The 71,073-nt window shown below is 41.4% G+C and overlaps 3 protein-coding genes across 3 annotated transcripts in view; all 3 read left to right on the forward strand.

The window, feature by feature from the left end:
- The first annotated feature begins 2,475 nt into the window (after nt 1-2,475).
- On the forward strand, nt 2,476-20,279 carry LOC311046653 (myosin heavy chain, fast skeletal muscle-like). The gene is made up of 40 exons (XM_084059127.1): nt 2,476-2,522; nt 2,644-2,862; nt 2,963-3,106; nt 3,818-3,974; nt 4,071-4,098; nt 4,188-4,308; nt 4,429-4,521; nt 4,609-4,672; nt 4,898-4,996; nt 5,088-5,191; nt 5,847-5,985; nt 6,081-6,199; nt 7,185-7,334; nt 7,763-7,933; nt 8,643-8,955; nt 9,747-9,811; nt 10,126-10,213; nt 11,291-11,408; nt 11,497-11,620; nt 11,717-11,853; nt 11,936-12,191; nt 13,104-13,346; nt 13,487-13,663; nt 13,753-13,898; nt 14,046-14,136; nt 14,441-14,830; nt 15,071-15,197; nt 15,321-15,439; nt 15,533-15,729; nt 15,864-16,047; nt 16,141-16,306; nt 16,660-16,784; nt 16,914-17,222; nt 17,359-17,562; nt 17,649-17,774; nt 17,973-18,143; nt 18,386-18,490; nt 18,577-18,672; nt 19,914-20,042; nt 20,155-20,279. Exons 2-40 carry the CDS (start codon nt 2,656-2,658, stop codon nt 20,173-20,175), a joined length of 5,823 nt encoding a protein of 1,940 aa, XP_083915253.1. The 5' UTR covers nt 2,476-2,522; nt 2,644-2,655; the 3' UTR covers nt 20,176-20,279.
- A 4,324-nt stretch (nt 20,280-24,603) lies between these two features.
- LOC311042699 (transcription elongation factor 1 homolog) lies at nt 24,604-24,849 on the forward strand (the record flags this gene model as incomplete). The annotated part of the gene is made up of 1 exon (XM_084053611.1): nt 24,604-24,849. One exon carries the CDS (start codon nt 24,604-24,606, stop codon nt 24,847-24,849), a length of 246 nt encoding a protein of 81 aa, XP_083909737.1.
- Nucleotides 24,850-51,472: 26,623 nt separating this feature from the next.
- Nucleotides 51,473-71,073, forward strand: part of LOC311046660 (myosin heavy chain, fast skeletal muscle-like) — a 19,652-nt gene continuing 51 nt past the window's right edge. Inside the window, exons 1-41 of the mRNA XM_084059145.1 lie at nt 51,473-51,496; nt 53,457-53,501; nt 53,622-53,840; nt 53,941-54,084; nt 54,990-55,146; nt 55,243-55,270; nt 55,360-55,480; nt 55,601-55,693; nt 55,782-55,845; nt 55,989-56,087; nt 56,174-56,277; nt 57,244-57,382; nt 57,478-57,596; nt 58,649-58,798; nt 59,191-59,361; nt 60,530-60,842; nt 61,319-61,383; nt 62,134-62,221; nt 62,591-62,708; nt 62,809-62,932; nt 63,029-63,165; nt 63,248-63,503; nt 64,459-64,701; nt 64,950-65,126; nt 65,216-65,361; nt 65,505-65,595; nt 65,951-66,340; nt 66,619-66,745; nt 66,887-67,005; nt 67,102-67,298; nt 67,480-67,663; nt 67,757-67,922; nt 68,264-68,388; nt 68,513-68,821; nt 68,958-69,161; nt 69,248-69,373; nt 69,572-69,742; nt 69,833-69,937; nt 70,025-70,120; nt 70,754-70,882; nt 70,995-71,073. The exon at nt 70,995-71,073 is cut by the window's right edge and continues 51 nt beyond it. Coding sequence (XP_083915271.1) covers nt 53,634-53,840; nt 53,941-54,084; nt 54,990-55,146; nt 55,243-55,270; nt 55,360-55,480; nt 55,601-55,693; nt 55,782-55,845; nt 55,989-56,087; nt 56,174-56,277; nt 57,244-57,382; nt 57,478-57,596; nt 58,649-58,798; nt 59,191-59,361; nt 60,530-60,842; nt 61,319-61,383; nt 62,134-62,221; nt 62,591-62,708; nt 62,809-62,932; nt 63,029-63,165; nt 63,248-63,503; nt 64,459-64,701; nt 64,950-65,126; nt 65,216-65,361; nt 65,505-65,595; nt 65,951-66,340; nt 66,619-66,745; nt 66,887-67,005; nt 67,102-67,298; nt 67,480-67,663; nt 67,757-67,922; nt 68,264-68,388; nt 68,513-68,821; nt 68,958-69,161; nt 69,248-69,373; nt 69,572-69,742; nt 69,833-69,937; nt 70,025-70,120; nt 70,754-70,882; nt 70,995-71,015 — 5,823 coding nt within the window. The 5' untranslated portion in view covers nt 51,473-51,496; nt 53,457-53,501; nt 53,622-53,633 and the 3' untranslated portion in view covers nt 71,016-71,073. The remainder of the gene's footprint in view (nt 51,497-53,456; nt 53,502-53,621; nt 53,841-53,940; nt 54,085-54,989; nt 55,147-55,242; nt 55,271-55,359; nt 55,481-55,600; nt 55,694-55,781; nt 55,846-55,988; nt 56,088-56,173; nt 56,278-57,243; nt 57,383-57,477; nt 57,597-58,648; nt 58,799-59,190; nt 59,362-60,529; nt 60,843-61,318; nt 61,384-62,133; nt 62,222-62,590; nt 62,709-62,808; nt 62,933-63,028; nt 63,166-63,247; nt 63,504-64,458; nt 64,702-64,949; nt 65,127-65,215; nt 65,362-65,504; nt 65,596-65,950; nt 66,341-66,618; nt 66,746-66,886; nt 67,006-67,101; nt 67,299-67,479; nt 67,664-67,756; nt 67,923-68,263; nt 68,389-68,512; nt 68,822-68,957; nt 69,162-69,247; nt 69,374-69,571; nt 69,743-69,832; nt 69,938-70,024; nt 70,121-70,753; nt 70,883-70,994) is intronic.

The following is a 71,073-nucleotide window of genomic DNA, read 5'->3' on the forward strand; positions in this document are numbered from 1 at the left end:
AACTTACTTACTGTAGATAAGATATTTCAAATGCAAATAATGAAATAATTAGTAAGAGTCCACCTTTAAATGAGTTAATACTGTAGTGTTAGGAGGAGAGTAATGATGGGCCTTTGCTTAGGTGTAGTCCAGAAATATTCATTAATGTTTGTTCCTGGTCTGATTGGAACATTAGTAGAGTCGCATCTTCTCAGAGCTGTCATTTCAGAAAAAAAGGACAGGGTGACAACGAAGTGACCAGTTAAGCCCAATTTCAAAAATAGCAAAAAAATAGCCGATCTACAAGCTCACAAGTGAGATTTTAGATCTGCTATTTAAGGGGGGGGGGGGGGGGGGGATGTTAACACCAGATTGAGAGTGGCTAATGAATGTATGCAGACATGTTTCATGTGTCAGATGTGTAGATGGATGGGCATGGATTGAGATGGATTCCGACATTCAGAAGTGAATTTGAGGTTCATCATCATCATCATCATCATCATAAACTTTATTTAAACTCGGAGAACAGTTGAGGGGCAGGCCCTCATGTTCAATGTAGCCGAGGTAACAATACAGAACACAATACCCATTCATATACAACAATAATTAAAAACACATAACACAGAAAATACTTACAAACTTACAATCTTCAACAAAAGTGTTAGAAACCATTGGTTGCCCTGAACTGACCCAAAGAAGGAAATGAGGACACGAGGGGTGGCAATGCCCAATTGACGCCCCTGCTTGTTCCTCCGCGTCTTTGCTTGGGTCCGTTTGGGTCATCAAACATATTCTGAATAGTAAGATCACGTTTAACATTTAATTCAACACTCAAAGAAGACCCAGCACCCTGCCAATAAACCTAGATTATTTTTATTACTGGCAACTGGTATGAAGTCAAGGTCAGAAATGTCTTAAACGTGGTACCAACTCTGGTGGGCAAGGTTGAAGGTATAAGTTACAATATCATACCACGTATATTAATAGGATTTAGATGTTAATGACTAATAAAATCATGAACATAAAATGCATGTCGACAGATACTGAATGAAATCCTTTTAAAGGCATGCCCCTACTTATAGTTCCTGCGTTGCAAGCAATAAATTCTCAATATAAATGAGGCGGTTGTGAGATGGTTTGAGTGCAGGACGATTTCAAAGTTTCATTTGGGAGGTGAGTGAGACTATGATTTATATATTGAAATAAATGTAAGATGCTAACTAACTGCCTGACAATTTGTTCAGTTGTCTTTGACAAACAAATAATGTAACCTTAATTCATACAATGACATTAGAATAGATTAGAATATAACAGAAATAAGAGACTAAACAAAAAATATATTTGAACAAATATAATTTAATTTCATGGCATCCTACTATAATTCTAGTAACCTCTGTCTGTAGTGGTGAGGCTGTCTGTAGTGGTGAGGCTGTCTGTAGTGGTGAAGCTACCCGGTTCTCCTCAGTGGCTGGAGCAAGCAATTGCTCTGATTTTGCACACAGCCATTGACCATTACCATCTGAACTTAACTGTGAAGCCCCTTTTTCAATTTCATCAAATCTCAGCTTCTTATTAGCGTTTATGTGTGAAAGAATGTCGCCTCCCGGGTTGCCAGATCATGTGCGCATATCCCCCCACGGATGCGTCGACCGGGTATGGTCTAGTGAATATAACTAACACGTATGCTAAAATGGATCAAACTGTGGAACTATTGACAAACTGAGCTTTTTTTTTAAATCTCTTACCAAGTGGTGTATGGTAATATTTAACACATAGAATCGGTAGTCTTTTCGTATAGTGTGATAAACCCAACAGACAAAGTACATATTGTCACAGGGCAGCCCTTGCCCTACAGGGACAATGCACACTCACTCATCAAACTATAAACTGCTTCTAAATGTATCATCACTTGGAAGTGACTGTTTGGGTGTGTTGTGTGTTTCATATTTGTATACCGGTATACAAATGAGTGATGAGTGAGTGTGCATTGTTCCTGTCAAGTCTCTATAGGGCACGGCTGCCCCGTGACACATATATTATGTATAAAATATATAGATACAAGGTATGTGACTTCTATTGTGACATCTATCAGTTTTAGTTACTGTTACTATTGATGCTTTAGTATCAGTGTCTCTACTATAGCATATACACATGTTGTTCTAAAGCTACGTATGATGCCTCATTGCACATGTATGCCTCGTGCCTCATTGCATATTTATATATGTTTCCCTTTATTCTCCCTGCCCTTATTGTGCTATGCTAAAGACTTTTCATAGTTTCTATTTCATGTTATTTAAATTGTATTTTTATTCTTATCTTATCTTGGTTTTGATTATATATTGATTTATTTTACTATTACTATTGTAATTGTTGTTGTAGCACAGTACGCTGTGGGACGCACACAATTGCACTTTGAGTACTGACAAATAAAACCTTCTTCTTCTTCTTCAATATGGTGTGCCCCCCCCTCCCCCCCACACACACACACATACACTTAGGGTTTGCACTTGAAGGTTCCAGCTGTTACTGCGTAGCGGGGAAAAGTGAGTGTCATCCTTTTTCTACTAAACTAACCTACAAGACTAGTCCTAAAAAGTCCTATAATTCTCTGCTCAGATCTCAAGTCAGCAAAGGCATCAACGCCATCTTTATTTCTGTCTACAGAAAGCCGGCACCATGAGTACCGACGCGGAGATGGAGCAATATGGCGGGGCCGCCATGTACCTCCGTAAGCCAGAGAGGGAGAGAATGGAGGCTCAAGCTGCACCCTTTGATGCCAAAACTGCAGCATATGTGGCCGATGTTAAGGAGCTGTATCTCAAGTGTAAAATTATAAAGAAGGACGGTAACAAAACCACCGTGGAAATCCTCGACACCAAGGAGGTACGTAGGTAGAGGTGTATCTAAAATCAAATCGTGGAACAGTACAACTGTAATCACAACACATTCTGAAGTTGTGTGTTTTTTTGTTTTTATTGTCCAGGAAAGAACTGTGAAAGAGGACGATGTGACCCCCATGAACCCTCCCAAGTATGACAAGATTGAGGACATGGCCATGATGACCCACCTCACTGAAGCCACTGTCCTGTATAACCTCAAAGAGCGTTATGCAGCGTGGATGATCTATGTAAGATGTTATACCTGCTGACTCTGAGAACAGTACAGCATTCTGCTCTGAGCTGTCAATAGCCACGATAAAAGAAAAAAAGTACAGAGTAGTAACATCCTGAAGAAAAACTAAACAAGATGTAATAACAGTTGGCTGTTCCCTCATGCCACTTGGAACTGGTGGCTGTAATCCCCCAGCCAGTGATGGAAGAAGAAGTACTAAAAAAAATGCAATACTGCAATGTAGAAATACTCTGTTACAAGTAAAAGTCTGGTGAAAGCAAGTGAAAGCAAAAAAGTACTGGCATCAAAATATACTTAAAGTACCAAAAGTAAAAGTACTCATTATGCAGAATGTTTTCAACATAAAAATCTTTTGAAAATAGCAGAACTACAACGGGTTGCGTTGCGAGTTGCAACCCGTTGTGAACTTGTAGATCAGCTATTTTCAAATAGCCAAAGTTTTAAATAAGGCTGAAGTGGTAAATATGTTTTCTGGTAATAATAAATGTACAAAGTAACTAGTAACTAAAAGTTTTCAAATAATTGTAAAGTGCAATATATTTAACTGCAATATAGTGGAGTAGAAGTAAAAGTTGAAAATGTTATACTCCAGTGAAGTAAAAAATACCTCAACATTTTACTTATGTACAGTACTTTCCACCATCCGTTGCCCCAGATAATATCTGGGACAACATATATTATGTTCTCTCTCTCTTGTCCCCTTCAGACCTACTCTGGCTTGTTCTGTGCAACTGTGAACCCCTACAAGTGGCTCCCAGTGTACGACCAGCATGTTGTAAATGCCTACAGAGGCAAGAAGCGTATTGAGGCTCCACCCCACATCTTCTCTGTCTCTGACAACGCTTATCAGTTCATGCTGATGGGTACGTACTGGTCAAGACAATGTAAACAAATATACAGCTATAATGGTTTTGTGCTGTATACATGACTAAAAGTACATTTGCTTTACATTTTTACAGATCATGAGAACCAGTCTGTCTTGATCACGTAAGTTTCTCATCTACAAAGCATAAGAAAAGAACATTGTGGTCAAATTCACTAACTGCGTTTCTCTGAATGTATGCATTTATAACCAGTGGAGAATCCGGTGCTGGAAAGACTGTGAACACCAAGCGTGTCATCCAGTACTTTGCAACAGCAGCATCTGGTTCTGGAGACAAGAAGGAAGCACCAAATATCGGTGCTGGCAAAATCAAGGTATTTGTACAGGTTTTAAACTTGGACAAATTACACATTTTGAACATGAAGAATTTATATGCAATATAGAAATTCAATTTACAATAATTCTGACCAAATTCTACATTGGGTGATGTCTAGGGGTCACTGGAAGATCAGATTATTGCAGCCAATCCCTTGCTGGAGGCCTATGGTAATGCCAAGACTGTGAGGAATGACAACTCCTCTCGCTTTGTAAGTGTAAAATAATTATGTAATGAGACATCCTGCAATCATTTCATAATGTAGAGGGATTTTTACAAATTGTGCTTTATGAAACAGGGTAAATTCATCCGAATCTGGTTCAACAGTAGCGGTAAACTGGCCAGTGCTGATATTGAGACATGTAAGTATGAAATTCACATATTATAATTAAATCATATGTGCCTTAATTTTAGAGGAATCAAATTTGACTTATGTACATAATAATAATAATAATAATAATAATAATAATAATAATAATAATAATAAGTGTAATAATAATAATAGTAATAATAATACAAATAATAATAATAATAATAACAATATTATATAATATATATTATTAATAATAATACTACAACTCTTATAGATCTGCTGGAGAAGTCCAGAGTGACCTACCAGCTCGCTGCTGAGAGAGGATATCATATCTTCTATCAGATGATGACCGGTCACAAAGCTTACATTATTGGTAAATTGAAAATGGACTAATGATGCAGTGATTACATCAATGAATGAATAAAAACTAATTTTCACCCTTTTTCTTTTTAATCCCTTTTCAGACATGTGTCTGATCACCACCAACCCCTATGACTTCCCATTGTGCAGCATGGGTCAGATCACTGTGGCCAGCATTAATGACAAAGAGGAGCTGGACGCCACTGATGTCAGTAAACATATTTTTTATAATAGGTTTCTAATATTCAGTGTACAGTCAGTTGCTCTGCAAGTGCAATGCTTGTATTTTCAAGTGATGTTTTTTATGGTCATGAAGTGCATGTGGGTCATGACCGAAAGAATAAGATTGCTGATACAAGCAGCCGAAATGAGTTTTCTCAGACGGGTGGCCGTCTCTCTCTCCCTTAGAGATAGAGTGAGAAGTTCGGTCATCCGCGAGAGACTCGGAGTAGAACCTCTGCTCCTTCACTTGGAAAGGAGCCAGCTTAGGTGGTTCGGGCATCTAGTACGGATGCGTCTCCCTAGGGCGGTCTTCACTTCACGTCCCACTGGGAGGAGACCCCCTGGCAGACCAAGGACCAGATGGGGGGATTACATCTCCACACTGGCCTTGGAACACCTCAGGATCCCCCAGGAAGAAGTTGCTAATGTTGCTCGGTAAAGGGAAGTCTGGAGCTCTCTAATGGAACTGTTGCCCCCGCGACCCGATTCCGAATAATCGGTTTAAGATGGATGGATGGATGGATGGATGTTTGTTAAAGTAATGTGTTAATGTCAATCTTTTGAACAAAGGATGCTATTGACGTCCTTCTAAAGTGATGTTTGTTAATGTAATGTTTTAATCTCAATCTTTTGATTGACAGGATGCTATTGACATCCTGGGCTTCACTAATGACGACAAGCAGTACATCTACAAGTTCACCGGTGCAGTGATGCATCATGGGGTCTTGAAGTTCAAACAGAAACAGCGTGAGGAACAGGCTGAGCCTGATGGCACAGAGGGTGAGCATTATCTTCAGCCAAGGAATGAAAACAATCAATAGTTTATCATAAGTATTGTATTTTAATACATTCTATATTCTTATGACTTATTTTAGAGGCTGACAAGATTTCCTACCTGATGGGTCTGAACTCAGCAGAGATGCTAAAGGCTTACTGCTATCCCAGAGTGAAGGTTGGAAATGAGTATGTCACTAAGGGACAAACTGTGTCACAGGTGAGAAATTTACTTTATTTTATTTTTCTGAATTCATACGCACCATATTCTCTACATGACATACCATTAGAACTGTAATATCTTTTATTGTTCTGAATTCATACACACCTTATATTCTTGACACAACATACCATCAGAACTGTAATATCTTTTTGAGTTGTGTCCAGACTTAATGTCTGACATATTTTGACAGTAGTGCTACCCATAAAAACTACACATTGTGTAGCGATCCTATTAAAATTGCCTAGTGGGTGGGTGGGCATTTTTCCAGATACACAGCACATGCGTGGACACGACAACACAAACGCACGCACACACGCCAAACACACACACACACACACACACACACACACACACACACACACACACACACACACGCGCGCACTCTCCACACACGTTGTGGTCGTTCCGGGACGCAACACGCAGATCCACCATCACACAAATGTAAATTAATTCTTAAGAAGTTTGCGACATCTCCATCCCCCCCTCTCGGTTGCCTGACACACACACACACACGCGCACGCGCACGCACACGCACACGCACACGCACACACACACACACACACACACACACACACACACACACACACACAATAATAGTATATTATATGTAACGTATGATACACTGCCAAAGAAACAATGAGAGACCACACTGAGTAGAACCACTGCTCCTTCACTTGGAAAGGAGTCAGCTTAGGTGGTTTGGTAAAAATATAAACAATTAAATACACACACATTTTAACATTCAACATTTTAAAGTAATAAAAAAGCAATTATATTCAAAACAAATCACTTCAAAATTCACATAATGTCTCATTTCAACAGAGTGAGTGACAGTCTTCTAGCCTTTCAAGTCAATCAGTCCGTGCTATACCACAGTGCTATACCCACATTAAATGGGGGTGGAAAATGCATGGATATATACTTCTTTGGAAGAAATGTATCACAATTCACACCCCTACTAATAATGTTCCTGTTTCCTCAGGTAATGAACTCAGTGGGTGCCTTGGCTAAGTCCATCTATGAGAAGATGTTCTTGTGGATGGTCATCAGGATCAACGAGATGCTGGACACCAAGAACCCCAGAAGCTACTACATTGGTGTGCTGGACATCGCTGGTTTTGAAATCTTTGATGTAAGCATGGACTTGTTTTTTAAGTTGTAGACTAATGACTTTTTGTCACAATTACTTTAAAGGTAGTTTTAAAAGTAGTTCACCCAAGAAATTACTTATTTTCTATCAATTACACAACCCATGAAGCATTGAATTCATGGAGATGTTTTTGTTTATATCGCATTCCTAAGCCAATCATTTGATAACCGGCGGTCTCTCCGGTAAGAGTCTTCTTTGTGTAAGTAAGGTGTTTTTGTGCAATTAAGGCGTTCATTTACGAAAAAATACAAAAAGTTAAAATCTGGAGATAAGAGGTTTCTGCCCAACAACAACAATATATAGCAACATAGGTTTTTCAGAAAACTTGTTAGGATTCAGAAGACATTTGTAGAATCGGCCTCAGGTCTTAATGGGTTAAAAGATTAAAGTAATGATATTTCCACCTACAGTTCAACACCCTGGAGCAGCTGTGCATCAACTTCACCAATGAGAAACTGCAACAGTTTTTCAATCACACCATGTTTGTACTGGAACAAGAAGAGTACAAGAAAGAGGGCATTCCCTGGGATACCATTGACTTCGGCATGGACCTGGCCGTCTGCATTGAGCTCATTGAGAAGGTAATATACTGTCTGCATTGAGCTCATTGAGAAGGTAATATACTGTCTGCATTGAGCTCATTGAGAAGGTAATATACTGTCTGCATTGAGCTCATTGAGAAGGTAATATACTGTCTGCATTGAGCTCATTGAGAAGGTGGTAAATGGACTTGACTGTCTGCATTGAGCTCATTGAGAAGGTATACTATTATTTTGTGATGTTAAACACGTCATGAAATGGCTTTATTGATAACTTTTCTGCTAAGCACATTCAAAGATGGTTAATTAATGAAGATAAACCATCCCAATTGGAGCCACTAGAGGCAAAATGGTACACAAATCCTAATGGTCTACTAGGTGGGCGTCTGATGGAAAATTTCGCAAACGTCCGATGTTTAGTGAGATATGGGACTCACGCAGGTGAATTCAATCAAGATTCATATATACATACATTCATAAGGGCCTACTGTATCTATGTCATTCCGCAGTACGTTTACCTTTTCAGGACGAAATTAAAATGAGATCTTTATGGACTTTTGACATAAGAATTTAAAAAAATACATATATTTTTTCTCAGACTTTTGGCATCTATTGATAGATATGTCCTCATTATGACCGTGGGTATGCTCTAAAAGTGCGAAACCCGTATTTTTTATTTCACACGTCTTTAATATTGTTTATGTTAATGCATTTTGCTTTTGGTGATTTGTCTTTTGTCTCCTTCACAAAGCCCTTGGGTATCTTCTCCATCCTTGAAGAGGAGTGCATGTTCCCAAAGGCCTCAGACACCACCTTCAAGGCCAAGCTCTATGATCAGCATCTTGGAAAGTGTAAAGCCTTTGAGAAGCCCAAGCCTGTCAAAGGCAAGCCTGAGGCAATGCAGCCCCACTTCTCCCTTAATCACTATGCCGGTACGGTGGACTACAGCATCACAGGCTGGCTAGAGAAAAACAAGGATCCCCTCAACGACTCTGTGGTGCAACTGTACCAGAAGTCTTCAGTGAAGCTGCTGTCTGTGTTCTATCCTCCTCCTGAGCCTGAAGGTATGTTTATTAATATAATAATATAATATAATGTGTTCTATCCTCCTCCTGAGCCTGAAGGTATGTTTATTAATATAATTATATAATATAATGTGTTCTATCCTCCTCCTGAGCCTGAAGGTATGTTTATTAATATAATAATATAATATAATGTGTTCTATCCTCCTCCTGAGCCTGAAGGTATGTTTATTAATATAATAATATAATATAATGTGTTCTATCCTCCTCCTGAGCCTGAAGGTATGTTTGCCAGACCCAAGGGGTCGGCCTACATGAGGCTTTGTCTGTTCCTCTTTCGTCCCTCTTTCGTCCCTCTTTTGTCCCTCTTTTCCTCTTTTCCTCTGCACACACGTCATGCGTCCGGCCATTCAGATTTCAACCACTAGGGGTCTGGCAGTACCAGGTCTCCTGGTTCCCTTGTTATTAATATAATAATATAATATAATGTGTTCTATCCTCCTCCCGAGCCTGAATGGTATAACAGTTTAACTGCTGACTTTGTTCTATCCTCCCCTCAAAAACTTAAGGGAAATCAATATATCTAATCAAAGCAATTACCAAGTTCATAAAATAATGACATTATTATTTGACAGTAAAATCCTCAACTTGTGATATTAAAGCTGCACTTTGTAACTTTCTTCTTCTACCCCGGATTTGAACCCGGTTTCCTGTGCAAGTGCTGGATCTTTTATCATTGAGCTAATAGAGCCTACAATATAGCTGTTGACTTAACAAATGAAGAATAATTTGTTAAAGTTAAAATAAACTGTCTGCTCATGATTCTACCAAAGGAGCGGGAGCAGGAGGCAAGAAGAAGAAGGGTGGTTCCATGATGACTGTGTCTGCTGCTTTCAGGGTAAGAATATTTATTCATGATCAACATTATCTATAGTCATGCAACAAATAGGCACAATATATTGTCATGTTGTAAATATTAATAAACAATGTTGTGAGCTTATAGATCAGCTATTCTTGAATAGCTGTAGAATAAAATAGGGCTTGTTGTATGTTTTGCTTAAATGTTTTAAATAATAATCTAAATCTGCAAAGTAACTAGTAGCCTAACTAAAGTTTTCAAATAATTGTAGTGAAGTAAAAAATACAATATTGTATCTTTTTTTTTTTTTTACTGATAATGAATCTACTTGGCTCTTTATTATGTCTGGACAGGAGAACCTGGGGAAGCTGATGACCAACCTGAGGAGCACTCATCCTCACTTTGTGCGTTGCCTGATTCCTAACGAGTCCAAGACTCCAGGTAAACACAGAAAATATATATAACTAGAAAATGTGCTCCTCGGAGCACAGGTCTCCGCCAGTACTGTTCCTGATTAATCCTGTCTTAAGTGTTACTTGATTAATCCTGTCTTAAGTATTACTCCGCTATTTCTCAGCCATTTCGTGATTACTCCTGTCTTACCTCACTTTGAAAGAGGCCAAGACTCTTTCAAAGTGACACATCTATTTATAGGCCGCTATACGTCATGCGTCTCACTAGCCAATCAGAGCACACTCTTTCAACGTATTGTCACGTGTCACGTGAGGCTTGACCAATGTTAGCTTGGCCGAGGGGGGGGGGGGGGGGGGGGGGAAGTGAAAACATAGTCTCCTGGCGGAAACAATTATATATATATATATTATTATTATATACGTAATTATATATAGATATGATTATTGACTGTGAGGTGGTCATTTAATGCAACTTAGGCCAGTGTGTCCTTATTTTGTCCTAATCTTACTACTATATAATTGACAAAAGCTCCGAAGTTCGGCAGCGATTCGCAAGCACATGATCACTCCACATGCCGCCAAGACCCGTCACAGACTGTTAGAGAGCTCAGAGCTATGGCTATGTTTTAGGCATCTTACCCCACCTCGATCAGTGATCAGACTCTCGGTTTGATTGATTCTCTGATTTGCCTATCAGACCCTCAGCCTGATCTGGCAGGTTGCCATAGCAACCAGATACAGGAAGTCTGACCTCTTTATCACATGACCGAGGTTGGGAGGTTGGGAGGTTGGGACTAGAGGTTAGGGCCGCAAAGCAAAGCGGGGAAGGAGGAGAGGGGAGGAGAGGACCCGAGAGGAGAGGAGAGGCCAGAGAGGCCGGACTTGTGTGCAGAGCTATAATTAGGCCAGGCTTTGGCGTTTTGGGTCTCTTGACCTGTATTTGTTAAACTAGATGTGAGGGCTCTGACATTATGTATAATAATAATATGTATATAATTATATATAAATATGATTATTGACTGTGAGGTGGTCATTTAATGCAACTTAGGCCAGTGTGTCCTTATTTTGTCCTAATAATAATAATGATGAAGCAACATCTTTACAGGCCTGATGGAGAACTTCCTGGTCATACATCAGCTTAGGTGTAATGGTGTGCTGGAGGGCATCAGGATTTGTAGGAAGGGCTACCCCAGCAGAATCCCCTATGCTGACTTCAAGCAAAGGTATTCATTCCTTTTTTCCTGGTTTTAGTTCCATAACTATTAACGGGAGGCATGCAAAATGACCCTGAACTTTTGCAAAATACTATAGGTACAAAGTACTGAACGCCGCCGCATGTCCTGAGGGCCAGTTCATGGACAACAAGAAAGCCTCGGAGAAGCTGCTTGGGTCCATCGAAGTACCTCATGATGAGTACAAGTTTGGACACACCAAGGTAAACACACTCCGAATCTGCACCATTGTATTGAGAGAGGACTAAAAGTTGGCTTTGCAGTCGATTATTTACATACGTTTGTAATATCCTATGCAGGTGTTCTTCAAAGCTGGTCTGCTGGGTACGCTGGAGGAAATGCGAGATGAGAAGCTGGCTATTCTGGTCGGCATGACTCAGGCTCTCTCCCGAGGTTTCCTCATGCGGAAGGAGTTTGTTGAGATGATGAAAAGAAGGTATTCTTTGACAACATAATTTAATGTAATATTTAGTTTCTAAGGTACACTTTTTCAATTACCGTAACTGTTTCCCCAACAGAGAAGCCATTTTCACCATCCAGTTCAACGTGCGTGCATTCGTGAACGTGAAACACTGGCCATGGATGAAGCTCTACTACAAGATCAAGCCTCTTCTGCAGAGTGCTGAGACTGAGAAGGAGCTGATGAACATGAAGGAGAACTATGAAAAAATGAAGATTGACCTGGCTACGGCCCTAGCCTCGAAAAAATCACTGGAGGAGAAGATGATTTCTCTGGTACAGGAGAAGAATAACCTGGCACTGGCAGCCTCATCAGTAAGTACAGTACATTTCTGCAAGGACGTCATGTAGCTATGTCTTATCTCATATATTCACCCTGAACAAGCACTGTTGTAGTGAGTTTCTGCACTGAGCTCGGATCAAACCGCTCTCCCCAACTCGGCAACCCAAAGCACAACCTTACTGTGTCAATAGAGCTAAGCCTGTCGATTGGCAGAGCTGTTGTAGCCGGGTCTTGTTCCGGGATCACTACATATATATATATTTTTAACTACATTTTTATCCCACGATTTTGCAACCCCATTTTTTTCACCCAGTGCCAATTCTCTAAGTAATCCTGGGCAATACACTCCCTCTGCTAACCTAGGGAGAGCCCAGAGCCTAGCTCATACGTCCTTCAATACATTTTCCCGGTAGGACGTAGTGCGTGGAAGGAACACGTTGTTCCAACCAGTTCCTTTCCCCTCCATCAGGCGCCCTGGCCAGGGGGAGGCAGTATAGTGACCAGGATTACTGCATGTTTTTGTGAGGGAATCTACCGGGGAGAACATGTAAACTCCACACAGAGTGGGCCCTTTCGCCAACCCCATCTAGGGTATGGGCACTGATGACGTGGAGGGGAGGACACGGCCCCAGCGCCCACAGCGTCCCCAGCTGGAATCGAACCTAGGACCTTCTAGCTGTGAGGCGACAGTGCTACCGACTGCGCCACCGTGCTACCAACTGGGCCATCTACCCCCTCGTTTTTTTAGAGCGCGCCCTCATGCTTCAGACTTCACACATTACGCTCCTCACATCTCACAACGTCCCTCACGAGAAGACAACCCGCTCCACATCCTGCCGCCAGATGTTAATGGAGCTAAGCTCGATTGGCAGAGATATGTTGCGGCTTGGTCTTGTCCGGGGGTCACTACACTGACATGTTTCCTTATTATTTATTTATTTAAGGGAGAAGATAGTCTGAACGATGCTGAGGAGAGATGTGAGGGTCTTATTAAAAGTAAGATCCAGTTGGAGGCAAAACTCAAAGAGACGACTGAGAGACTGGAGGACGAGGAGGAGATCAACGCTGAGCTGACCGCCAAGAAGCGGAAGCTGGAGGATGAATGTTCTGAGCTCAAGAAGGACATTGATGACCTGGAGCTGACCTTGGCCAAAGTGGAGAAGGAGAAACACGCCACTGAAAACAAGGTTCATGATTATACACTCTATGATCATACACTCTATGATCATACACTCTATGATTATACACTCTATACTCTATGAACAAGGTTCACACTCTATTAGTTGTCTTATCAATTTATAATACAAGTTCTGTTGTGCTTATTCAGGTGAAGAACCTGACCGAGGAGATGGCCTCTCAGGATGAAGGTCTGGCTAAGCTGACCAAGGAAAAGAAAGCCCTCCAAGAGGCCCATCAGCAGACCCTAGATGACCTGCAGGCAGAGGAAGACAAAGTCAACACTCTGACCAAGGCCAAGACCAAGCTGGAACAGCAAGTTGATGATGTGAGTTCATCAAGTGAATCAAGATGTTTTGAACACATTATGTTTATTGTTGTACTGAATTATTCATTGTTGTTTTTATTATTGTGCAGTTGGAGGGTTCACTGGAGCAAGAGAAGAAGCTCCGCATGGACCTGGAGAGAGCCAAGAGAAAGCTTGAGGGGGATCTGAAACTGGCCCAGGAATCCATCATGGACCTGGAGAACGACAAGCAGCAGTCAGACGAGAAGATAAAGAAGTAATGTGGAACACAATAATACTAATTAATAATAATAAGAATTCAAATTTATAATGAATTAATAATAATAACAATGATGACATTTCATGGAGAAAAAACACCTGCAGAATGACACTAAAATGAAATATGATGTACTGTATTCCACAGGAAGGAGTTTGAAACAAGCCAGCTTCTGAGTAAGATTGAGGATGAACAATCTTTGGGGGCTCAGCTGCAAAAGAAGATCAAAGAGCTCCAGGTATGTAACATTTCTTTCAAATCTAAAGTTGAACCGTTTAAACCCTACATAGGTAGTTGACCAGGGTCCCCCATGGGTCTATACTTGGCCCCCTCCTTTTCTTTTTCCTTTTACCAAATCTCTTTGCCACTGCAGATCCAAAGCTCACAACGTGTCTCACAAAATGTTGTAAATGTTTGCTTATTATGACATGCCCAAACTAGGGATGCAAGGGTTCATTCAAGTGTATACATCTTTTTTTTATAAAAAATTATGAGTAAATCATGATTTTCACATGTTATTCTATTATCCTTAATTTGAAAAGGCTCGTATTGAAGAACTGGAGGAAGAGATCGAGGCTGAACGTGCCGCTCGTGCCAAGGTTGAGAAGCAGAGAGCTGATATCTCCAGGGAACTTGAGGAGATCAGTGAGAGGCTGGAGGAAGCTGGTGGAGCCACCGCCGCTCAGATCGAGATGAACAAGAAGCGCGAGGCTGAGTTCCAGAAGCTGCGTCGTGACCTCGAAGAGTCCACCCTGCAGCACGAGGCCACCGCCTCTGCTCTCCGTAAGAAACAGGCTGACAGTGTTGCGGAGCTGGGTGAACAGATCGACAACCTCCAGCGTGTCAAGCAGAAACTGGAGAAGGAGAAGAGCGAATTCAAGATGGAGATCGATGACCTGTCCAGCAACATGGAGGCTGTCGCTAAGGCAAAGGTAAGAATGGAATGTCTGTGGATAATTCTTCAGATAATACTTGTTCAATGAACTGAAAATGAAAAAATACTTGAAATGCATTGATTGATGGCCAGTGATTGATCCCACTTCTGACATCAATTGCAGCGTTTCGTTTCTAAACAAAGTACTCAATTGACAATTTAGAAAAATGTGTACAATATTGAACTACTGTCAAAAGACTACTGTCATTAATTGAATATGTCCAATGTTAATTAACAGGGAAATCTTGAGAAGATGTGCCGCACCCTTGAGGACCAACTCAGTGAAATCAAGTCCAAGAGTGATGAGAATGTTCGCCAGTTAAATGATATTGGAGCTCAGAGAGCAAGACTTTTGACTGAAAATGGTAAATGTTCTTGTTTGTCCATGGCACCAAATTCCATATTTTAGAGATGATGATTTTATTAAGAGTTAACCCAATTCCTTTACAAATATGTATTCAACAAAGATGATACAACTTTTTTTTAAGGTGAGTTTACTCGTCAACTTGAGGAGAAGGAAGCTCTTGTCTCACAGCTCACTAGAGGCAAGCAGGCCTTCACCCAACAGATTGAAGAGTTGAAGAGACACGTTGAAGAGGAGGTCAAGGTGAGGAGCATTTTCTTTTACAAATAGGCCTTGAATTATATTTCTGTGTTTTTATATTCAGTTGACATTATTTTCGCAATTTTCTTTTGACAGGCAAAGAATGCCCTTGCCCATGGTGTGCAATCAGCTCGCCACGACTGTGACCTTCTGAGGGAGCAGTTTGAGGAGGAACAGGAGGCCAAGGCTGAACTGCAGCGTGGAATGTCCAAGGCCAACAGTGAGGTGGCTCAGTGGAGGAGCAAGTATGAGACTGATGCTGTCCAACGCACTGAGGAGCTGGAGGAATCTAAGTAAGTGATCGGTGTTTTACACAGTCAGGTACCACTCTCTATACAGTGAACAATGTTTTACACTATCATGGGTACCACTCTTTATACAAAATATTGCCCACAATGATTTGATTCCATTCTAAACTGATCAACAGGAAGAAGCTAGCCCAGCGTCTTCAGGAAGCTGAGGAGCAAATTGAGGCTGTGAATTCCAAGTGCGCCTCTCTGGAGAAAACCAAACAGAGACTCCAGGGTGAAGTGGAAGACCTCATGATTGATGTGGAGAGGGCCAATGGTTTGGCTGCCAACCTTGACAAGAAACAGAGGAACTTCGATAAGGTGCTTTGACATACAGTAGATTATTTTAAAACGTAATGATTTTAGCCTCCATAAAGTGTTGGTAAATGACACGTCATTAAAAATGGTGTGCAGGTCCTGGCAGAATGGAAGCAGAAATACGAAGAGGGGCAGGCAGAGCTGGAGGGAGCTCAGAAAGAGGCTCGTTCTCTCAGCACTGAGTTGTTTAAGATGAAGAATTCCTATGAGGAGTCTCTGGATCAACTGGAGACCATGAAGAGAGAGAACAAGAACCTGCAGCGTGAGACTTTCTCTACATACTTTGTTCAATATCAGTTTTACTTCAATGTTTTTTGCCAACTTGTTTTGAGCCAAGAGTGGTGTTTGTTAACGGGCCAAAATGGGTCCTCGTTTTAATCAGTTTATCTCAAAGTTGGGTTCATATGTGTTTAATATTCAAAGTAAATATAAACATGCCTTTAAAAAAAATTAAGTCAATATTCTACACATTTCTCTGAATTGTCTATTGAGTAGGCTACTTTGTTTAGAAACAAAACACTACAATTGATGTCAGAAGTGGGATAAATCAATGTATATAGAGTTCAAGATCAATTGTGGATTATGCTCCTCATTAATGATTTTCAATCAATGCAGAGGAGATCTCGGACCTGACTGAACAGATTGGTGAAACTGGAAAGAACATCCATGAGCTGGAAAAGAACAAGAAACAAGTGGAGACAGAGAAGTTAGAGATCCAGACAGCCCTTGAGGAAGCTGAGGTAAGACTTTTAGCTTGGCAATTGTGGCTATATTAGATTTTGTACCAATACGATTCAAAAAGTGGAGTAATACATATTACATTCATACAGTAGGTCCACTCTATTTTTTGATCCTGTGTTACATTTTAGGGTACTCTGGAGCACGAGGAGTCCAAGATTCTTCGTGTCCAGCTGGAGCTCAACCAGATCAAGGGTGAGGTGGACAGGAAGCTGGCAGAGAAGGATGAAGAGATGGAGCAGATCAAGAGGAACAGCCAGAGAGTGATTGACTCCATGCAGAGCACTCTGGACTCTGAGGTCAGGAGCAGGAACGATGCCCTGAGGATCAAGAAGAAGATGGAGGGAGACCTGAACGAGATGGAGGTTCAGCTGAGTCATGCCAACCGCCAGGCTGCTGAGTCCCAGAAGCAGCTGAGGAACGTCCAAGGACAGCTTAAGGTGCAAAACATATATAGTTAGACACATATTGAACAAAACATAGTAGTTAGACACATATCCAAACAGTTGAACTGCTCTGATGAATGAGTCACATTCTGTTGTTTCTCTTCACCGCTTCAAATGTGATTTATCCTAGGATGCCCAACTGCACCTTGATGATGCTATCAGAAGTCAAGAAGATCTGAAGGAACAAGCTGCTATGGTGGAGCGTAGGAACGGCCTCATGCTTGCAGAGATTGAGGAGCTGAGAGTGGCTCTGGAACAGACAGAGAGAGGCCGCAAAGTGGCTGAACAAGAACTAGTGGATGCTAGTGAACGTGGTGGACTGTTGTACTCCCAGGTCAAGTCAATGAAAAACTCTCAACGCCAAATATTTAACATACAAGTCATGCATACTTACATTGTTCAACTGAATGTTTATTTTAGAACACAAGCCTTTTGAACACCAAGAAGAAACTGGAGGCTGACCTGATCCAGGTCCAAGGTGAAGTGGATGACAGTGTTCAAGAAGCAAGGAATGCTGAGGAGAAGGCCAAGAAGGCCATCACTGATGTAAGTTAGGATGTCCTGTCCTACCCTCATCTATTAGATATTCTTATAGTCATCACTGATGTACTGTAAGTTAGGATGTCCTGTCCTACCCTCATAGATATCACTGATGTAAGTTAGGATGTCCAACTCTCATCTGTTAGATATCCTCATGTCATGCTTCATATTAACATACAATACAATGCAACAATGACATTACAGGCTGCTATGATGGCCGAGGAGTTGAAGAAGGAGCAGGACACCAGTTCTCACCTGGAAAGGATGAAGAAGAACCTGGAGGTCACAGTCAAGGACCTGCAGCACCGCCTCGATGAGGCTGAGAACCTGGCGATGAAGGGAGGCAAGAAGCAGCTCCAGAAACTGGAGTCTAGGGTAAGATGTGGTTTACTTCAACATGGGTAATCATAGAGCCTGGCTATGAAGAGAGGCAAGAAGCAGCTCCAGGAACTGGGGTCTAGGGTCAGATGTGGTTTAATACCAACACAGGTTATAGTCATAGACAATGATATAAGAAGAATTAACCTCATAGTGCATACTTCAATTCTGAAGGTGTTATAGTCATAGACAATGAAATAAGAAGAAATAACTTCATTGTGCATAATTCAATTCTGAAGGTGCGTGAACTGGAGGGAGAGAATGAAGCTGAACAGAGACGTGGAGCGGATGCTGTTAAAGGTGTCCGCAAATACGAGAGGAGAGTGAAGGAGCTGACATACCAGGTACTGTAAAACCATGTTCACTTCAGTGACAAAATGAATAGATTGCATGAACATACAACTAATGCATAAATTAACTGTTACTTCAGACTGAAGAGGACAAGAAAAATCTTGCCAGGCTTCAGGATTTGGTAGATAAACTGCAGATGAAGGTCAAGGGCTTCAAGAGACAGGCTGAGGAAGCGGTAAGAAAAATATTACGTTTTTTTAATTATTTTTGTGTGTGTGCAACCACACCAAGGAATCATAGGAGTCATTTTCTGAACCACTTAAGCCCAACAGTACTGTATATGCTTCTATGACTGGGGTCCCCCAGGGCTCTATACTAGGTTCGCTCCTTTCTTCCCTCTTAACCAAATATCTCCACTGAAAACATCTACACGCTCATCATGCTGCATTGTACGTTTGTAGATCTGCTTTATTTTAGCCGAATATTCGGCAGTTTTCACAGAAGGTTCGCATATTATAACATGCCCAGAATAGGGATGCTAGGGTTCAAGTGCACACTATGGAGTCATAGTAATAAGTTACGTATAAGGCTTTTATGATGTGAATATGACCATCAACAGCGTGTTTTTCACTGTCTATTTAGGTGCTTTCTGTGAGCAGCACAATATAAACAGTCTCCACACAAATCTCAAAGATTGGTGTGGCACGGCAGCCACACCATAGTGCCACGCTGCACATGCGGGTTATGTGTGGATGGATGCTATGGCCTGTTAATGTATGGTTGCTGAGCTTCCATGAGTCCACAACGCACGAGCGATGCACACGCATGCAGTGTGTTCCAGGCATCATGATAAAACTACATTACAAAATTACATCACAGAGATGGTTGATTGATTTAGAAAGATAGACCATCCCAATTGGAATCAGTAGAGGTGAAATGGTAGACAAGTCCTACAAATGGTCTCCTATTGTAAGAGCTACTGGTGGCAGATCTCGCAAACATCCTATGTTTACTGGTGCTAAATCCCGCGAGAGTGTGTTGCTGGGACGGAGAAAGGTCGATAATAAAGTTGATTTTCTCCTGATTTGTCTCTCTGAAAAAGATTTTCATTTAAGTATGAAAATCTTTGGAAGATTGTGTGGCTTGTGACGATTGGGTCCAATATTTAGTTCAGTGACCATGGGGCTAAAGAATCGTGTTCACATTCACTCTTCCATTGGAAATAATAGACTATTAGACTCCAACCTTTTTCCGGTCTCCTAAAAAGGCGGCCGCCTACTTCACTCAGATACTCTTTCTTTTTGTCTTGGATGATGGCAACACGCCAAGGCTGGACCCAAGACACTCATGAACATGCAACATGGGCCACTGCATAGCTACAACCACACTTAACAATTTTCCTTATATTGTTGTCTTCTTATCGCAAGATGCTCTTTTCAAATATTGAGGCTTCGAACCATGTCTATCATATTGTAGGAGGAACAAGCCAACACTCACTTGTCCAAGTGCAGAAAGGTTCAGAATGAGCTGGAGGAGGCTGAAGAGCGTGCTGACATTGCTGAATCCCAGGTCAACAAGATGAGAGCTAAAAGTCGTGACTCCAAGGTGAATATGTAATACAATATGAACAAGGCACATTATGTTGGTTATCATTAACTGAGATTTAACGAAAGATTTGTGTTAAATATATTAGTCTAATATATTCATCTTTTCACAGGGAAAAGATGCTGCTGAATAATTTCTTCAATCCAAGAATTCACCCTAAAACGTCATAAAATATGACGCATTGGGGCTATATTCAATAAAACGTTATAAAACGTCATAAAATATGACGCATCAAGCCTGTATTCAATAAAGAATTATAAATATACATATTTTGTCAATTGTTGTTTTCATTACCTCTGCCAGGCCAAAGGCTGGGGCCGGATATTATGTTTTCACCCATTTGTGTGTCTGTGTGTCTGAGAGCTAGTCTTGCAATCTTTCTCGCCCTAATCAGCATTCAACAGCACCACATTTCTTGTGCATGCTGCCAGAAGACCAAGGAAGTCAATCCCCATAATGTCTCATACAATAATCCTTAAAGTATAAAACAAATGGATAAAACAAATAAATGTGTAAAATAAAATACCACACATAGGAACACCAGATAAATAGTTAACCAACCAGATAGTTAGAAATTTCTTGTAACATGCTACGTAGCTAAATCTGTATGAATCATTTTATATTGGTTGTACTGTATACACCTGAAATTTAAGGTAGCTATTTTGGCAACATCTTTGATTACATTCACCAACCAACATGGGATGCTATGAAGTGTAGTCATCTTAACATGGAGAACATATTTTACCAGCCTTAGCCTGTTTCCTAAGACATAGATGGTGAATGTTAATTAGGCTATATGAATGGAAATCATTTATTTACAGACTATCAACAGTATGAACAGGCCTGCTTCTACGGTGGCAACAGTTTCAACCTTGAATGTCTGGGTAATATGTACGTGAATTAATTTGGAAAATCCTTTGTGCCAGATATACTGTAGGGGGGTACGTTAAAAAATAATAAATGAATTGTAGCATGATGTAACATGTTAGCTTGACAATCAGTTATTGTCGACAAGTGACTGCCAAGAGAGAAGCTATAATTTATACATCTGTTGTGTGTGATTTAGATAACCACTCTCAATCAACTGATAAAAGGAGAACAAACACAAGGCAGAAGTGTGTGTTTTTTTTGTACCTTCTACTACCTAGGCCTATCTACTGTACAGTGAGTGAGAGTGGTATTTCCACACACTGGCATACCTGAAGAATATTAAAGTACTGGCCAGGGCTATGTTGTCTTAATCTTAGCCCACACCTATCCCTGTTCCCCAATCAACACAACAGTGGTCACCACCCAGGTTGTTTCTTTAGTCAGGGTGGTGGTCTCTGGTTCACAATCAGTTGAAACCCCTGCTCTACTCTACTGCAGTGGGTGTCAAAGTGGGGTCCAGGGACCCTCTGGTTTCCTTCAGGAGCTTCCAAAAGGACCCTTACAGGTCAGTGACTCTTACGGGTCCATTTGGTTCCATTTGTACACTCTCAGAGTTATAGGGTGTCCTCGAAATTAAAACGTTTGAGAATCCCATGTTCTACTGCAGTGCTTCTCAACCTTTCAGGCCGCGACCCCCCTAAATAATTAAATTGGAACTGGGGACCCCCCCCCCCCCCCCCCACAGAGTCCAGTATTTTAAGCCAGGTTTTAATTGGGATGTCTATTTTGATGTTTCTTTTGATAGCATAGAATGCCCTTCTTGCCTTGTCTCTCAGGTCCTTTACAGCTTGGTTGTAGTTCCCTGTGCTGCTGATGTTTAGGCCAAGGTAGGTATAGTTTTTTGTTTGTTCTAGTGGGATCGTATTTAGGAAAAATTGATGGTTTTGGCGGCTGGATCTTTTTTGAAATATCATGATTTTAGTCTTAGTTAGGTTCACTGTCAGGGCCCATGTCTGTGAGAATTTGTGTAGGAGATCAAGTTGCTGTAAGCATTTGATTTCTGTGTTTGCCAAGGGGATGCCTGGAGCTGTAGACTGTTCTAACGTTTTTGCTAACTCGTTGATATATATGTTGAAGAGTGTTGGACTCAGGCTGCATCCCTGTCTAACTCCTCGGCTTTGGGGGAAAAAGTCTGTGTGCTTTTCGCCTATTTTAACTGCGCATTTGTTGTTTGTGTACATTGATTTTATGATGTCATAGGTTTTCCCCCCATGCCACTTTCCAATAGTTTGTACATCAGACCCTCATGCCAAATTGAATCGAATGCTTTTTTGAAGTCGACAAAGTCGGCAGGAGAATAATTTGCTTTTGTTTTTGTTTATTTGGTTGTCAATTAGGGTGTTTAGAGTGTAAATGTGGTCTGTTGTGCGATATTTTGGTAGAAAGCCAATTTGTGATTTGCTCAGGACATTGCTTTCTGTGAGGAAGTTTAGGATTCTGTTGTTGAGGATCATGCAGAGGATCTTTCCGAGGTTGCTGTTTACACAGATCCCACGGTAGTTATTTGGGTCATATTTGTCTCCACTTTTGTGGAGTGGCGTTATCAGCCCTTGATTCCATGTGCTGGGGAAGATCCCAGAGCTGAGCACTATATTTAGGAGTTTTAGTATGGCCATTTGGAATTTGAGGTCGGTGAATTTTATCATTTCATTTAGAATACCGTCTGCCCCACAGGCCTTCTTGGTTTTAAGTGTTTTTATTTTGTCTTGTAATTATTTTAGGTTGATTTGGGAATCTAGTGGATTCTGGTAGTCTTTTACGGCTGACTCTAGGTTTTGTAGTTTGTCTTTTATTTGTTTTTGCTCTTTGTTTTTCTCGATTGGGCCAAAGAGGCTAGAAAAATGATTCACCCATATATCTCCATTTTGGATGGGTAGTTCGTCCTGTTTTAGTTTATTCAGTCTGTTCCAGTTTTCCCAGAAGCTGTTTGTCTGTATGGAATCTTCGATATCTTGCAGTTGGTTTCTAACATGTTGATCTCTTTTTTCTCTTACTGTGTTTTTGTATTGTTTCAGTGTTTCCCCATATTGAGACGTGTGTTGACGTGTGTTGTGGTTGTCTGGGTCTCTGTGTTTTTGGTTTGATAGTTTCCTTAATTTTTTCCTGAGATTATTGCAGTCATTATCGTACCATTTGTCATTTTCAACGTTTTTTCTGGCTTTCCTGTTTGATACTTTTAAGTTTGCTAGTGAGGCTGTTAGTTCAAATATATGATTGAGGCCTTCTACTGCCCTGTTTACACTTTCACTGTTTTCTTCAAAGGTTTTTTCTAGGAAATGATCCAGTTGTGATTGGACTTGTTTTTGCCTAATAGCATTTTGGAAAGCTTCTGCGCTATGTTCATTCCATTTGTAACGTTTTCTTATAGTATGTAGTTTGTTTGGCGTTTGTTCTTTGTGTCTGTGTGTTGATCTGCTTAGATAGGCTGTGATTCTGTTGTGGTCTGACAGGGGTGTTTGCGGGCTGACTGTGAAGGCTCTGAGCGATGCTAGGTTTATGTCCGTGATAAAGTAATCTACCGAGCTGTTTCCCAGGGATGAGCTGTATGTATATCTACCGAAGGAGTCCCCTCGGAGTCTACCGTTAACAATGTACAGACCCAGTGAGCGACAGAGCTGTAGCAGTTGTGACCCATGTTTGTTTGTTGTTTTGTCGTGATTGTATCTCGGGGGACATGTTGGGGAGCTGATGTTTCCCCCTCCTGGTAGGTGTTTGTTTCCCTGTGTGTTGAGGGTGTCAGGCCCTTGTCCTGTTCTGGCATTTAGGTCTCCACAAATTACGATGTGACCGTGTGCCTGGAAACGGCTGATATCCTCTTCTAGTGTGGGGAAAAAGTCCTCTGTATAGTAAGGGGATTCAATTGGGGGGATGTAGGTGGCACACAGGTAGACATTTTTTTCGGTTGTGGTAAGTTCCTTGTTTATTTCTAGCCAGATGGAAGATGTTCCAGTTTTGACTAGCTTAATGGCGTGGACTAGTTCTGATTTGTACCATATTAGCATACCTCCAGAGTCCCTTCCCTGGGTGACTCCTGCCAGCTTTGTAGATGGTACCAAACCCAAACCCATATAAATAGAGTGGATGCTCACTAAGCAGTACAAAGTGTCTTGCAGGCATCAGTGTTAGTTACCAGGGTGTTATTGCTGCGTTCGTCATTTTCCATTGCGAGCTCCGAGAGACTGACGGTAAGAATTGAGAGTGTTTACACGACGATAAATGCATGTATTTCTGATATGTTTTACAGTTTTGTGTGTATATTTCATGTCAGTAATTTGTTGTCGTGTTGTTGTTTGTGTTTCCTTTCCTAGGTTTATAACCTATTGGCCTATAAGTGTTAGAGTAAGTTTGTATTGTAAAGTTAGTACAATAAAATCATCAAAGACACAGGTCTGAGTTGTGTCCGCTAACTCGGTTGCTCCAATACCCTTTACAAGGGGAGATCTAATCAGTTGCATTGCTTGTGCGACTGGCTAGATAATTGTACAGATGTGGCATCTCTCACAACATGTATAGAAGGGGCACGTCATAGATTCAGAAGTCAGTCCAACTACGAACTACATCTAACCCAGCTTCTCTGAACGTTACAGCAGACCTTGCGGAGAGCGAACAGGGAGGCGTTGACAGGTCAACAATGGGACGCAGAAAGGCCACGAGGAAGCCAGCACCCAAGAAACAACGGCGTCTGGACACCATGTTCACCTGCCCGTTCTGCAACCACTACAACTCCTGTGATGTCAAAATGGAAAGGACTCAAAATGTGGGCTCTATAACATGCCGTATTTGCATGGAGAAGCACGAAACGCCTATACATTATCTGTCAGAGCCGGTGGATGTTTTCAGTGCGTGGATAGATGCCTGTGAAGAGGCCAATGCATAGCCCTTCAAGGTTTAATACAGTAGAGTTAATGCAACTCAGTAGTCAAGTCAGTAGGCTACTGCAAATGCTGTAAATAACATTGTAAATGTAACTTAACTGTGACTTTACCATCCTACATGAACGTGTTTTGGATCTGGTCAATAAAAAACAAAGAACAAGTAGCATGTCATTCATTTAATTCAGAAGTTCAAGTACAACTACATGTCCATTTTCTTGGTTACAATACAAAATGTGTCAGGATGAAAACACAATAAACAGTGTGTCTGTATCCATAACTATCAGAGGATAGTATTAAGTGGTATCCACAATTTATCTCAAACCTTACTGAGGAACAGTATCTAGTAAGTAATAGGCAATGTCTACAGCATATATTATCTGTGTACATTTTTACACTATCAACCAAAACTAATGTGATTTTTTATTTATTTTTAATCAGTGACACAATAGAGGCACACTAACCACTTTCTACCCGCGGTCCCTATGTTGAGCATGTCATAGGGGAACATTTTCACAAAAGAAAAAAATGTTGTGAAAACATATCTCCATAGACCCCTTAACAGACGACGTCACACTGATAAGAACCAGTATGCGTGCAACCAGTATGCGCTAAATGAAACCCATTCTATCAGGTCTCGCCAGGACGTGCCAACACACAAGAGGGGGTTGGGGTGTGCTGAAACTAGCGCACCCCGAAACAACAGGTTGGAAATTGATTGCGTGAAACAATCACCTGCGCATCCAGTCTCAATGTTAGTAAACAATTAATTGGTCTATGCAAAACACAGGTGAGCTTGTGTAGCAGGATGGGCGTGGGTTCCCACGCTGCCCACGGCCCCATCCTCCGCCCACTCATCAGTGGGCTGATTGATAACAGTATTAAAGCAACGCACCCCCACACTCAGTTAGCTGTCTGTCTCCACACCTGGTCCACTATTCATTCAGGCTGGCCTGTTGGGCTCGTCTGGTCTGCACTTGCATCGCGCATCAGTGCAGGTATGTCTCTCCGTCTTGCTGTTTATGTTATAGTCTTATGCTGCGTAGAGCACGGTCTTGAACTTGACCATGACCGTTTGTGTCCTCTGTAGCCCTGTTGTGTCTACCCCTCCCGTTGGCGTTTGCGCCGAGCGTGTGTTGCCTCACACTGCACAACGGGTACGTTGGTGGTCATTCCTCTCCGCAGTATATCAAGTAATATATATATATATAATTCTATGTCAGGCGGGCACTATAATAATCATGGCCTTTATTATTACTACAGTTATTCCTACCGGTGTCCGCCGCTGCAAGCGGGCCATCGTGGCTTCCGCCTTTTGCTGCATAGCGGTACGTTACTGTCTGTCTCTCTGCTCCTGTCTTAATGAACATTAGTATTATAAATTGGTAGAATGACAGGGCCCTTTATCGTTTCAGGCACTGTGATACCTGCTGCTGCTTTGCTGCTTTTGAATTACCCATGTTACCACGTATTACGAATCCTTTCACACTGACGCTCCACTCTCTGAGGTTTCCCTCCCCCCGTTCCTAAACGGCTGTGGAACGACGTGGCTCTGGCTCAACCGAGCTTACACCCTTATACGGGTTAAAAGTACTCTTTTCCGACGCAACCGTCCACACTCAGGCTCTCAGCCAGCCTCATTGTTTATTTTGTTATTTAGCATTATTGCTCTTGTTTATTGTTTATTTTGCGTTATTGCTTATTTTGTTTATTTGCTTATTTTGTGCTATTGCTTATTTTTTTTATTTGGTGCTGTTATTTTGCTATTATTGCTCAGTTAGTGTCATTTATTTTGTTTGGTTTATTTTGGTGAGACTAGGCCTAACAGACGGCATTCTATATTATCTAATCCAAGTTAAATTAGTCTATTTTCTCTGCACTGCCTAAAACCCTATTTCCTGTCTTACAGGCCTGTGGCTGGGGACTCCTCGGTGTGAGAGAGAGCAGGTGGCGGCCGCCCAGTTTGGTTGTGGTAATCCCCCCCCTTTTGCTGTGCTTTTATTGTGATAGTGTTTAATTCTGTTTGCTGTGCTATATTGGGGTGCCCTTCCTCTGGGTCGGACGGCCTGCTCCTCCTCCCCTTTAAACCCCCAGCACTGGCCCTACAGGCAAATAGGTTTTATCATTAAGTGCATTACCTGATTGTTTTTAGCTTATTAAATGTTTTGCTACTTTTATTATTGATGAAATTAACCTGTTATTATACAATAAAGCTTTTTGTACCTTGATCTAAAACACTGTTTCTTCCTTTTAATCATTCATTGATGTCTTTTTTTTGGGGGGGTCCCCAGATGACAGTGAAGTGACAATTTAATGATTTTGAGACCTTTTTGATACCTCAAAAGACCATCACTGTATCAAAAGTAATCAACAAACTAATAGGCTACATAAAGTGGCTAAACATTGGCAAAATTGTCAAATAATATAAGAAAGGGGAAAAAAAAGGCAATCTACAAGCTCACATTGCAAGGCGTTGAGCGTGTGTAGATCTGCTATTTTCAAAATGTGCAACCGAGTCCATCACAGTGTGAGGCAGGGAGGTATAGGACCCAAGAGCAAGATGAGAGGCAGAGGCAGCGTAGCTCGAATTAAAGTGTTTATTAACACCAACCAAGAGGAGTAGGCAGTAATCAAAGTCCACGTAAAAGCAAAGTCAATACACAGGTAGGCAGTCAGAATAAGGTGGGAGTAGGGCAAGAACTAAACTGGGAAAGCTAAGTGAACTAAATACAAGGCAAAAATGAGGCATGAACAAACAAGAACTCCCACGACCATGTACAACGAAGCAACAGTGAACAGAAGAAAACACAGGACTTAAATAGACAGGGGATAAACAGGACGCAGGTGGACGCAGGTGAACACAACAGACAATCAACACAGGATAGGCTAACAGGCAACGAGCACAGGTGACTAGGTTTACAATAATTACAGGGAGGTGAAGACAGGAAACAGTAAACAAGGCAGACAGGAAACACTACTACAAAACAAGAGTACAGAAAACCAAGGCAAAGACAACAGTTACAATACAAGACAAATGCAGAACATAATGAACAACGGCCTAAACAGGCGTAAAGACAGGCCCTTAGGAGTCCAACATGTAAGGGCATTCAAGGTCCAAATAATAAGGGCACAGTCCACGGCCCGAGGATCGGACCGTGACAGAGTAAAAAAAGAATCATGCGTCAACTCCAACAATTCCAAGTGCTTGTCAGGTTGGGGGGTCCCCAGTTCCAATAAGTTCCAATATGATTATTTTGGGGGGTCCCCAGTTCCAATATGATTATTTTGGGGGGTCCCCGGTTCCAATATGATTATTTTGGGGGGTCCCCAGTTCCAATATGATTATTTTGGGGGGTCGCAGCCTGAAAAGGTTGTGAAGCACTGCAGTAGCACATGGGCTTCTCAAACGTGTTAATTTCGAGGACACGTAATGTAACCAGTGGTGTGTTCTAGAATTTTTTGCAGGGTATATTATGATTATTCCCTGCCTCCCACACGCACGGCATGCGCGCGTCTATAATGAATTAAATGTAAACATTTTGCCCTGCACACGCAATATGCTTATATACGCAAGATGCGTCTACGCAAGAGGCATCAGATGGGGTGAGACGTGCGGTTAGGGTGCGGGTTTGGTTCGGGTTTACTGTTTAATGTCGGAGCACTGCGCTGTCGGAGGAATGCGCTGTCGGACTAACGTATTGCACCCGTGAGAGGACGCTTACAAGCCGGGGCTGCAGCGAAACTCTTAAACAGATCGCTTTAAAATAACTGCTTCTTTTTTGGCGGTGGTCGTGGTCCCATCTTCGTGTGTGTCGTCCCCCCCCCCCCTTATTGATGTAATTACTATTTTGCGAAAACACATTAAAATACAGATATTCGGTTTACAATATGCTTATTGGAATGTACTGTATACATTTATTTATTTATTTATCATGTTGATGGCGCTATGTTACTTTCGATCTAGCCTTGAAACATAACTGACAGTCATGGCGCTACTTGTTCCTGTTTTTTGAAAGATGTACATTTACAATCAGCACATCTACACTAACGTTCATATTTCAAATATAAAGTGCTGACCCCTCGGCCACGGATGTTACAAGTTAAAGCGCATGGGTCTAAGGACCCGTATCTTCCGTATTTGTGGCAGTTCACCCTGCCACTGACACTGCATAATCACATCAACACTACACAATACACCATTTACACAACAGCCAGGTAGCATACAGGATAGTTTGGTGGGTGCACACACTAAACTCCATTTAACAGCTTTTAGTATGTTTCCTGTATTATTGTATTGTTTCCACTTGACTTAAATGATTTCACACAACACAGGGTTAAAGGGTAAAATTGTTCTTTATTTTTTAAGTTGCAGGGAATGTTCTTTTGGCAAATGTTTGACTGTTCTTTTCTTTCTCTTACCACAGTGCTTCCTGGTTCTGGGCAGTGACGAAGGACCCGAGTGTAGCTGCAGGCAGCCTTTTATAGTGCCTGTCTGTTTGTAGTGAGCATGCTCAGTCCATACCTGCTGTACCATACCAACTGTGGGTTTGAGTAAAATGTGGTATTCTAATTGGTATTATGGATTATTAGTATTGTGGGAAATGTGCTAATGTGAGGACACTTTAAACGTGTTAAATTGTGAAGTATAATGTCTTTGGACATGTAGAAAATAACTGGTTTTGTGTAAATTGAATGAATCAATTTAGGATTGGTATGGTCCAGTGGGAGGGGCTTAGCCTTTAAAGAAGGGTGCCTACGACAGTCAGTGAAGGGCTGCAGTAGGGAGCAGACCTATAGCCAATCTGGCCAGTATTGTGTTTCTGTTTGTTTGTATTCCCTGGGACTTCTTTTTCTAAAAAAAGGTGAATAAAAAACCACTTGTTTGCATCTAAGGACTGCGTTGCTTCCACTGTTTCCGCCATATTCTACCCACACTGGGACAAAGTGTGACAGTATTGTTCAATAAAAAGCTTTTTAATCGGATCGCCAGCCATTTTCTTCGAATTTTCTCCATATGCTTTCAACAACGCGCCCCTATCGGTTGGGAGGTGTATTGCACCTTGATACATTATATATGTTTTAAAAGTGGCTGGTGATCGGATTAAAGAGCTTATTATTGAACATTACGGAAGATACGGGTACTTAGACCCATGCGCTTTAACTTGTAACATCCGTGGCCGGTGGGTCAGCACTTTATATTTGAAATATGAACGTTTATGTAGATGTAGCAGTTGTAAATGTAAAATTATCAAGAGAGAGAGAGAGAGAGAGAGAGAGAGAGAGAGAGAGACGGAATAGATTGAAGAGACGGAGAGAGACATGGAAACGGAATAGATTGAAGATAGAAACGGAATAGATTGAAGAGACAGAGAGAGAGACATGGAGACGGAATAGATTGAAGATAGAAACGGAATAGATTGAAGAGAGAGAGAGAGAGCCATGGAAACGGAATAGACTGAGTCATGTTTTTTGCAATTCAACTTAAATGAGTCTGCATCAAGTGAGGCTTGAACCGGCAACCTTGCGATCGTGAGGCACTCTTAGGTAGCTGCAACACAACCTATAGTGCTATAGCTTTGTCCAGGCTGATATTGTCTGTTGAGGATCACAAACTCTTGCCTTCTGTCATGACCCAAGCCCCTGTTTCACTAACACAAAGATCACTCGTTCACAAACCATTTACCAATGAAGAAATTGTACATCTCCTCAGAACCAAAACTAGTGAAAGTAGCCGATCTACAAGCTCACAAACCATTAAAAGTTGTCAGATTGTACATCGGCTATTTTCACAATGAAGTATGTTATACATTGAAAAAACATACTCTCATTGCTATCTGAAAAGTTGTGAGATTGTAGATCAGCTGTATGTAAAAAACACTCAATTAAGTATTTCATGTTATCTTTAACAATTGCAGATGTATTCATTGATAGTCATGTTGTGTGAAATGCAACTTAGATGAAGTCTGCACCAAGTGAGGCTTGAACTGGTGACTTTCAGGTTGTGGGGCACACATTTAAGCGAGAAGCCACCAACAGACAAGAACCTGTGAAAGGAGATCACACAGATGATACAGTTTCACGCAAATAGCTGAAAAATCCTGGGTTTAAGTGTTTTTCAAACTGCTCAAGATTGCGGACAATCTAGGGGCGGTGCTTACTGGTCAACGTGATAGATGTGTTCCTCATTAGTCAAGGCACATGTGTAAGCAGGTCTAATGGCTGTCGGCCAAACGAGGCATGACTTTTACCTGTTTAAAGTTTCAATTTTCAAAAAAATGCTATAGCGCCCCCGTTTGACCAATTGGAGTAAGATTGGTTTCAGTGATATTTGGAATGGCCCTTTACATTTCTGCAAAGTTTCAAAGAATGGTAAGTCTGCATGTATGTGTTAGGGGCAGATGAATAATTGTCATAAAAGTGCAATATTCATTGGCTCATTAAAGCTTCATTTTTTCACTTATGGAAAATATTTTGCAAACGTTTTTTGGCATAGGTCCAAAGTTCATGTGTAAAAAGTTTCGTGCAGATTACTCAAAAATCCCAGGAGGAGATAGGTTTTAACTGTTTTTCATATAATTCCAAATGGTGGGAGATCTAAAGGTCAGAGGTCAAAAGTCAGAGTGTGAAAGTTGTTCAGCATGAGGAGACGCATGTGTGCATCGAAGTTTCATGGCTGTAGGTGAAACAGGGCATGAGTTGTACCTGTTCAAAGTTGGTATTTTTCAATTGAGTGCTATAGCGCCACCTTTTGACGAAAGATTGTGAGAATTATTTCTTGATCGTTTTTCATGACCATCTATCATATGGCCGAGTTTCATAAAAAGCGACTGCACAGTTCAGCCAGAACTGCCAAAAGTGGCAGAAGAAGAAACGGAATAATGCCAATAACAAAACGGGTCCATGCTGGAAGCCTGGCCCCGTAAATACGTTTTCGCTACTCACCAGTTTAGTAGTTTCGTTCCCTACCTATGTTGAATGCACTTATTGTAAGTCGCTTTGGATAAAAGCGTCTGCTAAATGACTGTAATAATGTAATGTAATGTCACCAAAACAAAGACGGTTTTAAGATGTTGAAAGCCTACTTTCCTTAGTGGGAACACTTGGAGCCCCCCACCTCACTTCTAAAATACACCTTTTGACCACAATGTAAAATAATCCTGCGGATGGCAAAAATGTTTTAGTTACTCCACTGCGCCCTCTACCGAGCCGGTCAATGGACTTTTTCTATTGACAAGATCACAGCAGAGGGCGCAGTGGAGTAACTTTTTCCAAGTTCCAAGACCCCCATAACCCGGTCCATTTGGTTCCATTTGTACACTCTCAGAGTTACACACCCGTAAGGAGCCATTTGAAAGCCCATGATCGGGTCCCTGGACCCCAACTTTAGACACACTGGTCTAGGCTAGCAGAATGTTTCCAGTGAGCCAACAGTGCACAATATCAGCACCCTGACTCTGTTTGACCAGAATGGAACAGAGCCTTCATTAGTATCATTGGCAACACCTGTGAATGTCTTCACAATATGGCTGCTGTGAATAGAGCCTATCTGCACCTGGCTCGCTGATAACAAATCTATCATTGCACCTGGGAAAACCTGAGTCACGTTTCCAAATAGATTCATTGGTTGTACTTTTCTTGTTGACCAAAGAAGCTCTCTTTCCATCGTCTTGTCTAGATCTGAACTAAACATCTCGCAGTCTCACCGAGCTTTAAGGGAGCGGCAAAAGTGCTCAGATGTAAATGAGAGGGTGTTTATAACAAAAGACAAAACAAAGAGCATCATTGTGAAATGGAATGCTTCAAAATGGATATATATAAAAGTAATTAAAAAAAAATAATATATATGTGTGTGTATATATATATATACACATATATATTATTTTTTTAAATTATTTTTTTAATTGTTGGAATCCTGAATGTAAATAGTAATTACTTGAGCAGCCCTACTTAGATCACTCTCCTCACCGAGGTCAAATAAAGGCTGGCTATGTGATCAAATATGATATCCCATCCCTACAGTTACAGTTTACGCTCACTGCAATGTTGCACTGTACGTTCCCTGCTGCTTGAACTGAGGCAGAGCATTAAAAACAGATTGGTTACTTTCACCTTACTTTAGACCATTGTTCCTTGTGTAAACTTATGCTAAGCATGATTTCTTCCATAATACATAAATCCCATAATCTCAAGATTCACATGTTGGAGAGAGTTGGGCTAAGGCCATTTTGTCTTTACCTACTACAATACATGTATTGTTATTCTTGACACTACTACTACACTCTACAGTTATTAAAGTCCTTATTCACTTCATTTCAGACCAGTCTGTGGAGTCCAGACTGCAGGTGAAGATGAACTCTCCAGACCCAGCCAGGGACATTTCTATTAAACAGGAGGAACCTGAAGACGTTTCTATTAAACAGTAGGAACCTGAAGACGTTTCTATTAAACAGGAGGAACCTGAAGATGTTTCTATTAAACAGGAGGAACCTGAAGACCACCCACACCTCAGTAAGTTTCATGTGCCCTTGCTTTAATTTAATATCTTCTGTTCTGTTGGGCTGCCACAATGTCTTATTTTCACTCTACAATAACAATGGCAAAAAATATCATGACAGTTATAATATCATCCCTATATTGTGGGGGCGAGCAGTTGCCTAAAATAGCCGACCTACAAGCCCACAACATGTCAGAAGAGATTTGGTGGAAAACTAAGTATTCCTTAAGTATATAGAGGGTTAGTTCAGTAAGTATAGAGCGGTGGTGTGGTTAACATCTTTCAAACACGTATATCTTCTTCAGCTATTTTCAGATTTCAGTGCGGAACACATCATTTGAAAGCTTACATTATTTCGTACTGTTTACAACATTGGTTCTCAAAGTGGGGTCCGGGGACCCCCAGGGGTCCTTGAAGGGGTTCCAGGGGGTCTCCAGCTAAATGATGGATAGTTAGGAACCAAATGGACCCTTATGGGTCTGTAACTCTGGGGTCCATTTGGTTCCATTTGTACACTCTCAGAGTTAAATTAACATTGATTTTACAATATAAATTGGGGTCCCAGAGATATGAATGCCATTAAATGGGGGTCCGTAGCCTAATAATGCATGTCAAACTGGGGGTCCTTGAAATTAAAATGGTTGAGAATCACTGCTAGAGCCTTCTTCTATGGGGGTCCCTTGCATGTCTGTACATTACATGTAAAATGTAATCATTTATACCTGTAAAGTAACTAGTAGCTCAAGTTTTCAAATAATTGTAGTGGAGTAAAAGTACAATATTTGCCTCTGAGATGTATGTAGTGGATTAGAAGTAAATGTGTAGACAATTGGAAATACTCCAGTAAAGTAGCCTACAAATAAATCAACATCGTACTTAAGTACAGTGCTTGAGTAAATGTACTTAGTAACGCTTACACCATTGGCAGTTTGTGAGATTTGCCCTGGACACACAGGCTGACAGATTCACAAACTCACAGACCTATTTCCAGACGTACAGAGCCACGCCAGAAAAGTCTCTTTCATAGATATTCAGCTACGACCCATCTTTCACTAGACATTTCAAACTTTCATTGTCTGAAGTGCCTCGATTTCATAACGTCATGCACTGAGTGGCATGATGACTAATTTACTCCCAAATCAGAGCTAAGTGTCAAGTATCCTGTTTTAATATTGTTTCATAATTACATGATGCTGTAACACCATTATTCATTTTTTTGGGTAAAGTCACTAAATACATTATTTCAAATTACTTTTTAGTGTTTTGCTAAAATCATGCTGAGACTTTCAGAACTTCGGTTTCCAGAACCACCTGTAAATATCCTGTAGTTGGTAACTGATAAGTCAAACTTAGTAGTAGCTCATTTTGTACATGAAATATGGAAGGTGGAAAAAAATCATTTACGTTTTAGTAATCCAGTGTTGACTATCATGTAGTCTCGCGCAGCCAGACTGTTGCCTCCCACAATTTTTAAATGCTTCCGGAAGTTCTGGTCATACAGTGCTCTGAAAATGATAACGCTTGAATGAAATGTGAAGCCTCCTCCACACTTCTGTTTGGTCTTTACAGTCATGCAAATGTATCCTAATACAAATCAAAATCATCTAAGCATATACTGTATATACAGTCGTAGCCAGCTGAGAACCTCACCTTAGGTACCTAGGAAATCAGTACCCGGGAGGCGCTGATATGAAACCACACCCCTCTGTGGGTGTGGTTTTGCCTTGGAGGGTGGAGTTTAGCATTATTTTTTCCCCACTATGCAATACAGTAGCTGGACAGTAGGTGGCAGGGCCGAGCAACTATTGGTTGTTTACCTACTAGTCTACTTGGTGGGGAATTCAAATATCCCTTTAACTATATTCTACAGTTTAACCCAGTGATTCTCAACCTTTTTCATTTCAATTTCATTACTCATATCTATTGCTTTATTTAGGCATTTTGTATCACAATATTTTTCTTTTCTTTTAATAATAATAATAATAATGGTTAGTGTGTTCTGTAATCAGTGTTGGGCTATATTACTTAGGAGAGTAATATGTTACTTATTACTTATTACTCCTTTGAAAAGTAATAATATTATATTACTTATTACTTGGAATCAAGGGTAATATATTATATATTACTTTATATTACTTTCCCCGCGCCCCCCGCAAAAGAAAAGACGTGTACAGTTTTTAGCCTTTTAGAACTGAATCCAATTTAATGGAACAATAGAACATTGGTTCTCAAAGTGGGGTCCGGGGACCCCCAGGGGTACCTGAGGGGGTTCCAGGGGTCCCCAGCTAAATGGAAGATAGTTAGGAACCAAATGGACCCTTGTGGGTCTGTAACTCTGAGAGTTAAATTAACATTGATTTTACAATATAAATTGGGGTCCCAGGGATAGAAATGGCATTAAATGGGTGTCGCCTAATGCATGTAAACTGGGGGTCCTCTTGAAATTAAAATTGTTGAGAATCACTGGTAGCTGGCAGTGAAAAATCTTCTCTTATGGGGAATCAACACACACACACACACACACACACACACACACACACACACACACACACACACACACACACACACACACACACACACACACACACACACACACAGTAAACTCTGAGTGTCTCTCTCTCTCTCTCTCTCTCTCTCTCTCTCTCTCTCTCTCTCTCTCTCTCTCTCTCTCTCTCTCTCTCTCTCTTCTAACAGAAGACATTTTAATACACATTATAAGGGAAAGTGGTATAAACTTTGGCAGGTAAAAGTTGGAAGAATGCCCTAGTTGGATTTCAACCGGGAGACTTCTGGTTACAAGTCCTGTATCTAATCCACTGCACCACATTGGTTCTTACTTGCTCTGTTCACTTCTAAGGTCTTCACTGAAAGATTAGATAAAGGTGAAAGCGGCAAGAAAAAGTTGGAAAAACATTCTGGCTGGATTTGAACTGAGAACCTTCTAGTTGCAAACCCTTTAGCTAAACCACTACACCACAGTGGTTCTTCCATAGACTGTTCACTTGTGTGTTCTTCACTGTAGAACTGGTAGCCTGCCAAAGTGCGTACTTTTTTTTTCGTCTTCTTTGAAATCATTTGTCGTTTGGGAGATATTTAACTTTAAGCACCCAATGCATTGTCAATGCGGCAATGGACATTTAAAGGGAAACGAGTGCAGGCTACTAATCCTACATACTTACTGCTAGTAACCCCATTCATACTTTAACATGTTCATCTTACTGTGGACATGTTTGCCTGAAAAGGAATCTTTGAAATGTTTAATAGTTTTAGAATTGTACTCCTTTAAAAGTTCAGAGATTTATAATGGAGGCGGATGGAAGGTTAGGGGACCTCAAAAAAACACTTTCACCTAGAAACTCCATTCAATCTGACTCTCTCTCTCTCTCTCTCTCTCTCTCTCTCTCTCTCTCTCTCTCTCTCTCTCTCTCTCTCTCTCTCTCTCTCTCTCTTTATCGCCTGCAACTTCTAAATAAAGGTTTCAGACAATGACATGCAAATTAACTGGTTTAGCTCCTTGGCCATCACTTGGCCAACTTAGGCCCTCACAATGGACTCAGGAGCCCAGGTCTTGTGATCCCCCGCCCCACCCCCACACACCCACACCCACACCCCCCCCCACACACACACACACACACACACACACACACACACACACACACACACACACTTGTATTTTTGTTTTGACTACATTCAATTGCAGTTCGTTTCCATTTGATTTTTAAGTGGATTTGCTAGTTTAGTTTTTACTTTGTGAAAAGGCTTAGTTTTAGTTGATTTTTTATTAGTTTCAATCTTCATTTTAGTTTTATTATTGTAAGGGTAGTCAGGGGCAATATTCAACTAGAATAGTGAAGATGGCAGATCTACAAGCTCACAACATGCAGCAGTTGTAACATTGCTACTGCTGTCATCGGCTGCGTGGAGACATAAACGAAAACTGATACTGAATATGTTTTGCTTAATCATTCTGAATCAGCTTTGCTTAATCATTCATCAAAAGTTATGAAAGTTCTAATGAAGGAATGGGACTCTTACAAGGTTCAACTGGTGACATTGACAGAGAAGCTTGTAGAGAACTTGTAGATCTTCCATTTCCACTATTCTGAGCTTGTTGAATACAGCCCCTGACTACCCTTACAATAATAAAACTAAGATTAACACTGAAACAAAAAAAAACTCTACTTCTTTTCACAAACTAAAAACTAAATTAAATTGACAAATCCACTTAAAAATCTAATGAAAACTAACTGCAATTCAAAACATGTAGTCAAAATAAAAATGTGTGCGTGTCATTGCATGTCATTGTCTGAAACCATTGCTGATGCAGTGCATGTGTGTATGACTTTGTTTTCCAACCTCGAAAAGTTTTTTGATTGAATACTTTATTTAGTAGTTTGCAGACAAAAAGCACATGAAAGTACAGTTCAAATACAAGGTTGACTAAATATGATTTAAAAAATCCAAGAAAGCCATATGGCTTGTTTAAATTGGGGTCCTAAGTTAGTTAGTACATTATAATCTCCTGTGTTGATTTAACTCCGTTTCACATTCTAAAATAACATAATTGTGCCCCAGTAGTTTATAATGCATTTTATTGAAATGTTACTTTCAGTTGACTAGTATAGACCCCTTAACAGATGACGTCACACTGATAAGAACCAGTATGCGTGCAACCAGTATGCGTGCAATGAAACCCATTCTATCAGGTCTCGCTAGGGGGTGCAGTACGTTAGTCCGACAGCGCATTCCTCCGACAGCGCAGCGCTCCGACGTTTCCAATACTAAACCCGAACCAAACCCGCACCCTAACCCTAACCGCACGCGGATGCCACATAGTCGGAGAAAAGGTCTGTCGGATTAACGCATGCCTCCCCTCGCTAGGACGCACCTCACTAGCCAACACACAAGAGGGGGTTGGGGTGTGCTGAAACCAGCGCAGCCCAAAACAACAGGTTGAGAATTGATTGCGTGAAACAATCACCTGTGCATCCAGTCTCAATGTTAGTAAACAAATAATTGGTCTATAGTTACTAGTTACTGCTCTCAGAAAGTAGCAGCTTTGGGAGCTGCAATTATTTTATCTCTGACTGACTTATCTATCTTCTTCCACCATGTTCCATGAAACACAGTTATGTTTAAAGAAACAATTGCTTTTGAATTCATCCTAAGGACTCTTTTTTTCCCTTCTATTTTCCATGTTTTGGATCTGATAAATGTTTGGTTACTAGTTAGTTTGTAGATTTTGAATATTATCACAAAACATACAGTAACCACTTCAGCCCTATACACATTTTGGCCATTTGAAAATAGCCGATCTACAAGCTCACAATGCGTCGCAATGTGACACATAGTGAGCTTGTAGATCTGCTATTTTCAAAAGATTTTTATACATTTTATACATTTGAAAAGTTGTGAAATGGGACATTCCACATAATTAGTAGAGTACTTTCTACTTTTGGTACTTTAAGTACATTTTAATACCAATACTTTTGTACTTTAACTCAAGTATAGTTTTATTTCCTGACTTTTACTTGTAACAGAGTATTTCTACTTTGCAAAAGCAAAAACAAAAGCAGCAGAAACAGTCTATAGCTATGTTGCTCACTGTGAACGCGCCACCCTGTGGCAGAATGGCCACACTACACACTGAAATAAGATACAATACATTTAGGGGGCGTGTCTGAGAATCTGGGGGAGTGGCCGGCACAGGTACCCAGGGGACAAATCAGTACTGCTTTGAAAATCGTGAGGTTCTCAGCTGGCTACTACTGTAGCTTGCTGCTTAGGAGGAATGGAAGTACAAAAAATAAATGTAAAGATGTTTTTAAATATATTTTTGTGAACGGATATTACGAACAGATGCCAGCTTCCTCTCTCGGATTTCGGGAGGTGTAGTTCCAGACTCTATATAGCATTCAGAGATTGTGGAATAGTTGGGTAAAACGGAATGCATCCTCTTTGGGTCCACTCCTAACCTTAGAAAGGCAGAGAGTTTCACGATCAAAGCGGGTGATGATATCATCAAAAGAAAAAACGAAATTACCTACCTGGGCTCTATCTTGGAGGCTGACCTCTCTGGTGACAAAAATGCAGAAAAAACTATCAAAACGGTCCACAAAAAAACACGCTATTTGTGGAGGATTGATCGTCTAGTCAGTAAGAATACTCTGAAGACTCTTGCAGTGGCCCTCATACAAGGTCATTACGATTATGCATGCACTTCGTGGTATCACAACACCTCCAAGGCCTTAAAAACAAGGCTCCAAACATCCCAAAACAAACTTGTAAGGCTACTTCTTGGCCTCAATTACAAAACCCATCTAACCCCTGATCATTTTGATAGGATTGGATGGCTTAGGGTTGAGGACAGAGTACAGCAACTTGCTATGGGCCTGGTCTTCAAGATATACCACAACATTGGGATCCCCCTGTATTTGTCAAAATACTTCCAAAATGTTAATGATGTCCATGATCACAATATCAGAGGCAGCTCCACAAACCTTGCCCAACCCTTTTTTGGCTCAACAAAGGGAAGTAACTCGTTCTCATGCTATTCATCAAAAATGTGGAACGCCCTACCAAAAGGAGTAAAGGAGTGTAAAACCCTACTCTCTTTCAAAACTGCCCTAAAGATACACCTTCAGGAGGCTGCAATTGGAAAATGGCCCCTGTCTAAGTCCTAACCTAACCTACCCCCCTACCCCCTACCCCCCCCCCCTCTCTCCTTCTGCTTTTGTACATATTTCTCACTCTTCATACCAGTAACCTGTAAACGGATTGTATGACATTCTATAGTAGTTGTGTATATCTGTCTGTCTCTTATGTCATCATGATTTGTGTGCGTGGGGAACTCATTTGAAACAAGCTTAGTGCTTTTATGAGTCTTCCAGTTTAGTAGACCTCGTATTGTGAATTTGTACTTCCATGTACTGTTGTTCTCATGTCTTACTAAATAAAGTACATCAATCAATCAATTCCTGGCCTCAAACATACAACCCATCTAACACCCTTCAATGTTCCAAGTAATCTGAAGGCACACCTTCGTGTCCGTAGTCCACACAGGAGTCCACACCATGGGGAAAAAAAACTTTCCACTATAAATTATCTCACTGAGATGATCAAATCAAACAGCTGTAAGTTTGTAGGGAGGTGGATAGACAAGCAAAATAAAATAAAAATGTATACTGCTCCAAAGAGGCCTCCATTCTCCAGCTCTTTTGTGTTCTTCTTTTAAATCCTTACACCAATTTGTTTTAAGGGTTAACATTAACCATTCATGTTGACTTTATATTTTTTTTTAGCCATACTGTACAGTGTTGATTTTGACAGCAACTTTTGATTTAGTTTTAGTCATAGTCTTTTGAATAAAATTACATTTGGTTTTAGTCATATTTTAGTCATCTGAAATGTTTTAGTTTTTGTCTAGTTTTAGTTGACTAAATATCATAAGATTTTAGTCGACTAAATCTACAGTTGATTTAGTCGACGAAAATGTATTTTGCCGGGCCTTGATGGCGTCGTAATGGCTGATTTTACACTTGGTTGCAAGCTGGAGAAAAAAAAAGCCGATCTACAAGCCCACAACTTGTAGATCTGCTATTCAGAGCGCGACACCCGAGCGCAACCAAACATAAAATGACTTGTATTTTAGTTCTACTGGATCTCTTCTCCACTAGTCCCTCACTTACATTTTAGTCTAGTTTTTATTTGTTGACGAAATTTTTAACATAATATATATCTAAGCTTAGTTTTAGTCATCATAGCTTAGTTTTTATTTCGTTTTTGTCAGTGAAAAAAGGTAGTCGACGAACATTTTTCGTTATAGTTTTAGTCAACGAAATCAACACTGATACTGTACATGATATGCTATGGACGTCAGTTACAGTGCGAGAAAAAACTAAAAAGCGCGTTGTACATGGGATTACTGCCAAGGACTACTTTGATGACTTTTTGTGTATTTTGGTGTTTCCACTAGATGGAGCTCTTCGTTAACAACACATGAGTGACCATTTCATCCCCAGATGCACACAGAACCAGGAGATCACGTGATCCCAAGATTTACTGCTCCATTAACGTATTTGGGAAATCGCCTGTATCTCGCCTCCTGTGTTTTTGATGAGACATGCTAGTTTCAACAGCCTATTACAAGTGAACAGGGGAGTCGCGATTATTTTCTTTTTCTTTCACGGAAGCACAGTGAAACCCCTGTGATTAGCAACGATCAGGGGATCGATCATACTGGAGATACATATTCTGTGACTAGTTGAAAAGAAAATCGCTGGCAGTGGATGATTTATTTATGTATTTATTCTGGCAGTGAATGAGTTAAGGTGCAAAATGTCAGCGCGTGTCGACCGCATAGTCCACATAAGGTGACTGACAGGTATAATCGGCCTCTCTGTCTCTATCTATATCTTCTACACCTCATCAATTATGTTCGACCGACTCCTCTTCCTGACACTCACACTCACATAATCTTGTATCATGTTTCTGTATCAACCATCCTTGGTATTTTATTGAGGCCCCACAGTGAGTGTCCCAGCCTTTATAGCCTGTCATCGCCATTTCCTCTGTCCTCTGCCCACTACCAACCCTATTACATTCATGATTTGCGGCATTGTGTTCAAAACGAGCCACTCCTGCAAACTTTAGATGTCAATCTTAGCCAATCAAGATGGAATAGGACAAATCAAACAGATCCGTCTTGATCACATGACTATAGAGATCATGTGTACATTTCGATAAAATCTGAAGGAGTAATATCAAAACATTTCTTTTACATAAGTCGGCCTCCTGGTGGCGCTATAAAAGGCAGATGTGAAAAATGCAGGGCAAAGGTTTTTCCTTGGCCTCGAGGGAGTGCGCATACCAAGTTGTACACAGATCAGTGCAGTTATAGGTAAAAACACAAATCGTCACCATGAGGCAGATTTGAACATTTTTGCCAAACAGGATGTAATATGAAAAATCTGAAAGACCGGTTTTGTTTTATGACTATAGAGATACTGTGTACCGATTTGTGTGATGTTTGGACAAAAACAGTACTGTCAAAACCGGCCTCCTGGTGGTGCTATAACAGGCCTATGTGAAATATGTGGGGCAGAGGTTCTACTCTGGCATCCAGGGAGTGTGTGTGCACAGTTTCGCTGCGATCAAGCCAACGGTGCTGGAGATTAGCTGTCCACAGACAGAATGACACACACGGACACACACACACACACACACACACACACACACACACACACACACACACACACACACACACACACACACACACACACACACACACACACACACACACACACACACACACGGACACACACACACACACACACACACACATGGACACACACGGACACACACACACACACACGGACGGACGGACGGATGTAAGAAAGAGGGAGAAATTGTGAAGATAGCCGATCTACAAGCTCACAAAGCCTGGAGGCGTTGTGAGTTCCTAGATCTGCTATTTTCACATTATTTATCTGTGAGTCAAACTAAATGTATTGCATCAACCTACAATTCCAAGTTCTTGTCAGGGTGGGGGGTCCCCCGTTCAAATGATTATTTTGGGGGGTCCGGGCAGGTGCTGATATGAAAAATAACAGTAAACTAAGAAAATGAAATGCTTGCACATGCACCGATGGGCTCTGTTTAAAGACAAAAGATTTATGGCACCCTTTGAAGCACTTGTAAAGGGTGCTATAAATAATGTTTAAATGGCGTTACATTTTCTAAGTGTCTTTGTTGCTGACCCATATGCCACACTTCCGTAATCTAATCCTGACCAAGTAATGCTGACCAGTGCAGAGCAACTTGCCCCCCATTCCTTACCTGCCAAACAACTCATCACATTTATCACTTTTTTACATTTGTCTTCTATTCTCTTAATACGTTCTACCCATGTCAATAGAAGCAAATATGATGTGATATGATATATATATAACTCCCACGTATTTAAATGATCCAACCCTCTCCCAAGTCTTCCATTCCAACACACTTTGCTAATTTGGGGTGGCTCAGGGACAGGGTTAAGCAAATATCAATGGGATTGTTATTAAAGACAGTCAAAGGGACAGTCCCTCCCCTTCTTCTTCTTTATTGGCAGTTGGTCAAATGGAAAAACAATTGAAATACTCAAGTGAAGTAGAAGTACCTCAGTGGTACTTGTTTTAGAAACCTGATGATGTGACAATATTGCTTAATCATTTCCCACAAAGACCCTGTAATTGTCTTTCGGCATGGCGAGAGTATGTTTTTCCGTCTGTCCGTCCGTCCGTGTGTCATTCTGTCTGTGTACAGCTAATCTCTGGCACCGTTGGCTTGATCTCATCGAAACTGTGCACACACACACCCTGGATGCCAAAGCAGAACCTATGGCCCACATTTTTCACATGGGCCTGTTATAGCGCCACCAGGAGGCCAATTTGTGCTAAGGTTCAACAAAGTGTGTTATTGTTACAGTACATGCCCTTAGAATACAGCAGTAATAATGAGTTTTATTGTTACAGGATCTTAGAATGCAGCTGTAATAAGTTATGTTATTGTTACATGCCCTTAGAATGCAGCAGTAATAATGAGTTTTATTGTTACATGCTCTTAGAATGCAGCAGTAATAAGGTATGTTATTGTTACATGCTCTAGAATTCAGCAGTAATAAGGTATGTTATTGTTACATGCTCTTAGAATGCAGCAGTAATAAGGTATGTTATTGTTACATGCTCTTAGAATGCAGCAGTAATAAGGTATGTTATTGTTACATGCTCTTAGAATGCAGCAGTAATAAGGTATGTTATTGTTACATGCTCTTAGAATGCAGCAGTAATAAGGTATGTTATTGTTACATGCTCTTAGAAGGCAGCAGTAGCAACATTACGGATTGAAGCAACATTAAAATAATTGTACTTGGAACATACATGATCTTTGCTCTACTCAGTGAAGTGACATATCTTTTTCTTCTTTATTTTATTTTGGAGGAACGTCTTAGTTGTGGATGGTCCACAACTGTTGGTATATGTGTGTGATAAAGACTCATCATATTTTCACATGCGGACAGGTGTTGAAATGTTTAAACAAAGCACCTGGTTTGTCCAATGTGATTGTGATGTCCATGTCAAATAAATAAGCATGACATAACATAGCATTATTTCAAGTTTCAAAAGTTTTAGAAAATATCATTGCATAATAGTATGAATTATGATGTTTCTTACAGATTAAAGAGGACCGCTCTAAGATGACATCAAAACATCAAACAGTAAAAACATTACTTCTGGTAAAGCTTGTATGCTCTTGGGAGGAAGGACATCTGGTAGGTTTTTGTGCGACTCACAGGCTGTACGAGTGTCCTTCCCTCCATGTCTTAGATTGTAGCGTTTTGGGCAGTGGTGGAAAAAGTACTCAAATTTTTTTAATTTATTGATGTAAAAGTATCAATAGGCTACTGCAATGCAGAAATACTCTGTTAGAAGTAAAAGTCTCGTATTCAAAATTTACTTGAGCAAAAGGACAAAAGTATTGGCATCAAAATGTGCCAAAAGTAAAAGTAGGCTACTCATTGTGCAGAATGTCCCATTTCAAGTGTTCAAAATTGGAGTAGAAGTAAAAGTACTGAACATTTAAAATAATCCAGTAAAGTAAAAAAAAAAGACCTCAAAATTGTACTCCACTACGATACCTAAACACATGTACTTAGCTACTTTCCACCACTGGATTTGTGTTTGTAGACAGCCTCTGGATCATAGGACTTGGTCATGTCTCAGTAGTCAACTAAATTCTATTAGAGTGGCCTCCTCTCCCCTCGCCTCCAGACAAGGGAAGGAATCTGTTGGTATCCCAATGATGTTGCCACACTGTCTCTGCTGACTTCGCAGATTGGGGATCAAGTGTTTTAGGAGTCCTTCCCAAATAGGTGAAGCATATTCTAGGACTGGTCTGATAAAGGTCAGGTATATCTGGGTCACCAACATGTCTGAGGAGGAGGCTTGTCGTTTGGCCACACTTTAAATAATGAACCCGTTGGCCGAGCCTTCTTCAGCATAAACTGAACTTACCATTTCAGGTCACCCTCTCTACTGCCTGGTTGTTCAGAATGATAGGAGGAGGTATTGATTTGTTTTGAGGCCCCTTTTTGTCTGTTGTTTTTACAGCATTGGCTGCAAAATGATCAGTGGTCATTTGAGGAGGCTTGTGCTTTAATTAAAGTGTTTCAATCATACAGTAACTAGCCTACTACAGAAGAGGATCAGCTCAGTGACATGTCCACACACTCTGTCAAGAGGCACGTGTGTATGAAACACACTTATACTTGTGTATAACGTATATAATGTTCTGGATGAGTTGAATGACCAGAGTTTACAGTAAGGGACGGTTCCTTATTTAAATTGAAGGGTTGTTGAAACTAAGTCATGACCCTCCCTTTGACAGAAATACCCTTTCCTTGGCCCTCCCCAAGACATTAAAAAAAAAGAAGATAGACCTTCCCCCTCCAAATAAGGGAGAATGTTATACTTCGGATGTTCAAAAATAGCCACACAACGACACAACGCATTGTGATGCAAAGGTTTTGAGAGCTTATAGTCCGCTATTTAAAAAACATGTTGACTTGAGATGCAAAATTATTATTAGTATTTTTAGACTTTTGTACTGTTACATTTTTTTGAATATAGGGCTTTTACAGTATTTGTATTTGTAACAGTATTTCTACATTGTGGTATTGATACATTTACTTACGTATCTGAGTACTTCTTCCACCTCTGCTTGATTGTGTAACTAAATGCCACATCTATGGGCCTATGTGTACAGTATGTTCCATTATATGTTTACCCTGATGGATGTATATCCAAACCTTCTAAACCGCTCTAAAAACCCACCTCTTCAATATGGCTTTCCCCAGATTCCTGCACTCCCCCTGTCTCACCATTCCACTGTTTTTATTGATTTGATTCCATAGTCTCAGCCTTTTCTTAGAGTTTTTTTCTAATAAAGTTGATTTTCTTTTGTTGTTTTCTCCTCCCCCCATGTAAAGCGTCTTTGGGTACATAGAAAAGCGCTATATATATTTCAGATATTATTATTATGGCTACCATTTACCCATACTGTATGACCTGTGATTGCATCTCAGTGATCTAGCATGGAAACTCAGACACAGATCACGTTACCACAAACTGCACTATTATTAACCACATGAACCTAGCAAGTGTGTTTTCATGTGTTGTTATGTGGGCCCCATGCATGCAGGAAGACTGGCTGGTTTCTATGGTACCACCATAGCTAATGGTGAGGCACAGGTAATCGTCCCAAATACCTCTGAGTTCCTGATCACCACATCACCATTATTGTCTCCGCCAGCCCGAAAGGCATGGTCGAGACTGTTTTGCACCCTGTCCGTCCGTCCGTGTGTCCGTCCGTGAACAGCTAATCTCCGGCACCGCTGGCTTGATCGCAGTGAAACTGTGCACACACACTCCCTGGATGCCAGAGAAGAACCTCTGCCCCACATTTTTCACATAGGCCTGTTTTAGTGCCACCAGGAGGCCACTTTTTGCAAAACACATTTTTTGACAGTACTCCTACAGATTTTGTCCAATCATCACACACATCGGGACACAGTATCTCTATAGTCATTAAACGAAACGGGGTCTTTCAGATTTTTCATATTCCATTCTGATTGGCTAAGATTGGCTTCCAAAGTTTGCAGGAGTGCTACGTTTTGAACAAAATGCCTCAAATCATGAACACAGCGTGCGATTTCCGTGAACATTTGCACGCACATTCCCACTAGGCCGAGGAAGAAATGCCACTTGAGACTTTTCAAATCAGCCTCATGGTGGCGCTATATGCACTCCCTAGAGACCAAAGAAACACATGATCTCTATAGTCATGTGATCAGGACGGATCTGTTAGATTTTTCAAATTCCATCCTGATTGGCTAAGACATCTGAAGTTTGCGGGAGTGGCCCTTTTTTAACAAAATGCCACAAATCATGAACGCAGCGTCCGATTGTGGTGAAACTTTGCACACACATTTGCATTACGTTGAGGAAAAAATGCCACCCTTTTAACATGGCCCAATTATAGTGGAACCGATTTTTGCAAAATATTGTTTTTATTTTACTCCTACAAATTAATTCCAAACATCACACAAATCGGTACACATTATCTCTATAGTCAAGTGATCAAGACGGATCCGTCCGATTTTTCATATTCCATCCTGATCTAAATAGAACATTGCTGGCCCACAATTACCTACCTGACCTGGCAGAGACCTGTGCTCCGAGGAGCACTTTTTCGAGTTTAACTTTTAGTTAGATGTCCGGGTAGCTCAGTCGGTATGGCCTTTGGGTTCGATCCCAGGCACCACCAACTCAGCGTATGAGTAGCATGACTCAGTACTGGAAGCTGATGGTAGTTGTGGCGCTTCACCTCAGCATTCCATCTAAGGGTCTAGCACATTGTAACAGGGACAGACTCCCGCATTCTCTCCGACTTACTTACTTAGATGAAATAGATAAATATTTCAAATGCAAAGAATAATTAGAAAGAGTGCACCTTTAAAGGAGTTAATAGTGGCCTGGGCCGCTGCCGTAGCGGTCCAGGCACCTAGGCTCAGTCAGTATAGCCTGACAGCGTGTCGCGGATTCGAGTCCTGATCCCGACGGCCTTTGCTGAGATGAACTAGAAGTTCGGGCCACTTGGCGGCCCTCACATCTAGCGTGCAATAGTGTCCACTTCGCATCGCACATCCATCTCACAGCCACCTCACAGCTACGTTGCACCAGTGATCAAACTATATAGAGAAGAAATACTGCTGCTTATTATTCAACGTGTTGTGCCGCACTCTCTGTGTGTTTGTTATCAACTCACTACCTCTCCCCCATTGTGTACAGCCCTGTAGGTACTCAAGCAAGGTGTGTGTGTGTGTGTGTGAGAGAGAGGCCATTTGATAAAAGTAGCCCAAAGTAGCTTATAATTAGAGGACATGGCAACACACACTCCTCATACACAGACCGCTCCGCCTCCAACACCGGCTGAGGCACACTTCAAACTTCAACTTCAAACTACTTTATTTTCCTTTCGGAACTTCGTTTGTGCAGTGGTTAAAAGACAACATACAGTCAATGCATATATACCTAGGTCACTGTAATAGTCCAACGTGCCTATGGGGGGGGTGGGGGGGCTAGATCTAAACGTTCAGCAGTCTGATGGAGATAGGTACAAAGCTATCTGAGCCCCTTTTAGTGAGTGTCGAGGCTCTGTAACGATGGCCTGAGGGCATCAGTTTGTAGTGGGTGTGAAGAGTGTGTGTATTGTCCTCAACTATTTGAGAGGCCTTCTTTACTGTCCGTTTCTTGTGGATGCTGCTGAGTGGCTCCTGGGCCTTCCCAATGATCTTACCTCTGATCTTAACAACCCTGTCGAGAGGTTTCCGGTTGATGACACGCATCACACCAAACTATGATGTGATGTTGAAAGTCATTATGGGTTCCACAAAGGACTTGTAGAAAGCCTGCAGGATTGATGGTCGGACCTGAAGCTTCCTCATCTTCCTCAGGCAGAACAGTCGTTGTTGGCACTTAGAGTGAATATTCTCAGCGTTGGTCTTAAAGGCGAGCTTGTGGTGGTGCCAAGATATTTATACTCCTCAACACGCTCTATTGTCTGGCCATTTATCTCCAGGGCCGGGGGAGTGGGCGGGTCACGCCTGAAGTCCACCAGCGGTACACAAACTGATTTTAGCTGTTCATAAACGATTTACGCAGGACTTATGTTCAATATGAGTGGGTGGTACGAATACATGGCCCTAAATGTACTGTAATTAAGGTGGGGGGAAGTATTATATGTATTTATCCCCTCATTTGTAAAAGAAATGTACATGCTGTTAAAAGATCAGCCGGCCAGGGCTAGCCATAGTTTCACTATGGTTAAGTTTAGGAATAAGAGCTACGCACACGAACACGCACACGAACATGCACACGCACACGCACACACACACACACACACAGTTTAACAATTTATTTATGTCCACACAAAGGGAAAGCATATAGACGGATTTCCGCGCGACGTCATCACAGAGCAGAATGCGCAATCTGCGCATGCCCGGGTGAAAGGCGCGTTCGAAAATACAGCCCTGAGCGGCAGTGAGCGCACTGGCCAATACAAACTAATAGGCGAGTGTGCTCCGGTGCGTAATTTCCAAACGCACCCATAGGCTTCCCCCTCCTCTGCGCGGTCATATTCCTCTCATGTTTACTAACAGGAAACCCGTCTATACAGGGACGCAAATATTATAGGTGCAGTAAAGGTTACATTCACAAACTCATGGATATGTCCTTGTGATACAACACGCATGTCACTCATCATATGTCCTCATGATACACCATGTCACTCAGCACTCCAAGTAGCGGCAGCTCCGCCATATGTGGCAGCTGAGACAGCACAATACTTTGCCAGCCTTTCTGCCTCGTCTTTGGGCATCCCAAGTTGTCGAAACCCTCCCACAAACAGTCCGTGGGTATGTCCATGGCTGGATCACCAGAGGAAACAAAGTTCTTAGTCTTGCACTGCTGCTTGGTGTTAAAGCGCTCTCTGTAGTTCTCATGGGCCTGGAAGTCCACCCGTTCCTAATCCGACAGCGGACGGACATACCGCCGGGTCTATTGCCTCTCTTCCCGGTAGCTGTTCACGGGAGAGAGGGGCCGTCAGGTAGCGTCGGCTGTTGGTAGAGTCCATCGGTGAGAAGTGCCTTCTTGTATGCAAGCTACATAGTCCACAGAAATTGCAAATGTATCCACTGCACCTACTACATTGACGATGGTAGTTACAACACACACACACACACACACACACACACACACACACACACACACACACACACACACACACACACAATCGGGAACCCTCTGGGTAATGTTACATCGGCATCGCGATCCTAAATTGAATGGCCGCAGTAGTCCGCCATGGGGGTCCGTTGCGGTGGTCTGCCGTGGGGATCCATGCACCGCCGGATCCGCCGCTCGCTAGTGTGTGTGTGTGTGTGTGTGTGTGTGTGTGTGTGTGTGTGTGTGTGTGTGTGTGCGTGCGTGCGTGCGTGTGTGTGCCAGTGAAAAGGGGAGGGGCTGGATCTGTTTTGTGACAATTTTGACGTTGAAGCACATGCGGAAGAGAACCGCAAAAGTAACTGTACGTTGTGCAAGTACAGTAACGGTATGGGAAGCAGCTGGTGCTGAAGCCAGAGACATTAGCGATTTTTGTAGCAAGTTGGGAGAGAATTGGACAACTGCTTTGGTGCTGAGCTGTACCTCAAATATATGGTACAGAGATGGGGTACGGTACGGGCTTCAATTGTGTGACAGGATTCCGAGCTGATCTGCAAAAAAAATTCAGAAGTGTAGCAAATATACATAGAAGAAGTGAATTTGAGGTTCATCATCATCATCATCATCATAAACTTTATTTAAACTCGGAGAACAGTTGAGGGGTAGGCCCTCATTTTCAATGTAGCCGAAGTAACAATACAGAACACAATACTCATTAATACAACCATAAATAAAAGCACAATGAATCAGAAGACAGAAAATACTTTCAAACTTACAATCTTCAACAAAAGTGTTAGAAACCATTGGTTGCCCTGAACTGACTCAAAGATGGAAATGAACTGAAATTGAGGTTAAAAGCGGACGCGAGGGGTGGCAATTGCCATCCCCTGCCCCTGGGAGCACAATTGACGCCCCTGCTTGTTCCTCCGCTTCTTTGCTTGGGTCATCAAACATATTCTGAATAGTAAGATCACATTTAGCATTTAATTCAACACTCAATGAAGAAACCCAGCACCCTGCCAATAAACCTTGATTATTTTTATTACAAGCAACTGGTATGAAGTCAAGGTCAGAAATGTCTTACGTGTGGTACCAACTCTGGTGGGCAAGGTTGAAGGTCTAAGTTACAATTTCATACCACGGTTATATTAATAGGATTTAGATGTTAATGACTAATGAAATCATGAACATACAATGCATGTCGACAGATACTGAATAAAATCCTTTTAAAGGCATGTCCCTACTTATAGTTTCTGCGTTGCAAGCAATAAACCCTCGATATAAAAGAGGCGGGTGTGAGATGGTTTGAGCGCAGGACGATTTCAGAGTTTCATTTGGGAGGTGAGTGAGACTTGTTTAGCTGCGATTTATAAAGAAATAAATGTAAGATGCTAACTAACTGCCTGACAATTTGTTCAGTTGTCTTTGACAAACAGATAATGTAACCTTAATTCATACAATGATATTAGAATAGATTAGAATACAGAAATAAGAGACAACAATTATATTTGAGCAATAATTTAATTTCATGGCATGAATATAACTAACACGTATGCTAAAATGGGTCAAACTGTGGAACTATTGAGAAATAGAAAAGAGCTTTTTCTCCTCTTACCAAGTGGTGTAAAGTAGCATTTAACACATAGAAACGGTTGTCTTCTCGTAGGCCTATAGTGTGATCAATCCAACATTTAACAATGTACTCTTCTGTACTGTTGAATGTAACCATCAATTCTATAGTTAAAAAAACCTGTTGTTATTGCTGATACAAGGTTTGTGACTTCTGTTGTGACTTTTTTAATTACTAGTTACTGTTACTATTGCTGTTTTTGTTTCAGTGTCTCTGCTATAGCAAATACACATGTTTTTCTAAAGCTACATACAGTATGCCTTACTCATTGGACATTCATATGCCTCGTGCGTCATTGCACATTTATATATTTTTTACCTTTATTCTCCCTGCCCTTGTTGTGCTATGCTGAAGGCTTTTCATACTTTCTATTTCATTTTTGTCTCCGCCAGGCCGATAGGCATGGCGAGAGAGTATGTTTTACCCTCCGTCCGTCCGTCCGTCCGTGTGTGTGTGTGTGTGTCCGTCCTTCTGTCTGTTAACAGCTAATCTCCGCCACCGTTGGCCCTGTCGCTGTGAAACTGCACACACACACTCCCTGGATGCCACAGCAGAACCTCTGCCCCACATTTTTCAGATCAGCCTGTCATAGCGCCACCATGAGGCCGACTTCTGCAAAACACATTTTTAATGTTACTCCTACAGATTTTCTCCAAATAACACACAAATCGGTACACAGTATCTCTATAGTCATGTGATCAACACGGATCTGTCCGATTTTCCATATTTCATCCTGATTGGCTAAGATTGGCTTCCAAAGTTAGCAAGATTGGTTCATTTTGAACAAAATGCCTCAAATCATGAACACAGCATGCACTTTCCATGCAATTTTCCACATACATTCCCACTTGGCCCAGGAAGAAATGTCACTTGAAAACTTTCAAATCAGCCTCATGGTGGCGCTATAACAGGCCGATTCACGTTTTTAGCTATAACTGCACCGATCTGCGTGCAACTTTGCATGCACACTCCTTGGCCAAGGAAAAACCTTTGCCGTGTATTTTTCACATATGCCTTTTAGAGCGCCACCAGGAGGCTGAGTTTTGAAAAACACATTTTTTGCTCTTACTCCTTCAGATTCTGTTCAAAAATCACACAAATCAGTACACAGTCTCTCTATAGTCATGTGATTAAGATGGATGTGTCTGATACTTCATATTCTATCCTACTTGGCTAACATTGGCTTCTAAAGTTTGCAGGATAGGTCCGTTTTGAACAAAATTCTTCACTGTGCGATTTCTGTGAAATTTTGCACACACATTCCCACTAGGCCGAGGAAGAAATGCCACCCTTTTCATATTGGCCTGTTATAGCGCCACCAGCTGGTCTAATTTAGCAAACCACATTTTTGGAACAAAATGCCTCAACTCATGAATGCAGTGTCCTATTAACGTGCAAGGCCTAAGAAGAAATGGCACCCTTTTCACATTGGCCTATTATAGCGCCACCAGGAGGCCATAATAACCTACCTGACCTGGCGGAGACTTGTGCTCCGAGGAGCACTTTTTCTAGTATTAAAATTGTATTTGTATTTTTATTATCTTAATATCTCAGTTTTTATTATTTATTTATTTATTTTACTATTCTATTACTATTGTCATTGTTGTTGCAGCACAAATAAACCTACTTCTTCTCCCCCCCCCCCCCCCCCCCCCACACACACACACTTAGGGTTTGCTCTTTAAGGTTCCAGCTGTTACTGCGTAGAGGAGGAAAGTGAGTGTTCATCCTCTCTCTATAATCTAACCTACTAAATAGCCCTAAAAAGTCCTACCGTTCTCTGTTCAGATCTCAAGTCAGCAAATGCATCAACGTCATCTTTATTTCTGTCTACAGAAAGCCGGCACCATGAGTACGGACGCGGAGATGGAGCAATATGGCGGGGCCGCCATGTACCTCCGTAAGCCAGAGAGGGAGAGAATGGAGGCTCAAGCTTCACCCTTTGATGCCAAAACTGCAGCATATGTGGCCGATGTTAAGGAGCTGTATCTCAAGTGTAAAATTATAAAGAAGGACGGTAACAAAGTCACCGTGGAAATCCTCGACACCAAGGAGGTACGTAGGTAGAGGTGTATCTAAAATCAAATAGTGGCACAGTACAACTGTAATCACAACACATTCTGAGGTTTTGTGTTTTCTTGTTTTTATTGTCTAGGAAAGAACTGTGAAAGAGGACGATGTGACCCCCATGAACCCTCCCAAGTATGACAAGATTGAGGACATGGCCATGATGACCCACCTCACTGAAGCCACTGTCCTGTATAACCTCAAAGAGCGTTATGCAGCGTGGATGATCTATGTAAGATGTTATACCTGCTGACTCTGAGAACAGTACAGCATTCTGCTCTGAGCTGTCAATAGCGAAGATAAAAGGAAAAAAAAATCACACCCAGTGAGAAGTGGGCGGTGTGTGGTCATCACATGACTCACTTAAAAAAAAACACAAATGTGTTTTTTTTAAGTGCATAGTCCTATTTATAGGGCTGCACATGTGTCATGTGTTTCACTAGCCAATCACAGTCCTGAATAGAGTCAACCAGTGTACAATGGTGGCCAATCACGGTGCAGGGTTAGGGGGGTACAATGGTGGCCAATCACAGCGCAGGGTTGGGGGGGTACAATGGTGGCCAATCACAGTGCAGCGAATGTCGATGTCCAAACCTCACATATAGGGGCGGTTGCCCCGCCCAAAAAAGTACAGAGTAGTAACATCGTGAAGAAAAACTAAACAAGATGTAATAACAGTTGGCTGTTCCCTCATGCCACTTGGAACTGGTGGCTGTAATCCCCCAGCCAGTGATGGATGAAGTACTAAAAAAAAATCAATACTGCAATGTCGAAATACTCTGTTACAAGTAAAAGTCTGGTATTCAAAATGTACTTGAGTGAAAGTACAAAAGTGCTTGTAGATCAGCTATTTTCAAATAGCCAAAGTTAAAATAAGACTGAAGTGGTAAATGTATGTTTTCTGATAAAAAAGTTTTCAAATAATTGTAAAGGGGTAAACGTACAATATTTGCATCTGCGATGTAGTGGAGTAGAAGTAAAAGTATTGAAAATGTTATACTCCAGTGAAATACCTCAAAATTTTACTTACCGTAAGTACAGTACTTTCCACCATTGCCCCTAGCCCTAGTGATCCGTTATGTGTAGTGCTCGCTGCTATGTTGTATGTTATAATGTTCTCTCTCTTGTCCCCTTCAGACCTACTCTGGCTTGTTCTGTGCAACTGTGAACCCCTACAAGTGGCTCCCAGTGTACGACCAGCAGGTTGTAAATGCCTACAGAGGCAAGAAGCGTGTGGAGTCTCCACCCCACATCTTCTCTGTCTCTGACAACGCCTATCAGTTCATGCTGATGGGTACGTACTGGTCAAGACAATGTAAACAAATATACAGCTATAATGGTTTTGTGCTGTATACATGACTAAAAGTACATTTGCTTTACATTTTTACAGATCATGAGAACCAGTCTGTCTTGATCACGTAAGTTTCTCATCTACAAAGCATAAGAAAAGAACATTGTGGTCAAATTCACTAACTGCGTTTCTCTGAATGTATGCATTTATAACCAGTGGAGAATCCGGTGCTGGAAAGACTGTGAACACCAAGCGTGTCATCCAGTACTTTGCAACAGCAGCATCTGGTAGTGGAGACAAGAAGGAAGCACCAAATATCGGTGCTGGCAAAATCAAGGTATTTGTACAGGTTTTAAACTTGGACAAATCACACATTTTTAACATAAAGAATGTATATGCAATTTAGCAATTCAATTTACAATAATTCTGACCAAATTCTAAATTTGGTGATGTCTAGGGGTCACTGGAGGATCAGATTATTGCAGCCAATCCCTTGCTGGAGGCCTATGGTAATGCCAAGACTGTGAGGAATGACAACTCCTCTCGCTTTGTAAGTGTAAAATAATTATGTAATGAGAAATCCTGCAATCATTTCATAATGTAGAGGGATTTGTTACAAATTGTGCTTTATGAAACAGGGTAAATTCATTCGAATCTGGTTCAACAATAGCGGTAAACTGGCCAGTGCTGATATTGAGACATGTAAGTATGACATTCACATATGATAATTAAATCATATGTGCCTTAATTTTAGAGGAATGAATCAATTTTGACTTATGTACATAATAACAATAATAATAATGATAACAATATTATTATTATTAATAATAATACAACTCTTATAGATCTGCTGGAGAAGTCCAGAGTGACCTACCAGCTCGCTGCTGAGAGAGGATATCATATCTTCTATCAGATGATGACCGGTCACAAAGCTTACATTATTGGTAAATTGAAAATGGACTAATGATGCAGTGATTACATCAATGAATTAATAAAAACTAATTTTCACCCTTTTTGCTTACCTTTTTAGACATGTGTCTGATCACCACCAACCCCTATGACTTCCCATTGTGCAGCATGGGTCAGATCACTGTGGCCAGCATTAATGACAAAGAGGAGCTGGACGCCACTGATGTCAGTAAACAACTTTTATAATAGGTTTCTAATATTCAGTGTACAGTCAGTTGCTCTGCAAGTGCAATGCTTGTATTTTCTCAAGTGATGTTTTTTATGGTCATGAAGTGTGGTAGCCTGATTATCAGACTGAAGCTGTGTGGATCAGCTTCAGTCTGACATTGGCTCCAGTGTTGTCGATTACAAGGGGGAGGGGATTAGAATTTCCCTAAATCAATCACAAGAGATCCACGGATCCGCCTACATCTGATGTCACCGCACAGCTTGATTTAGCAGATATTCGCTGATTGTCTTGTCGTTAGACCCACCCCCACCTCTGACTCTCATTGGACGGTGCTTTTTGTCCGGAATAAATCCTAGGTTCACATTACAACACCAGACCAAGAGAGGCAGTCTACTCAGAGAGTGGTTTGGAGCCAGGCTAGAAGTGTGGGTCATGACCGAAAGAATAAGATTGCTGATACAAGCAGCCGAAATGAGTTTTCTCAGACGGGTGGCCGTCTCTCTCTCCCTTAGAGATAGAGTGAGAAGTTCGGTCATCCGCGAGAGACTCGGAGTAGAACCTCTGCTCCTTCACTTGGAAAGGAGCCAGCTTAGGCGGTTCGGGCATCTAGTACGGATGTGTCTCCCTAGGGTGGTCTTCGCTTCACGTCCCACTGGGAGGAGACCCCCTGGCAGACCAAGGACAAGATGGGGGGATTACATCTCCACACTGGCCTTGGAACACCTCAGGATCCCCCAGGAAGAAGTTGCTAATGTTGCTCGGTAAAGGGAAGTCTGGAGCTCTCTAATGGAACTGTTGCCCCCGCGACCCGATACCGAATAATCGGTTGAAGATGGATGGATGGATGGATGGATGTTTGTTAAAGTAATGTGTTAATGTCAATCTTTTGAACAAAGGATGCTATTGACGTCCTTCTAAAGTGATGTTTGTTAATGTTTTATTCTCAATCTTTTGATTGACAGGATGCTATTGACATCCTGGGCTTCACTAATGACGACAAGCAGTACATCTACAAGTTCACCGGTGCAGTGATGCATCATGGGGTCTTGAAGTTCAAACAGAAACAGCGTGAGGAACAGGCTGAGCCTGATGGCACAGAGGGTGAGCATTATCTTCAGCCAAGGAATGACAACAATCAATAGTTTATCATAAGTATTGTATTTCAATACATTCTATATTCTTATGACTTATTTTAGAGGCTGACAAGATTTCCTACCTGATGGGTCTGAACTCAGCAGAGATGCTAAAGGCTTACTGCTATCCCAGAGTGAAGGTTGGAAATGAGTATGTCACTAAGGGACAAACTGTGTCACAGGTGAGAAAGTTACTTTATTTTATTATTCTGAATTCATACACACCTTATATTCTCTACATGACATACCATTAGAACTATTTTATTGTTCTGAATTCATACGCATCTTATATTCTTGACACAACATACCATCAGAACTGTAATATCTTTTTGAGTTGTGTCCAGACTTAATTGCAGTCTGACATATTTCTGACTGTCAAAATATGTATATAGTACAATTTTATATATATATATATATATATATATATATATATATATATATATATATATATATATATATATATATATATATACCCATAAAAACTACACATTGTGTAGCGATCCTATTAAAATTGCCTAGTACGTGGGTGGGCATTTTTGCAGTTACACAGCACATTCGTGGACACAAATAAGACGACAACACACACACACACACACACACACACACACACACACACACACACACACACACACACACACGCGCGCGCGCACGCGCTCTCCACGTGGTTGTTCGGCGCAGTTCCACCACTACACAAATGCAAATTAATTCTTAAGAAATTTGCGACGTCTCCATCCCCCCCTGTCTGCGGCCCTGACACACACACACACACACACACACACACACACACACACACACACACACACACACACACACACACGCACACGCACACACACACGGCCCGAACCTCTAGTATATTATATGTACAGTATGATACACTGCCAAAGAAACAATGAGAGACCACACTGAGTAGAACCACTGCTCCTTCACTTGGAAAGGAGCCAGCTTAGGTGGTTCGGAAAAAATATAAACAATTAAATAGACACACATTTTAACATTCAACATTTTAAAGTAATAAAAAAGTCATTATATTCAAAACAAATCACTTAAACTTCACATAATGTCTCATTTCAACAGAGTGAGTGACAGTCTTTCAGCCTTTCAAGTCAATCAGTCCGTGCTATACCGCAGTGCTATACCCACATTAAATGGGGGTGGAAAATGCATTGATATATACTTCTTTGGAAGAAATGTATCACAATTCACACCCCTACTAATAACTTTCCTATTTCCTCAGGTAATGAACTCAGTGGGTGCCTTGGCTAAGTCCATCTATGAGAAGATGTTCTTGTGGATGGTCATCAGGATCAACGAGATGCTGGACACCAAGAACCCCAGAAGCTACTACATTGGTGTGCTGGACATCGCTGGTTTTGAAATCTTTGACGTAAGCATGGACTTGTTTTTTAAGTTGTAGACTAATTACTTTTTGTCACAATTACTTTAAAGGAGTGGTTCACCTTAAAAAAAATCTATCAATTACACAACCCATGAAGCATTGAATTCATGGAGATGTTTTTGTTTTTATCGCATTCCTAAACCAATCATTTGATAACCGGCGGTCTCTCCGGTAAGAGACACAAACAGTATCCTTTGTGTAAGGCGTTTTTGTGCAATTAAGGCGTTCATTTAGACAAAAACACAAAAAGAGGTTTCTGCCCGACAACAACGATATATAGCAACATAGTTTTTTCAGAAAACTTGTTAGGATTCAGAAGACATTTGTAGAATCGGCCTCAGGTCTTAATGGGTTAAAGGTAATGATATTTCCACCTACAGTTCAACACCCTGGAGCAGCTGTGCATCAACTTCACCAATGAGAAACTGCAACAGTTTTTCAATCACACCATGTTTGTACTGGAACAAGAAGAGTACAAGAAAGAGGGCATTCCCTGGGATACCATTGACTTCGGCATGGACCTGGCCGTCTGCATTGAGCTCATTGAGAAGGTAATATACTGTCTGCATTGAGCTCATTGAGAAGGTAATATACTGTCTGCATTGAGCTCATTGAGAAGGTAATATACTGTCTGCATTGAGCTCATTGAGAAGGTAGGTACATGGACTTGACTGTCTGCATTGAGCTCATTGAGAAGGTATACTATTATTTTGTGACGTTAAAACACGTCATGAAATGGCTTTATTGATAACTTTTCTACTAAGCTTAGTCAAAGATGGTTAATTTATGAAGATAAACCATCCCAATTGGAACCACTAGAGGCGAAAGGTACAAATCCTACAAATGGTCTCCTAAGTGGTCGTCTGATGGAAAATCTCGCAAACGTCCAATCCTGCGACAGTGTGTTGCTTGGACAGAGAAAGGTTGATAATAAAGGTGATTTTCTCCTGATTTGTCTCTCTTTAAAATTCTTGCGAATATTGTGTGGCTTGTGGCGATTGGGTCCAATATTTAGTTCAGTGACCGTGGGGCTAAAGAATCGTTCAGAAGCTGTGTTTACGTTCACTCTTCCATTGGAAATAATAGACTCCAACCTGCTTCCAGTCTCCTAAAAAGGCGGCCACCTTCTCCACACAGATACAGGAAGTAAATCGGAGATAGCGTGCCATTCTTTTTTTTTTTTTTCGGCTTAGCTCAGAAACAGAGGAGTGGTGTTGTTAAACCAATCAGACGGTCCCGTTCCCTCGAGCAATGGGATAGAGGAGGTCATGTCTCACAGCAGCGTAGCTGTTTGTTCTCTCATCGTGCATAAGTTTAAAACGAGTAATGGCCATCATCTTGAGTTGGCTAAAGAACGTAGCAGTCCAAGAGTGTTTCCCTAATTGAAATCAGGAGCGAGTGGAGGAACGTGAGCAATGAGAATCACGCAGGCGAATTCAATCAAGATTCATATATATTCATAAGGGCCTATCTATGTCATTCTGCAGTACGTTTACGGCAATTAAAATTCGATTTTTAGGGACTTTTGACATAAGAATAAAAATTTAAAAAATCTAAAATTTCTGTCATCTAATGATGGATATGTCCTCATTATGACCGTGGGTATGCTCTAAAAGTGTGAAACTCGTATTTTTCATTTCACCACATCTATAATTGTTGTTTATGTTATTGCATTATGTTTTTGCTTTTGGTGATTTGTCTTTTGTCTCCTTCACAAAGCCCTTGGGTATCTTCTCCATCCTTGAAGAGGAGTGCATGTTCCCAAAGGCCTCAGACACCACCTTCAAGGCCAAGCTCTATGATCAGCATCTTGGAAAGTGTAAAGCCTTTGAGAAGCCCAAGCCTGCCAAAGGCAAGCCTGAGGCAATGCAGCCCCACTTCTCCCTTATTCACTATGCCGGTACGGTGGACTACAGCATCGCAGGCTGGCTAGAGAAAAACAAGGATCCCCTCAACGACTCTGTGGTGCAACTGTACCAGAAGTCTTCAGTGAAGCTGCTGTCTGTGTTCTATCCTCCTCCTGAGCCTGAAGGTATGTTTATTAATATAATAATATAATATAATGTGTTCTATCCTCCTCCTGAGCCTGAAGGTATGTTTATTAATATAATAATATAATATAATGTGTTCTATCCTCCTCCTGAGCCTGAAGGTATGTCTATTAATATAATAATATAATATAATGTGTTCTATCCTCCTCCTGAGCCTGAATGGTAACAGTTAAACTGCTGGCTGTGTTCTATCCTCGCCCCCAAAAAATAAGGGAAATCAATATATATAATCAAATCAATTACCATTATTATTTGACAGTAAAATCCTCAACTTGTGATATTAAAGCTGCACTGTGTAACTTTCTTCCTCTACCCCGGATTTGAACCCGGTTTCCTGTGCAAATGCGGAATCTTTTACCATTGAGCTAATAGAGCCTACAATATATCTGTTGACTTAACAAATGAAGAATAATTTGTTAAAGTCAAAATAAACTGTCTGCTCATGATTCTAACAAAGGCGCGGGAGCAGGAGGCAAGAAGAAGAAGGGTGGTTCCATGATGACTGTGTCTGCTGCTTTCAGGGTAAGAATATTTATTCATGATCAACATTATCTAGTCATGCAACAAATAGGCACAATATATTGTCATGTTGTAAATGTTAATAAACAATGTTGTGAGCTTGTAGATCAGCTATTCTTTTTTTTTATCCCACGATTTTGTAACCATTTTTCACCCGGTGCCAATTTTCTAAGTGATCCTGGGCGCTACACTCCCCCAACCAGCCTAGGGAGCCCAGAGCCGAGCTCATGCCTCCTTCAATGCATGAGAGCCATCTGACCTTCTTGTCACCTGACAGGGGGGAGTTTCCCCGGTAGGACGTAGCGCGTGGAAGGAACACGTTATTCCAACCAGTTTTTTCCCCTCCATCGGGCGCCCCGGCTGTCATGGGGGAGGCGATGTAGCGACCAGGATTACTACATGTTTTTGTGAGGGTATTAACTACCCTAGGAGACACGGGGAGAACATGCAACTCCACACAGAGTAGGCCAACCCCACCTAGGGTATGTATGGGCGCCGATGACGCGGAGGAGAAGACACGCCCCCAGCGCCCACAGCGTCCCCGGCGGGAATTGAACCCAGGACCTTCTAGCTGAGGCGACAGCGCTACCGACTGCGCCACCGTGCCCCCGATCAGCTATTCTTGAATAGCTGCAGAATGAAATAGGGCTTAACGTGTGTTATATGTTTTGCCTAAATGTTTTGAATAATAATATATAAAAATATTGTAGATTTTTGTGTGAACCTACTTGGCTCTTTATTATGTCTCGACAGGAGAACCTGGGGAAGCTGATGACCAACCTGAGGAGCACTCATCCTCACTTTGTGCGTTGCCTGATTCCTAACGAGTCTAAGACTCCAGGTAAACACAAAAAATATATATAATTATATATATTATTATTATTATACATAATTATGTATATAATATGTGTGATTCCTAACGAGTGCAAGTCTCCAGATAAACACAGAAAATATATATTATGATATATATATATATATATATATATATATATATATATATATATATATATATATATATATATATATATATATATATATATATATATGAGTCCCAACAAGTCCAAGACTCCAGGTAAGCACAGAAAATACTAATTTGAATTTGTGTGTGTCCTCATTTTGTCATAATAATAATAATAATAATAATAATAATAATAATAATAATAATAATAATAATAATAATAATAATAACAATGAAGCAACATCTTTACAGGCCTGATGGAGAACTTCCTGGTCATACATCAGCTGAGGTGTAATGGTGTGCTGGAGGGCATCAGGATTTGTAGGAAGGGCTACCCCAGCAGAATCCCATACGCTGACTTCAAGCAGAGGTATAATTCCTTTATTACAGGTTTTAGTTCCATAACTATTAACGGGAGGCATGCAAAATTACCATGAACTTTTGCAAAATACTATATACTATACTACTAGGTACAAAGTACTGAATGCCGCCGCATGTCCTGAGGGCCAGTTCATGGACAACAAGAAAGCCTCGGAGAAGCTGCTTGGGTCCATTGATATACCTCATGATGAGTACAAGTTTGGACACACCAAGGTAAACACACTCCGAATCTGAAGCATTTTATTGAGAGAGGACTAAAAGTTGGATTTGCAGTCGATTATTTACATAGGTTTGTAATATCCTATGCAGGTGTTCTTCAAAGCTGGTCTGCTGGGTACGCTGGAGGAAATGCGAGATGAGAAGCTGGCTATTCTGGTCGGCATGACTCAGGCTCTCTCCCGAGGTTTCCTCATGCGGAAGGAGTTTGTTGAGATGATGAAAAGAAGGTATTCTTTGACAACATAATTTAATGTGATATTTAGTTTCTAAGGTACACTTTTTAAATTACCAGAACTGTTTCCCCAACAGAGAAGCCATTTTCACCATCCAGTTCAACGTGCGTGCATTCGTGAACGTGAAACACTGGCCATGGATGAAGCTCTACTACAAGATCAAGCCTCTTCTGCAGAGTGCTGAGACTGAGAAGGAGCTGATGAACATGAAGGAGAACTATGAAAAAATGAAGATTGACCTCGCTACTGCCCTGGCCAAGAAGAAGGAACTGGAGGAGAAGATGATTTCTCTGGTACAGGAGAAGAATAACCTGGCACTGGCAGCCTCATCAGTAAGTACATTTCTGCAAGGACGTGTTGTAGCTCAAATCGTATTATAATCTTAGCTTGAATCTTTTCTAATATCTTATCTCATTATATTCATCCTGAACAAGCGCTGATGTAGTGAGTTTCTGCACTGAGCTTGGATCGAACCGCTCTCCCCAACCCGGCAACCCGAAGCACAAACTTACTGTGTCAATAGAGCTAAGCCTGTCGATTGGCAGAGCTGTTGTAGCCGGGTCTTGTTCCGGAATCACTGCATATATATTTATTTTAACTACATTTTTATCCCACGATTTTGCAACCCCATTTTTTCCCCCAGTGCTAATTGTCTAAGTAATCCTGGGCACTACACTCCCTTTGCCAACCTAGGGAGAGCACAGAGGAGAGCTCATGCCTCCTTCAATGCATGAGAGCAACAAGCCTTCTTATAACCTGACAGAGGGGAGTTTCCCCGGTAGGACGTAATGCGTGGAAGGAACACGTTATTCCAACCAGTTCCTTTCCCCTCCATCAGGCGCCCTGGCCAGGGGAGGCAGTATAGTGACCAGGATTACTGCATGTTTTTGTGAGGGAATCTACCCTAGGGAGCACAGAGAGGCCCTTTCGCCAACCCCACCTAGGGTATGGGCACTGATGACGCGGAGGGGAGGACACGGCCCCAGCACCCACAGCTGGAATTGAACCCAGGACCTTCTAGCTGTGAGGCGACAGCGCTACCGACTGTGCCGCCGTGCTACCTGGGCCATCTACCCCCTCGTTTTTTTTTGAGCGCGTCCTCACGCTTCAGACTTCACACACCTCTCACAACGCACAACGTCCATCACGAGAAGACCTCCCGCTCCACATCCTGCTGCCAGGTTTTAATAGAGCTAAGCTCGATTGGCAGAGATATGTTGCGGCTTGGTCTTGTCCGGGGTCACTACACTGACATGTTTCCTTATTTTATTTATTTTTCACCACCAGGGAGAAAATAGTCTGAACGATGCTGAGGAGAGATGTGAGGGTCTTATTAAAAGTAAGATCCAGTTGGAGGCAAAACTCAAAGAGACAACTGAGAGACTGGAGGACGAGGAGGAGATCAACGCTGAGCTGACCGCCAAGAAGCGGAAGCTGGAGGATGAATGCTCTGAGCTCAAGAAGGACATTGATGACCTGGAGCTGACCTTGGCCAAAGTGGAGAAGGAGAAACACGCCACTGAAAACAAGGTTCATGATTATACACTCTATGATCATACACTCTATGATCATACACTCTATGATCATACACTCTATGATCATACACTCTATGGTCATACACTATCATACACTCTATGATCATACACTCTATGATCATACACTCTATGATTATACACTCTATGATCATACACTCTATGATTATACACTCTATACTCTATGAACAAGGTTCATGGTTATACACTCCAATTTATAATACAAATTCTGTTGTGCTTATTCAGGTGAAGAACCTGACCGAGGAGATGGCCTCTCAGGATGAAGGTCTGGCTAAGCTGACCAAGGAAAAGAAAGCCCTCCAAGAGGCCCATCAGCAGACCCTGGATGACCTGCAGGCAGAGGAAGACAAAGTCAACACTCTGACCAAGGCCAAGACCAAGCTGGAACAGCAAGTTGATGATGTGAGTTCATCAAGTGAATCAAGATGTTTTGAACACATTATGTTTATTGTTGTACTGAATTATTCATTGTTTTTTTAATTAATGTGTAGTTGGAGGGTTCCCTGGAGCAAGAGAAGAAGCTCCGCATGGACCTGGAGAGAGCCAAGAGAAAGCTTGAGGGGGATCTGAAACTGGCCCAGGAATCCATCATGGACCTGGAGAACGACAAGCAGCAGTCAGACGAGAAGATTAAGAAGTAATGTGGAACAAAATAATACTAATTAATACTAATAATTCAAATTAATAATTGGTTAATAACAATAATAACATGAAATTTCATGGAGAAAAAACACCTGCAGAATGGCACTAAAAGTAAATATGATGTACTGTATTGCACAGGAAGGAGTTTGAAACAAGCCAGCTTCTGAGTAAGATTGAGGATGAACAATCTTTGGGGGCTCAGCTGCAGAAGAAGATCAAAGAGCTCCAGGTATTTAACACTTCTTTCATATCTAATGTTGAACCGCCTAAACCCTACTTAGTTGACCAGGGTCCCCCATGGGTCTACTTAAACCCTACATACAGTACTTAGTTGATCTGGGTCCCCCATGGGTCCTATATATCATACTTGGCCCCCTCCTCTTTTTCCCTTTTACCAAATCTCTTTGCCACTGCAGATCCAAAGCTCACAACGTGTCGTGTCACAAAATGTTAAATGTTTGCCCATTATGACATGCCCAAACTAGGGATGCAAGGGTTTATTCAAGTGGTTCAATCTTTTTTTATAATAATTATGAGTAAATCATGATTTTCACATGTTATTGTAATATCCTTAATTTGAAAAGGCTCGTATTGAAGAACTGGAGGAAGAGATTGAGGCTGAACGTGCCGCTCGTGCTAAGGTTGAGAAGCAGAGAGCTGATCTTTCCAGGGAACTTGAGGAGATCAGTGAGAGGCTGGAGGAGGCTGGTGGCGCCACCTCCGCTCAGATCGAGATGAACAAGAAGCGTGAGGCTGAGTTCCAGAAGCTGCGTCGTGACCTCGAAGAGTCCACCCTGCAGCACGAGGCCACCGCCTCTGCTCTCCGTAAGAAACAGGCTGACAGTGTTGCGGAGCTGGGTGAACAGATCGACAACCTCCAGCGTGTCAAGCAGAAACTGGAGAAGGAGAAGAGTGAATTCAAGATGGAGATCGATGACCTGTCCAGCAACATGGAGGCTGTCGCTAAGGCAAAGGTAAGAATGGAATATCTGTGGACAATTCTTGAGATAATACCTGTTTAATGAACTGAAAACGAAAAAAGGGGGGGAAAATACTCTAAATGCATTGATTGATGGCCAGTGATTGATACCACTTCTGACAACAATTGTAGAGTTTTGTTTCTAAACAAAGTACTCAATTGACAATTGAGAGAAATTTGTAGAATATTGAATGAACTACTGTAAAAAGGAACATGACCTAATAAATGACACAAACCACTCATTAATTGAATATGTCCAATGTTAATTAACAGGGAAATCTTGAGAAGATGTGCCGCACCCTTGAGGACCAACTCAGTGAAATCAAGTCCAAGAGTGATGAGAATGTTCGCATGTTAAATGATATTGGAGCTCAGAGAGCAAGACTGTTGACTGAAAATGGTAAATGCTCTTTGTAAAGTCTACATTACATTGTTTGTCAATTTTACCTTACTGTACCAAATTCCATATTTAAAGATGAGTATTAACCTTTTACGAATAGATATACAACTTTTTGTAATGAATATTTCTATTTCTAATTAGGTGAGTTTACTCGTCAACTTGAGGAGAAAGAATCTCTTGTCTCACAGCTCACCAGAGGCAAGCAGGCCTTCACCCAGCAGATTGAGGAGTTGAAGAGACACGTTGAAGAGGAGGTCAAGGTGAAGAGCATTTTCTTTTTCCACAAACAGGCCTTGTATTATATTTCTGTGTTATTATATTCAGTTGACATTATTTTGGCAATTTTCTTTTGACAGGCAAAGAATGCCCTTGCCCATGGTGTGCAATCAGCTCGCCATGACTGTGACCTTCTGAGGGAGCAGTTTGAGGAGGAACAGGAGGCCAAGGCTGAACTGCAGCGTGGAATGTCCAAGGCCAACAGTGAGGTGGCTCAGTGGAGGAGCAAGTATGAGACTGATGCTGTCCAACGCACTGAGGAGCTGGAGGAATCTAAGTAAGTGATCAGTGTTTTACACGATCAGGTACCACTCTCTATACAGTGAACAATGTTTTACACTATCATGGGTACCACTCTCTATACAAAGTAAGTGATTAGTTATTTACACTATCAGGTACCACTCTTTATACAAAATATTACCCACAAAGATATGATTACATTCAAAACTGACCAACAGGAAGAAGCTAGCCCAGCGTCTTCAGGAAGCTGAGGAGCAAATTGAGGCTGTGAATTCCAAGTGCGCCTCTCTGGAGAAAACCAAACAGAGACTCCAGGGTGAAGTGGAAGACCTCATGATTGATGTGGAGAGGGCCAATGGTTTGGCTGCCAACCTTGATAAGAAACAGAGGAACTTCGATAAGGTGCTTTGACATACAGTAGATTATTTTAAAACGTAATGATTTTAGCCTCCATAAAGTGGTGGTAAATGACACGTCATTACAAATGGTGTGCAGGTCCTGGCAGAATGGAAGCAAAAATACGAAGAGGGACAGTCAGAACTGGAGGGAGCTCAGAAAGAGACTCGTTCTCTCAGCACTGAGTTGTTTAAGATGAAGAATTCCTATGAGGAGTCTCTGGATCAACTGGAGACCATGAAGAGAGAGAACAAGAACCTGCAGCGTGAGTCTTTCTCTACACACTTCGTTCAATATCAGTTTTTCTTCAATGTTTTTTGTTTTGAGCCAAGGCTGGTGTTTGTTAACGGGGCAAAATGGGTCCTCATATTAATCAGTTTGTCTCAAAGTTGGGTTCATACGTGTTTAATATTTTAAGTAAATATAAATATGCCTTTAAAAGTTTTCTAAGTCAATATTCTACTAATTTCTCTCAATTGCCTATTGAGTACTTTGTTTAGAAACGAAACTCTACAATTGGTGTCAGAAATGGGATCAATCAATGTATTTAGAGTTCAAGATCAATTGTGGATTAGGCTCCTCATTAATGATTTTCAATCAATGCAGAGGAGATCTCAGACCTCACTGAACAGATTGGTGAGAATGGAAAGAACATCCATGAGCTGGAAAAGAACAAGAAACAGGTGGAGACAGAGAAGTTAGAGATCCAGACAGCCCTTGAGGAAGCTGAGGTAAGACATTTAGCTTGGCAATTGTCGCTATATTAGATTTTGTACCAATACGATTAAAAAAGTGGAGTAATACATATTACATTCGTGGATCCACTCTATCTTTTGATCCCGTGTTACATTTTAGGGTACTCTGGAGCATGAGGAGTCCAAGATTCTTCGTGTCACGCTGGAGCTCAACCAGATCAAGGGTGAGGTGGACAGGAAGCTGGCAGAGAAGGATGAAGAGATGGAGCAGATCAAGAGGAACAGCCAGAGGGTGATTGACTCCATGCAGAGCACTCTGGACTCTGAGGTCAGGAGCAGGAACGATGCCCTGAGGATCAAGAAGAAGATGGAGGGAGACCTGAACGAGATGGAGGTTCAGCTGAGTCATGCCAACCGCCAGGCTGCTGAGTCCCAGAAGCAGCTGAGGAACGTCCAAGGACAGCTTAAGGTGCAAAACATATATAGTTAGACACATATTGAACAAAACGTAGTAGTTAGACACATATCCAAACAGTGGAACTGCTCTGAACAACGAGTCACATTCTGTTGTTTCTCTTCACCACTTCAAATGTGATTTATCCTAGGATGCCCAACTGCACCTTGATGATGCTATCAGAAGTCAAGAAGATCTGAAGGAACAAGCTGCCATGGTGGAGCGTAGGAACGGCCTCATGATGGCAGAGATTGAGGAGCTGAGAGTGGCTCTGGAACAGACAGAGAGAGGCCGCAAAGTGGCTGAACAAGAACTAGTGGATGCTAGTGAACGTGGTGGACTGTTGCACTCTCAGGTCAAGTCAATGAAAAACTCTCAACATCAAACATTTAACATACAAGTCATGCATGCTTACATTGTTCAACTGAATGTTTATTTTAGAACACAAGCCTTTTGAACACCAAGAAGAAACTGGAGGCTGACCTGATCCAGGTCCAAGGTGAAGTGGATGACAGTGTTCAAGAAGCAAGGAATGCTGAGGAGAAGGCCAAGAAGGCCATCACTGATGTAAGTTAGGATGTCCTGTCCTACCCTCATCTATTAGATATTCTTATAGTCATCACTGATGTACTGTAAGTTAGGATGTCCTGTCCTACCCTCATAGATATCACTGATGTAAGTTAGGATGTCCAACTCTCATCTGTTAGATATCCTCATGTCATGCTTCATATTAACATACAATACAATGCAACAATGATATTCCAGGCTGCTATGATGGCCGAGGAGCTGAAGAAGGAGCAGGACACCAGTTCTCACCTGGAGAGGATGAAGAAGAACCTGGAGGTCACAGTCAAGGATCTACAGCACCGCCTCGATGAGGCTGAGAACCTGGCAATGAAGGGAGGCAAGAAGCAGCTCCAGAAACTGGAGTCTAGGGTAAGATGTAGTTTAATACCAACACAGGTTATAGTCATAGACAATGAAATAATAAGAAAGAACTTCATATTGCATAATTCAATTCTGTAGGTGCGTGAACTGGAGGGAGAGAATGAAGCTGAACAGAGACGTGGAGCGGATGCTGTTAAAGGTGTTCGCAAATACGAGAGGAGAGTGAAGGAGCTGACATACCAGGTACTGTAATACCATGTTCACGTCAGTGACAAAATCAATACATTGCATGAACATGCAACTAATGTTATAACTTCACTGTCACTTCAGACTGAAGAGGACAAGAAAAATCTTGCCAGGCTACAGGATCTGGTAGACAAACTGCAGATGAAGGTCAAGGGCTACAAGAGACAGGCTGAGGAAGCGGTAAGAAAAATATGATGTTTTTTATTATTATTTTGGTGTGTGTGTGTGCAACCACGCTAAGGAATCATATGAATCATGTTTTCTTAATTAGTGTGGTTGCTATAGATGCCATAATCAACCACACTAAGGAATCATATGAATCATTTTCTGAACCACTTGAGCCCTACAGTACAGTATATGTTTCGTTGACTGGGGTCCCCCAGGGCTCTATACTAGGTTCGCTCGTTTTTTCCCTCTCTCCGCCGAAAACATCTACAAGCTCATGACGCATTGTAAGTTTGTAGATCTGCTTTATTTTCGCAGAATATTTAGTTCAGTAACCATGGGGATAAAGAATCGTGTTCACGTTCACTCTTCCATTGGAAATAATAGACTCCAACCTTTTTACGGTCTCCTAAAAAGGCGGCCTCCTACTTCACGCAAATACTGGAGATCTTTTTGTCTTCGATGATCATGCTGAATGATGACAACATGCCAGGGCTGAACCCAGGACACTCATGAACATGCAACATGGGCCACTGCATTAGCTGCAACCACACTTTACAATTTTCCGGATATTGTCTCGTTCGAACTGTTATCGCAAGATGCTCCTTTCAAATATTGAGGCTTTGAACTATCTCTATCATATTGTAGGAGGAACAAGCCAACACTCACCTGTCCAAGTGCAGAAAGGTTCAGAATGAGCTGGAGGAGGCTGAAGAGCGTGCTGACATTGCTGAATCCCAGGTCAACAAGATGAGAGCTAAAAGTCGTGACTCCAAGGTAAGAACTCAATGCAATATGAACAAGGCACATATTGTTGGTTATCAGTAACTGAGATTCAACTAAAGATTTGTGTTGAATATATTAGTCTAATGTATTCATCTGTTCACAGGGAAAAGATGTTGCTGAGTAGTTTCTTCAATCCAAGAATTCACCCTAAAACGTCATAAAATATGCCACCTTAGGGCTAT

This window comes from Gymnoscopelus microlampas (assembly GCF_963454915.1).
Source record: "Gymnoscopelus microlampas genome assembly, chromosome: 1".
Classification (NCBI taxonomy): domain Eukaryota; kingdom Metazoa; phylum Chordata; class Actinopteri; order Myctophiformes; family Myctophidae; genus Gymnoscopelus; species Gymnoscopelus microlampas.

Coding starts and splice junctions, on each gene's coding strand:
- LOC311046653 (XM_084059127.1), top strand. CDS start 2,656: ATGAGTACCGACGCGGAGATGGAGCAATATGGCGGGGCCGCCATGTAC. Junction 13,347..13,486: donor AACACGCCACTGAAAACAAG/GTTCATGATTAT, acceptor GTGCTTATTCAG/GTGAAGAACCTGACCGAGGA. Junction 18,144..18,385: donor TCCAGAAACTGGAGTCTAGG/GTAAGATGTGGT, acceptor TCAATTCTGAAG/GTGCGTGAACTGGAGGGAGA.